The sequence below is a fragment of the Coloeus monedula genome (genome assembly GCF_965178545.1).
Source record: "Coloeus monedula genome assembly, chromosome: 10".
Classification (NCBI taxonomy): domain Eukaryota; kingdom Metazoa; phylum Chordata; class Aves; order Passeriformes; family Corvidae; genus Coloeus; species Coloeus monedula.
The window spans coordinates 21,650,567-21,707,018 of NC_138790.1; the positions used below are offsets into that span (position 1 = coordinate 21,650,567).

Here is a 56,452-nt window from a genome sequence, read left to right on the forward strand (position 1 = left end):
GACTCATCTGTGGGCATATTTTTAAAACCTCTTCTTTTTCCCCAAACCTCCCCAAATCAGTCTGGGAAAATGATTGCAATTATTCAGATCGTGCTACTTTAAGTTATCTAACCTCAGAAGCCACCTGCGGCAAAACAGGCCCAATCCAGCTACAGCTGAGCAGAGGGGGAAGGAGAGGAAAGGTTTCCTTTCCTGCTTCCATTCACAACTTGCTCCCTGCCTCTGAATAATCCCGTGTGCCTGCCATGCTTTGTTGTCCTTTTGTGAGAGGAGGGCAGTGATGCCAGCAGGACTGGGACTGGAGTCATTAATGGCCTGATAGTACATCAAGAAGCTGTGATCAGAAAGCACCATGTGATTATTCTTCCTCGAGGCTGTCAGGTTTTATGAAGGGGGAAGGAAGGAACTCAGGTACATGTAAATTTTAAGCATTTCATTCTAAGGGGGAAAAAAAAAGCATTGAAGTTCCTCCACAGCCCTTGCATCTAAATGCAGTTCAATTTTGATGATCCAACTAAAAACTCTTGGTTTTCCCAAAGCCGGTCCCTTGCCATTTGTTTGCAGTCCTGCAAAGCTCCTAAGCTCTGCAGAATTAAAGCTTCACAGCAGCTTGCTTTAGGGAAGAGAAGCAGCAGCCTGCAACTGCAGGAGGTGGTTGCCAGACTTTGAAGTCTGGGCTCGAGATAAGGGGAAACGACATTGCAAAGAAACTGTGTTATTAAAAGACATTCTCCTTTTGATTCAAGTTCTCTGGTATTAAACTTCAGCAGGCCCACATTTCAAGGCTGGCTAAAGGGTCTTGAGTTATTGGTACATATTTCAGTGATAGGTTTTTCTCCAGGGCACAATATTTTCAGTACATCGCACATTCAGCACAGGCTCTCACTCCCTTGTCTGTATCTTGTCATGTAGTAATCATAAACCTGACCTCCCTGGAAAGCTTTTCAGAGAGGCTTTAGGCCACCCAAGACATAGGTCTTCAGTCTCATAAGGGCAGGACTGGGCAGAACAAAGGTCCATGCTGGGACACTTAAGTGACAGGCTTTAAATCTTTCAACAGAACACACATTTTTTGTTTACTGAGCACAAGGTAAAAATGCTTTTTTAAAATAATAAAGATAGAAAATCTCTACAGCTACACTGAATTAACCCAGAATTCATTTATTTTTCTTTGTTCTGCCACCCAGCTGTAAAAGATATCTTTATTCTCTGTGTGCAAATGGAGGCTCGGTTTCTTCGTATCTGGAATATTTTAGTACAGTTAAGGCACCACAGTGTGAAGGCACAAGACTGCAGGCAAGAACTTGCAGAATAACTTCACCAGGGAGTGATTAATGGACTTTATCTTCCCTGGTGACACCAGCCCACATGGCACAGGCTTCTCCTATGCCAGTAGGGACCGGTTCCCTACCACATTCCAGCTGCACCAAGCACAGAACATCACTGCCCATCGCTGGGTCTGCACTCCTGAGTCATCCAGGGAAAGAGGAAGAGAGAGATCCCCACTTTCTCATCGTCCTGTCACCCTCTTCATCTCACTGGGGTGCAGGCAGGGTGAACCATTTGCAGCTCTGGGCCGTCCTGGTGTAATTCAGCATCTCTCAGGGACCACTCCAGAGGCAGCCCCCATGTCCCTGGGGTCAGAGTCACAGCACCCACGCTGACCCCATGTGCTTCTCACTCTTCACCAACATTTCCAAGAGAGATCTAATTTTTTTTCCTTGGAGAAAACTGAGCTGGCCAAGTTCCAATCGCGCTTGGACTAATAAAAATTTAAAATAATTCCTCTGAGGTCATTCTGACTTTACACTGGTAAAACTGAGATAAGACTTTATGACCAAGGAAGGCAGTAAAATTGTGTGAGTTAGAAAAGGCTAAAGATGCCAAATGTTTATTATCACATACTGAATAAGTTCTATAAAGTTTAAAAGACACTGAATTTATAATAGTACAACTCACAATGACCCCAAAGGCATTTCCCTTATAAACTCCTTTGTGTACATATCTTCCTGTAACTAAAGTCCTAAGATATGGCACAGAGAACCTCAACTAAGGCCTTTTTAAGTCAGTATTTATTCACAGACCCTGGGAAAACAAAGATTCTGTGTTTTCAATTAGCTTGAACAATTGAATATAATTGAATATAAGTGGAGAAAAAACCCTGAAGAAAATCTTTCCAAGGTTTATGATTTCAATGTCACCATATTTGCACATCATAAATCAAGATGAAAGGTTGTTAGAAAAGGCAAAATCTATTTTCATTTAAAATCAAACTAGGAATTTTTTTTTTAAAGCAGCATTTCTCTTTGGGGGGCATTTTCCAAGAAGGAACATCCTTGGGAGAATTACTGCGGTTTGCCAACTGCCCACTCTTATAGCTGCACCTTTTGTCTGCCAGTAGAGCTGGTGAAACACTTTGGGTGATAAAAATTAAAACCAGAGCACACACTGGGCACTTTTCACTGGCATGTACCAGTATCAGTGAAAATAACTGGAGTGATTTCTTGTTTTCACTTGTTGCCCAAAGCAGTGAAATCTGCAGCCTGTTTGGGCTGTCAGAGCAGCCCTTTAGGGGTGACAGACCGATGTCCTGGTCCCTGTCCCAGTGGGTGCTGCCCAGCCAGTTCTTCAGAAGAATTACTCCAAGGAAAGCACTGGAAACATCCTCCCCTTTCCCAACCCTGCTGCCTGGTTTGATGCAGGACCTGTGCTTTGCCCGTTCTGCCCTTAATACCCTTAATCTCTAGGGTGTGTCTACTCTGGATTCATAGAAGGAGATTATATGTCATAAAAGTATGGTGATAGAAAATTTCTGACAGGTTAACTCTTGAAGTCAGGAGGCAGAACTTTGCAATTTTTTCATCAATGCAGAGGCACAACTTAAAAGCACAAAAGTTTTCATAAAATGATTGGACCAAGAAGATCCTACTTAATAGGTGCACAAGCACAGGAAAAGCAGGCTGGGACTGAGCATAGCAAATTTCTGAGAGATTCAAAGGAAGATTTCTGTATCCTTTATCTGGTGTTGGGACACAGATAAATAATTTTAACTTCAAATACTCAAATGTGTAAGGTAACTTGAGGAAATGCAGATCTGCTTCTTGAATCTCAGGGTAGTATTTTTTCATCTTGTGCAGATGAGCCTAAATGCTGATGTTTTAAGTTTTACCACCTATTCACTTATATTAGAGTGCTGCCTGTCTAGGTACAGATGGAAGAGAATTTCTTGAGGGAAAAGACAATTTCTCCACAAATTCTATGCTTACATTGTCCAATTCCTTGTAATGAGTAACAGATTCGGGAAGAGATTCCAAAAACTATTGTTTGCATTCTCTTCGGAATGCACATATTGGAAAAGACCTACCAGAACACAGCAATGTCACAGGTATCAAACACCAGTTTCTCCCAGTCTGTCCCTAAATACTGATGCTGATGGCTGCTCACAGGAGTCTGCTCAAGGATCTGAGCCTTGTGGCTCTCTTACTGAACTAAGAGCCACTGAAACATTTCCAGGTGTTTGGGAAAGGTGCAGGGTGAGGCAATGCTGTGACTGACCTGGAAGGGTACTGGGGTGAGGCAGTGCTGCAGCTAACTGGAATTTTAGCCTCCCTCTAATGCTAAGGACTGATTACCAAGTATTTTCCCTCAGTTTCTTTTTATAGTTTACACTAGAAATTGTCAGCCTTGGTTTTATGCTCTGTTATGCTGAATGATGGGGAGAAGGAAGGGTTTGTCAAAGGAAAAGAATAGTTAAAGCAGGGAAAATGAGCTAGATACTTCCAGCTACAGTAAAAGCATCTCAGCTTTATTGTTGTCCTCTTGTAAGGTTTTACATGCTGCTTTAAATGATGATACATTAGCCTTGGGAGAAAATACTAAAAAGCATTCATGTATGACGCAGAGTATCTCAGACAGCTAAAGAATAAAATATGGAGCCTTTATTCTTTACAACCCAATCTTTTCTTTACTAAATATAAACATTTACTGCATTAAAATGTATAGGCTTAAGTACAAATTTTCCAGAGGATTTTTTCCCATTGTGAAGTATTTTATATCCACAATAATACAGTGTAATGGCTGAAGCAAAGATGAGGTGGCAGTGCTCATTGTGTGAAAGATGAGTAATAAAATCATCAGCGTACAAATGATTTTTTAATTAGGTTTTAATCTGTGTATTTAGAGAAGTTATTTCTGTGTGAATTCTGCACTGATAATTTTTATCTCAGTACCACAGCTGCAGTCACTAACGGCTGATGCCATGGACATCCTTGAAGGAAGAAGTGAAGAAGATCGTGTGTGGACTGAAATCCAGAAAGTAAAAAGCAGCAGCAAAGGGCAGGAGAGTGTATTGCTCCTTGGGGAGTAAAATTCCACCTGAGTCATATCTGTTTGAAGGGTAGAAAGAATGTAGGTGCCATTTGAAGCCTGACTGCACCCCTTGAACTCTGTTAGTGCTCAGGCACTAACCACAAATACAGGTTTATTATTTGATTTAGCCCCTATGGTTGAACTTTGTCCGTGCTAACAGTCTCACGGGGTTGTCTAACACATTAAAAAAAAGAGGAAAAACCAACCTGAATAGCTTCTTTTTGGCTGATAATTAGAATTCTCTTCTATCTTTGTTGTGTGTGGTACTGTGCTAATTGGATGTGGGGGGGAAGTTGTTAGGGAATGAAATTCAGCCCGACAATTAAGGTCTCTCTTAGCGAAGCTCAAATGAGGCTTTGTTGATGTGAAAGGTGAAAGACACGTAAATGCCTTTCTGGAGCCCCTGCACAGCAACTGGTCAATTTAATTCTGAAAGGATTTGTGAAATGCAGGCAGCCTTGTGTTGGCTCTCTGTGCAGATGAGTCTGGCCCAGCAGAATGAATAATAGGTCAGGCTGGGATGTAAGAGGAGTATCTTATATTTTTTACAAAGTCTTTCAAACCAGAGCAAATCACAGCTCTGGGTATTCACCACCACAGACATTCAGCCCCTTGTGAGGAAAGGGACAGCAACACATCACTGGGGAAGGAAAATGTTATTAATGGTTCTTACAGCTCCCTCAGATCCCAGGGGAATGCACTCTCACTCTGAATTGTGGATGCAATGACAGGTTGGTGAATAGAGGATTCGAATTTCTGCACTGGCAGGACTTGAAATTGCCCTTCTTTGGGATTTGGGGTTTGCAGACAGATCTCAGGTAAGACACTGAAAACCCCAAACTCTTCTGTACTGAATCAGTGCACCCAGGACAAGCAAATGAGACAGAGATTTCTGAAAGACACCACAGGGGTGGAGGGTCAAGGTGTTTTCAAAGTGATTATATTCATTATATGTCTAAGTTATTTGAATTATAATTTCAGAAAGCATCTATCTCTTCTGAGAGAAAGTAGGTGTGTATTGCCTCAGTTTGCTGTCAGATCAGTGGCTTTTAAAAAAATTTTCCAAGAACATAATGTTTTCAGAAACTAATCAAATCTTAAGTGCCCCAAATTACAGACAGACTGGGTTTCATCACTTTCAAATGCTTGTGAGGCAAAACAAAGGACAAAAATTCCTACTTTTTTGACATTACACCAGGATAGTCTCTAAATCTCTCACATCTGCCTACAGACCATGAGAATACTTTGCAACACAAATGATATAGATTATACATACTTGTACAAATACATTTATTTTTCCTGCCTTATATAATAAACATTGGTAGCTGGTTGAGTACAAATGATACAGATGCAAATAGCCTATTCCCTGTACTCTCTAGTACTTAACTTTCCCATTTTAGACAGTAGACTTAAATGTGAAAGGCAGATTTCCAAGGTTTTTCCAAAAGTCAGTATTTTAACCCACAGTCAGGTGCTTGAATAACCAGCCTGATTTTCACAACTCTGAATGACCACAGGCCAGAGGCTGTTGAGAATGGACTGAACATTTTTTTTAATATTTATTAAAAAAAATTAAATTAAATTAATAAAATTTTGTTTATTCCCACATTTTTAACAGAAAGTGACTAACACAAATTCAGTAAAACAAAGTATTTTATTTGGTGTATTTGTCTATATGTACGTATACCCTTTATATTTCTCTGGATACTTTTGTTTTCAGGATAATTTTAACAGAAATCAAGCTGATGTCTAAAAATGGACTGCTGTCCCATATTACACCACATGAATCTGTGCACAACTCAATATTTGGGATTGAAATTTACTGAATGCATTAAAATCTCCTCCCTGCCATTACAAAATTTGGTGCTTCAAAATCCGTTTGCATTCTGAGCATATGTTTGCATTTAATTTCTGACAACTCACATAACTATTTGATTTGAGGCATCTTGTTCCAGGCAGAACTCACTGTTTGTTTCATAATACTAAAATATTTTTCTGTATTATGTCAGAACAAAGAAATGAAAAGCATCATCAACTTTACTTTCTCAAAAAGTGCATTTCAGCATATTCAGCATGTTCTTAGGAAAAAATACTGTTTAAATAGAAGAGACAGGAGAACACTCAGGGAGCTTGGGGGAGAAGGGTTTGTTGGATTTTTTGGTTGTTTGTGGTTGTTGATTTTTAAATCAGCTCTAATTAAGAATGTTACACCAGGTTAAAGATCCCTAACACATTATCAAGAAGGAGGGATTAAATCTGGTGATTAAAAATTGATGTGGTGTGGATTATCACATCACTTGTGCTAGAACCCTTTCCAAAAGTTCAGAAATTCTCTGCTCGCTCACCACACGACAGGGATTGTAGGAGCCTACAAAGAACCTTCACATACATCTAGTTTCAAGGTAGTTATTTGTATTTCTGCTTTTGAATTAATTTACGTATATTGGAAAGCAAAAAAAGAACATAAAGGGGTTTATACAATCAGCTATAAATGCAAAGCTCTGGGAAGCTGAGAGCTATGCTCCCACCAGTGAAGTTTGGCTTTTGCAATAGAAACAGCTGTTGCACCTAATGAAAGCACTCAACAGTTCTCTCTAATGCAGCAGAGTTATAGCAGTGCCTATTTTCCAAATGGTTAAAGGGTCTATCAGAATTGCCATTACAAACCACTGTTTTCAGGGTTTTATATTCTAGAGGCAGCCATAAAAAATTCATTCAGGCTGAAATCTGACATCAAAGGGCACAAAGCCTGACACCCAAACACTTCTCCTGTTGTCATAGTGGAGGGTTTATCAAATTAGTTTGGAATTAATCTGGAAAAATTTTAATTTACAGGACTGACAAAGTAGTAATAGATATGTAGCTTCAAGTGTTTTGGGTGCTGCTCTGCTCATCCAATTCACTGACAGATTTACGTTTTTAAGCTAACTAATTTATCAAACGGGCTAATTATTTTTGTAAGCTTAAACACAAAGAAATGAAAAATGACTTCATAATTAGCTGGAAAAAAGAGAACATCAGTGCATGGAAGATGCTTTTCTCAGTATTACCAGGCTGACCCAGGAAAGCCCAGATTACCTTGGGAGATTAAAAATGTCCTCCCACAGAGCCTTTACCCACATCCTAGGCGTCCCTGAGGAATGCCTCAGAGGCAGGGAAAATGGGTCCAGTCAGTCTCCCAACATCTTATTCTGCAGAATTTTACTGACACTTTTGCTCACAGTCCCCTGGATAAAATCTGATCAGCAATTGGGAGAAACAGACACCCTCAAACCTTTCCAGCATTTAATGGAAGGACTGAGTCACAGTCTACTTCAGGAATATGGGCATTCCTGAGAAAAATTTACCATCTTCCTTACAGAGGATTTGAGGCAACATACTAAAGCTTTGCAATTTTTTTTAGTTACTAGATCTGTCCAAATTGTGTTATAAGTTGAGCCTTTAAGGTACTTAAATATCACAACTTCAGCATTGCATGAGAATTGACCTCTCTGAAGCCCCCCTTATGCATGGGAATCCCACCTAAAGTTGTCAATAGGAAACATTAAGGAAAAGAGAATCAAACCCTCTTTTTAAAGGGGCTTAAATCTTCACAAGACAGGTAGAAATGTATTTTTGCTTACTGGATTTTAAAGTGTAAATTCTCTTCTTAATTCAATTTGAATTTGAATTTATTATTTTAGCAAGACTTATTTAGCCCAGTGGTTTAAGCAACGATCTCTGCACGAGGCTCAGCAGCAATGAATGGGAAATTCCAAGAGATATTGAGGGAAATTAGGATGGCAACTCAGCTCTGTCCCACAAAACTCAGTCCAGGCACTGAGGCTTAAGCAGATGGGGACACTCCCCTAGTAGCCAGATCTGGCTGCTACTGATGAGCTTCTTTGGTGACAGTTACACACGGTACAAGTGGCATCCAACATGCACATCAGTGCTGGGTCTGGCAGTAAAGCTTGGCCCTGAGTAACTCAAGGAATCAGGCCTCTGTATGGTCAGTGCAGGACTTCAAAGCAGCCACAGACAGGCAGAGGGGGTTAGAGTACCTCAGATACCTAAAACAGCCCCCCTTTCCTCTACAGAGCCTTTGTCCCCCTGCAGTATTGTGAGAAAAAAAAAAGGAAACAAAAAAGATTACTTTCCTATCTCATAGCAATAAATTCATTATTAAAGCCTCACAATATTGTTACAGTGAGAGGCATTTCATTAAATAAACAGACACTTTAGAGCCTATCAACCAGAAACTTTTGACATCCAAAGAGAGAAGAGCTTTGTAAGTGCAAGTGCCAGGATGGCTCTGCTTTCTCTACCAAGATAATAATGCAGCTCTACTTCTCTCCTCCATTTAGCCCCTAGGCTTTTGTAGCAGTTTCACAGGATCCTCTTAACATCATTTGAACAGCCAAAGGAGAGACAGGAGTTGGCAAATAAACACTTTCCTTCACTTCCACATGTGAGACACTTCATAAAACCTTCACAACTGAGTTTACCTCAAGGGCATCACATACTTTGCAATTTAGATAAGTTATTATGCCCATCATTTGCTGAGCTCAGTGGAATGCCTGTTTCATAAATCTGAAAGCAGAGCAAACATGGATGAGTGAATAAAAGAACAGATGTAACTTACATAAGGATAAGAATATAACAAAAGCTGCACTAATATATGTGAATATGAAGTGAAGTAAAATTAGCCTAACTTATTATATAATCTTTTAGCCAGGCATGTAGATTTTCAGCAGTTGACCTCTGCTCACCACATCTCTGCCTTCTGCAACAGCAGGGGGACACTGTCTGATGAACTGCGCTCTTCCACTGACATTATCTCTTAATTGAAAATCAAGCCATGGAAAAGGGCCACAGACTCACTGGGCTCTCAGACAGCCAGAGGAGCAAGGAGGGAGATTCATGGTATGTTGATGGAAAGTGGACATGCTGCTGAATAGTATTTGCTGGCTACTCCAGCAGCAATTTGATGGATATGACTTTGTAACACCTGATAAAGTCATCCAAGCCCACACCACAGCCACTGGGAGCTGTGCTTGTTCCCAGAGCACACAGGCTTCAAAAGTCACTGAGTTCTGGTGCACTTCTTTGGCTCAAACTTCACTATTCCTAAATTAATAGAAGGAAACCAATTCCTGGTTTATTTTCTTCTTGGGGCAGTGGTGCAGCCAAGTGTTTCATGAATGAGTGGACCCACTGTGAAGAAGGAAAGCAAAGGGTGGGAAAGGGCAGGAAAAGGACCCTTTTCTGAAACAGGAGTAGAAGTCTAACGTGCAGCGGAGTCAGAAAAGTGCAAATGCAAAAGAAGAATAATGTCAGTGGCACCGATTCAGGAAGACTGAGAGTGAAGGAAACCAAGAGCAGAACAACCAGGTAGAAACACAAAAATTTTTGTTGGAGCTGACCGAAGATTGGCTTCCTATCAAGATTACAGAAAACATTGAGACAATCTGGAAAGGATTAATTCTGAATCAGCAACAGCCTCGAGAAACAAGTAAGTGCAGCAGAAGTTCTAACCTGGTGCTGAGTAAAGTGTTTAGATCAGGCAGAGGGAGTGGGGAGAATACATGAGCAGAAAATGAGGTTTGCCCCACAGAATCTCAGGTGATACAAAAGAATTGTAGGCAACCAAAGAATCCCGTTAATAAATTCAGCCCCACCACAGGGACAATAAAAGCATGACAGCATTCACAGAACTCTTTGTGTAAGAAAGAGGTGACAGTGGGATTTCAGCAGCTATCAATACTCCTGTTCTCCAAAGTCAATTCCTGCCCCTGTGAGTCTCTGGTTCTTTATGCCTTGCATGCGAGAGAAGAAAAGAAGCCCCAGCAAGATGCCTGCATGGCCCTTGGCTGCTCTGGAAGAAGCAATTGCATCCTGGCCATCTCCCACCCTCCGGACACCAGCATCTAATATGAAGCTGAGCTGTTTGGTGGTCACACACCAAACAGCTCTGCCTCGTGACAGACCAGCACTGCAATGTAAAAACAGCAGCTGTGGCTACCAACAGTGAACTTCTGAGGTTTAATTCAAAGCTGAAGGAGACATGGGAAATTTTAACTTTGCTGCTCCACACCAGAAGGAAATTTCTGTATATAAAATAAATCAGTCTAATAACACGTATCATCTATCCCCATAATGCTTAGGCCATGACAGCTCCAACAAAAAACTCCTAATCAGGAAAGACTTTTGTGCTGAGAAGGCCTTTGGTCTATTCCACCAAGCTATAAGGTGTGATAAGTCACCGGAATAATTTTAAATAGCAGCAAATCTGGCAACTAAGCACTAAGTGTCCTAAAATTGGAATAATGTAGGTGCTTGCAGGTGCCTGGCAGTTAAATCACAGGCAATTCTGGGCCCTGCCAGTCCCCACATAAGGATTTAGATAAACATTTCCCCAGCCCTTGCTAATGGTGCTGTCAGTTATAAACGGGCACTGTGCTCACCTGCTGCCCTCGACCACAGAAGGTCTCCAGCCCTATAAACTCTTGCTACCACGCATTGCTACTGCTGTGAAAAACAGTGTGAGTCAACAAGGCTGCTGATAGTAAACACTGTGCTGGACAGGGATTTCAGAAGAGTTTATGAAGTACAAAAGGACTGTCCGAGCTGTGAGGTAGTTATTAAGCACAATTCATTACCAGCATCAATGTTATTTTTATTCCGTTCCTCACCCACAAAGACTCTTTCCACTATCTGCTTTTAGCACTGGGGCTTTGCTGCTGTGCTTAGAAGCTCCAGGCAAACACTGGTTTTCCATGTTTCACAGAGCTCATCCCTGAAGGTTGGGAAGGCACATCAGAGCTGTCTGTCAGAATTCCCTCTTTAAAGAAAGGCCGTGCATACAAACAAAGCATTGGAAGCCCAGGCATGGAGCATGAGGGACAACAGATTGATCTTTGGCCAGCACCTGACTATGAACACTTCCAGCAGCAGGTCCAAGGGGAGAGCTGGGTGCTCAAACAAACACAGGGAAGCGGCTTTGCCCTGCCCAGGGCAGCTCAGATCCTGGGCAAACCTTCTCCCTTGCAAAAGCAGCCACAACAGTCCAAATGTGCTTCACTTAACACACAAACAGTAAAATCAGGATTTTATCTCCCCCCCCCAATACTTAGCAACCTCTGTTCTAATTGACTATAATGGAAGGTATTGATTGGGATTTAATTTTTATTAAGATATCAGTAGCTTTTCTCAAGATTTGCCTCCACACCCTATATAGCCATCCCTACTTACTCATAGACCCTTCAAGTACTGTTTCTCTGGTTATAGTCACTCCAAGGAGGGCTTTAGCAAGTACCTGTGGGAGACAAAGGAAAACACTGAGATGTGCTTCATGTTTAAAGGCAGCTCATTTGCCTTCCTTTACTTATATCTCCCAAGTAATAAAAATAGAGTCTGTATGCCAGAAGATCCTTTCTGCCATTACCTATTATTTATAGCTCCTGCAGATATTTTCAAAAACATCTGTTTCTTCCTTGAGCATGACTCCCCTAAGTTTTATTGGGATTGGGAAGTTTGGATGTTTAGGCACCACACTACAGAGGATACATGCACCCATGTGAGACGTACTTTAATGATGTAACAATTTACAGGGATTGCTTGCTGCTTACCCAACTAAATTCTTCTCTAAACAAAGTTATTTCCCTAGAGGATTTCCTTATTGGATTCTGCCTCTTTCTCATTTTATTCTAAACTCTTTAGCAGACTCTATAACTGATATTTTGCATTTGCACTCAAATTCACTTTGAATCTGTTAAGAGATGTGTGTGCTTTCAAGTTTAAGTCAGCTTGTGACAAGAAGAGCTCCCCCATTTTTGGATGAAAGCTTCCTTTGGACAGTCAGTAAGTCACCAAACACAGACATCTGTTCCTTGGAACGGCCCCTTGCAGCAAAGGTTGACAAGTTCCGTGACATCTGTGGCCCATCAGGACTTGGAAAAAAGCAGGGGAATGATGGATGGTCTCACAGCATTCCCCCATTGCAGTCAGTACCTGCCACTGGGTTAGGAACCATCTGTGGGATGTCTTATCCCGAGGAGTGCCTAGGAAGAGCGAAGGGTATACTGGCTCTGGGATTATTTCAGGGCACAACCACGTGCACCCTGGAAATTCCAGAAAGGACTGATAGGGCCATCACCAGAAACACAGTAAGTTTTTCAGAAATGGAGAATTAAGTCCCCACAAAGCCCTGCTTTGAAGAGGAGGTTCGTCCAGGTGACCTCCAGAGTCCCTTACAGTGAAATCTTGCCATGATTGTAATTCAGCTGCAGCCAGCAAGTGCTGCTTCCACCTCCCTGCACGGCACAAGCAAATCAATCAGGATGGCATCCAGAGAGCAGGGCTCAGCACTCACAGCAGCCAGGCACTCCCTTTTATCCATCACTGGACAGCAGGTACAAAAGGGCAGGATTAGAAATATTTTTATATGCTCCAAACAAGGCCTGTGTGATCCTTATCTGTGTGTGGATCTATAGAATGTCATTTTCAAGAACTCCTGTAGGTTCAAATCAAACCCTAAGGCAAAGGGACACCACATTTTGTCTCACCTGATAAGACCCTCTGCAGTTCATGCCTGCAGCTAATCCTGTTGCAGTGCCTGTTACCCAAAGAGCTCTGTGTTTTCAATGCAGACAGAAACTGCATTAGACATCAGACATGTGTACCAAACCCAGAAGTATTTACAGATTCTGCCCAGACTTGGAGACCGATGTAAAACCATTTCAGTTAAGAACGAGCTGATCAGCTTGGTATTCACACAAACCACAGATCATTTTCTTCTCCCAGCAAACTGAGAACTGAGATTCAGAGCAGACTAATTGACTTACAGTCCATCCAGCTACTTCTGGTGCACTAATTATGCTTTCCACCTTCTCACTTCATGGCGGAATAGAAACACATTGATGTGTGGCACTGAGGAAAGGCAGACACAACCTTGCTCACTCTGATTTTCCCCAAGAATAAAAGAGCAGAAATGCCTTTGAGACATGACTTATCAGTGCTGCAGGTCTGTGCTGATGCCTCAGCAACACAGCAAAGGCTGTGCCACCACCGCAGCAGCTTCTGGGTCTGAGGGCACACACAGAGGCCTTGTCCTTCCCATGCTTTCCTCTGGCTTAAAAAATAACATCACTTCCTTCAGGTGGGCCAGAGAAGTTTGCTTTCCTTGTCCTGTTTCATGTTTTCAATCAGCCACCAGCCTAGAGATCTGTCTCTGTCCTAATTCCCCTAAGCCTTAGGCACACAGACCCAGAGCCTGGTTTACCCCCAAATAACTCGTGGGTGTAAGCTGAAGGCAGAGAGTTGGAAACAGTGACACTACATATCTGTGCTCTTGCAGAGGTCCAGGTGTTTTAATTCCCTTGATTCTGTTCTGCCTCTCCCCAAATTAACAATTTCCAATGCTGGTATGTTCCATGATCTATGACTGGTGCAAGAATTTGAAGCACAAATAATTTTGGGGCAATGTAAAATAAATACAATATTAACAAAAAGAGCACAAAATAAACTCTGAGGACCTGGTTCATTTTCAGATTTCTGTCCCCAAAACCCTACATTTCTCTCCTTAGCTGGGTCCCAAAGCACCTACAGGCACCACAAGGATGTGCTGCAGACTAAGCATGTAATTAGCTTAAAAGGCATCTTTTATATTTACTTCTTCCCTCTTTCCATTTGATCTTCATTCTGTTCATTCCCCTTTCTGACTCCCTCCAGCTGATCACAGGGGCCAGAATAAAGACAGAGAGAAAAACCCAGTGAGAGAAATAGGGTCAGGAGCAGCCTGAAATCAGGAGCTAATGAGGAACAAACAGAAGGAACTCGAGTAGATAGAGCAGTTGTGCACTGAGGAGCCTCCAGCTGGACCAGAGCTGCAGACATTGATCCAAAGAAGAAATGCTGCAAGTAACAGCATTTTATGGGGTGGAGGGAATACTCAGAACCTCTTGAAAAAAAGAATGCAGAGGATTAAAAGTAGGTGAAGCCCAGTTTGTCTTTGTAAGTTCTTAGGTCACCAGGCACTTAAGAAAAAGACCATAAAGCCACTGAATAGCAGATGGGGAAAGTGTGGTTTTGTACATTCAGGAGAGGATTGAAGGGACTTCACTCTAAGGATGTCAGCAGCAAGTTCAGCTGCAGAGAGCTGAGCACAGCCCCTGCAGATGGGGTGTGATGCCTCTGCCCACCTGCCAAGCACTGGCTGTGGCACATGTGGGCACTGTGGGGATCAAGGCACGATAGGTGAGGACCATAATCCAAACAAAAGAAGTGCAAAGGACAGACCTGGTGTTGCTGATCTCTGTGTGGGCTGGGATCAGGCCCAAAATGAGCCTCATGTGAACCACTGGCAACACCAGCAGTGAATGTTCTGCTGTGAGCCAAGCCCAGCAGAGCTCTTCACTTGGGATTCAGCGCTGCTTTGGCCCGAGAGTAGCTGCAGGATTCAGCCATATATCCCTGGGATTCAGTCTCAGCATCAGTCTGTAGCCAGTTATTGCTCTGCTTGGGGATAAATCTTTTCCAAAATCCATTTTCCTTCAGCTGTTGTTCTAACACTAATCATGTTTGGGCTGGCTACAAACGGTGTCCTACCTACTCCCACCCACGTGTATTCTTATTTAAACTGTTACTGGGAGGGGGAAAAAAAAGAAAAGAAAAAAGTGAAGCTATTGATTCAAGAAATTTGCATTTCCCAGTGAGAGCCCCAAAGGTGCCTCACCGCAGCCAGGCAGCAGAGGAGCGGGCACAGGCAGGTTTTAAATCAAGGCAAAAAGGCAGAACATAATGCTTCCAATTTACTTTCTTAAAATGAAATGTGCAAGGTAAAAAGCCATGAATTAGCGCTAGTGAACGCTGCAGCCACCAAAAAGAGATTTTTAAGCCATTCTCCAGCGCTCCCCCCCCCTTTATCTTGTCAAGAGACTGTATTTTCATTGTGTTCTCCTGGTAATTTAAATCCTGCTCGGGCTCAGCGCGCACCGTGTAATTGTGAGTCGGCAAGGGTTTGAATGTCATCACTGCTGTGCAAATAACATCATCAGCTCATCAGCTGTGTCAGTAACATTGCAATTATGTAAGCCACTATTATTTCCACCCCTGATATGCCATATTAGAACTTATTTTGGGGGCTGGAGCTGACAGGTATTCTATCAATATGAAAAGCACACAACAGCAGCCGAGCCACAGCTCCAGGCAGGAACATCATTCCACTGGGACTTTCTGGTGACATCACCAGCAGTGCCACAGCTCATGGGGGGTCCTAAAGGAGCTGCTGTAAAACCTGTTGTTGTTCTGGTGTCACCATTGTACACACTCCACACCCTACCCATCACTAAGGACCTGGTTTTTTTCCTCCTCTCACTCTTTGTGCTCACCCAAATGCACAAGCCCCAAAATAGAACAGTGACTTTTAACTGCAGAAGAAAGTTAGGTAGATATTTTCATTTGGTCTGTTGGAGAAGAGTCTTGGGAGCTTAGTGATTGTTTATAATATGGCTAAGCCCTTGGACTGGAGCTCAGCACTAAGTGATTAGTCTTTGTGAGGCTTCCTGTGTGCTTTTGGCCAGATCAATGATTTCCTAAGCTTTTATTTTCAGCTTCTTAAAAATGAGGCTGGCATAATGACTCCTTTCTCTAATCCTCCACATGATTATATGGTGAGCCCATCCCAGCAGAGCCAGCCCATGAGGCTCCTCAGTGAGCCCCAACCTCTCTGTGCTCCTGTTCCAATGGATTTTTGGCCACAAGGGAGCAGAAGCCCAGGCACAAGTGCCCAGCAAGGTTCACCAGCACAGCAGAAGTTCTTTCTCTGCAGCGTCATGCTCAGTGCTAAGCACAGCTGATCCCATGGAAATGCTCCACGGAGCAGGCAGAGCTCCTCCCTGGGAGCTCCTCTCCCAGAACCATTCCTTGTACCCTCAGCAGCCAGCAGGGCAGGTGGAATTGTCCATAAATGTTTCTGGTTGCCTCTCTCACACACTTACACCCCTCACCACCACAAACCACGGCCGGAGCACGCAGCACAGCTCCAATTTCAGGCTGAGAAGCACTTTGGTAGCAGCTCAATACATGAATAACTACAAGAGGAAGCCACGCTCAGATTAATTCCCAGTCAGCTGCTCTGTGTTCTGCCTAAAGAAACAATGCTCCACTGCACGTGTGTCAGGATGATAGATTTGGACCTTTTTTTTTTTTTTTAAGATTATTTCAGCTTAGAATGCGATTGGAAGATTGATTCTTTAGATCCTCACATTATATAGGGCCCGGGTCTAGAGTATAACTCAGTGTGAAGGGAGATGATTCTCATCTTCGCCTTCCAGAGACGCTGCGTATCGCCAGAGCTGACAAAGGGAATGAATAAAGGTAAGGGATGGGGAGAGAGAGAGAGACATAAAATTATGAATGCTTGGTATTTACAGAATACCTGTACACAATACTATTGTTCTCTTTTTTTTCTTTTTTTGTAAATCACCCCTGCAAGGAAGATTAATACCTGAATAAGCTCTTTATTAGGTTAATTACTATTTTATTTGGGGGGGACACTGAGGTCATTATTCTTTTACTGTATTCTTTAGTGTGTTATATTCACGGGAAAACATATTTATTCAGAACTTCATTTTGATTTAATAGAAAAATGGTTCTTGCCACAGCAATGTGGAATACTCATTTTTCTCCATGTGTTGATTTTTGGCATATAAATGCCAGAAGCCTCTGTTCTCTTTCCTTATCAAGAAAAACTTGCCTGAGATTAATTTCCTCATCATCCTTTCCTTTTAAAGTGGCTGTTTTTCAATGCCATTTAAAGGCAGAGTTGTGATAAATTCCTGGTTTCAATATACAGATTTCAATGAAAGAGTCTATTCCACAGCAGTAAAGCTGTTGAATCCAAATAGAAAGAGAGAAAAAAAAATAAATTATGAAGTTGGGTGCTGCTACTGCGGCCAATGATATGAGAGGTGCCCTCGTGTTTTCCTTTCTAATGACAATTATCTTTGAAATGAACAGATTGCAAAAGTTTTTAAGATTTTTGTAGAGGGGAAGGGACATTCTTCTGACACAACTCCTTCATAATTGCATATTGGACAAATTGAAAACTGCTTAAACATAGCAGAAGATAATTTCTTAAGGAGCAAAAGGATGAGAATAGCTGGGATGGAAAACATTAATTTGACTCCATACCTGTGTATTTCTGATCCTAACATTTAGCCATAGAGCCAAAGAGAAGATTTATAGATTTTATAGGTATTGGGTAGATAGGCCAACAAAAGTCATCTCTCTACTCAATGATCCTCCCCCTCTCTATAGATTATCTTTAGCAAGACTTTATCCTGTACTTCATTAGTCTGAACTGTGAAAAGCTTATTTTAAATTGAATTAACTTTAAGTTGTACTAATTAAAATTTGAATTGCATTAATTTTTATTAAATTTAAATTGCATTCAATTGTATTACATTTTAAATTGTAAGTAACACCCAGCCAAAAATTTCCTGCTCTCAGAATATTCTGCATCCAAACTATAAACTCCTCCTGGCTTCTCACCCAAGGAGAACAGAAAACGGGGACCCTCAGCTAGCAACACACCAGAAGTCACCTGAGCAGGTGATGCTTGCCCAGCACCCCCAGCTGAAGCTCACTGGCTCTGCTAAGGCTGGCAGTGCCTTTTGGTGCACCGTGTTTACTTTGTAAGAAAATAACCTCACTCTCATAAACCAGCATTCAGTTCAACACTTTTTCTTATTCAAGGGTGATTTTAAAACCAAAGGGTAGAAAGAAAGGAAAAATCCAGCCCCCGGCCCTAAGATTTAATTAGAAATCCAAGAACTCAAAAGGTATTTAGCTGCTTAATTCCCATTATCTGTTTATCACAGACAGGAGTCTAAGACCTACAGGTTTTTAGCTGCTAGAGACCGCCTTTCTAGGCTCTTAAAAAAGATTTCTGAAAAATGAGAAAGAACCGGCAAAAGCTTTGATGGTCCTTTGTTCATTGTTAACAGAATAAAGAAATCTTTCTGAGAAAAATCGGAGCTCCTTAAACATGTAGGACAGAGAAATGAAGAGTTATTGCCCTTTGGAGACAGCATTATTTTGCCATGGAGTTGGTTTTGTCAGATGAAGTTTTATGACACATAGTGGCAATCATCCATCTTTGATGAGCAGACACGCACTAAATCAGAGAGACTGCTCTCCACGGATCATCGAGTCACAGCACAGAGTCTGGTAAATCATGAGGTTCTTAAATAAATACTCCTAATGTGTTGCAAGCTGGCTTAGATATTTAATGATATTAGCTGGCTGCAATACTTAATGAAAATCAGGTGTTTTTACCTGGAATGTTGAAAAATAATAAAGTGCACTGAACGCAGGTGATCCTTGGGATGAAAAAAGCAACAGGGTAAAAGAGTTTTCTGTGCAACATGAACAAGCAGATCCAAGCACACTGAGAGAGATGTTCCGGTCTCATCACAGAGCTTTGTAAGAGACCCAGATCCAAGGCAAGATGTGACATTTCACTTTTCAGATATCAAGTAGGGCGGAAAACCTGTCTTACACTGCAGATCAATACATCACTTAGAGAGGGAGAGAGAGGCCATAGCCCAAATCAATCTGCAAGGTGTCAGAAACATCTAGGCCAACACCTGGCTACAGCGCCCTTTAGCCCCCTCAGAGCCTCAGACGAAAGCACTTGTCAGGAGATGAAGTCAGCCAGGAAACAACACAAAGCAAACATGAAAGAAGCCTCTGTCATGGAGAAGGGCATTGCTGTTTTCCAAAAATACCCCTCAGTAATGCACAGATCCCCAGGCCCTAACGAGCATATGATTTTACTCAGGACTCTTCAGGTTGTGAAAAAAAAAAAAAAAGTAGAAATTATTTATTCCATGGATATACTACATTTTGGATGGACAGTGAGGAAGTTGAGGGAGGGGGAATTAGACAAACTTGCTTTTTAAATAAACTGCAGACTGGGTTATAACAATCCTCTGGCCACTTAACTGGCAATTTCTGTGGGGTGAAGACATAAACCACAGTTTCTCTCATTCAGGAAATACTACTACAAGCTGGACTTGATTCCTCATCCTCCTTTTTTTTTGCTAAGGGCATATTAAAAAGTCTGGCCCATGGATTCTGTGGCTATTTTTGTCCTGTGCACAAGGACACATCTAAGACCATTCCCCACTTTCAGGTCACTTCTCTTTCAAAACCTGTTCCCAAATGAGTGATGGGAAGTTGTTTCCCTCCATCACAGAAATTTTTTTTGTCACAGAAATGATTTATCTGTTGACAGCCAGGTTCACTGCCCCCAGGCAACTGATGGCAGTTGAAACCACTCAATGAAAAGCAAAGAACACTATCACCAATTTTGAGAAAGGGAAGGAAAGAAAAGTTATAAATACTGCTTTCCTCTAAGACTGTCCTGTAACACTTCCCTGCAAGAGACACAGCAAAGTCAGCTCCTCCAAGTGTTAGGTATGGTTCACTCTTGCGTTAAAACTCTAATTACAGGAGCAGGTAGACCAGACAGTGGTTGTTCTTAAAAAAGATATTCCACTGTTTGTGAAGTCTCTCCTGTCAAAGGGGTATGGTAAATAAAAACACTTGAAAAATACAAGGTTGGGGTTCAAAGTGGGTCTACATCTAAAGTATTGAATGAAACACATCATCAGAGGAACAAGATGAGGTGAACTCATGACATCCAATTGTAGGAACTAAACAAGGACATGCATTAATAAGATCCACTGGCAGGGATTAAAGCCGTGCTCTGCTCTGTGTGGTCAGTGAGAGGGACAGCATGCAAAATAATTTGAAGCATCTCAGTCACAGTGCAAATATCTCCTTCTGTTTCACAAAATGAAGGAAAAAATAATGGTTACATCAAGTTTTCTTTCAAATTCGACTCTACAGAGTCTCTGCAAATTCTTGAGAATAAGGACTTATGGCCCGCTCCTGATGGTTTCTTAGGAATTAGCATATTATTAAATATATAACGCATCCAAGAAGTCGTATAAATGTAACCTGCTGCTTTCTCAGTGGCTAGATGGGATCACACACCCTCAATCTCAAAAACCAGAACAGCAGCAGGCCACAGTTTTACATTTCTCCATTTGAACCACAATTATTGTCACAAGAGCCAATTTCACGTTGGGCCATTTCCTGTTCTTGTTGTAATTCATCATGAGAAGACGGTGAGATCTGAGATACCTCAGCAAGGCATAGGCCATGAATAATGCAGCACATTGCTTTGACCTTTTCAGTCTGCTTTGTGGTGTGATTGGCCAACCATTTCTGTCCTTGCCTGTTAACCACCCCATTAACCTGGGACGAGAAAGTGGAACTGACAGACAATTAGCCAGCAGAATGCTAAAAAGGTTAACGCAGGAGCTCACAGCCTTGGCTTTCTTGAGCTTCAATGGGTATCAAGACTCTGCAATCTCTTTCAGCTTTCAAAGTCTGCAGGGAAAAAACAAGAATTCACACAAGATGAACTTTGTTCTCATTTCAGATCATAATCATGTAGCTCCTCTCAGATGTCATGCGTGGATGATTCCAGCGTATGCGCGAATAAACCGAGAAGAATGTTTATTTTTACTCCTCTCAATATGGAGAATATTCAATTAAAGTGGTGAACCTCTTCTTTGAAGCTGGCCATTCTTGAGTAAAGGAAAATTGGAGAGAGTAGTGGCAGATCAGCTCCATATGACAGCCTTCTTCCAAAGGTCACTCTTGCTACGCTAACTACTCGAGCTGAGTCATTCGAGTGATTTCCTACTCAAAGAGAGCAAATGCTGGGATTTTTACATCCTGCGGGCTGTCAGCAGCAGAAAACTTCATCTCAGTACTCACCAAGACTACGAGGACAGGCGGATCTCACATGTTCAGGCACAAGGAGAACGTGAGGCACAGTAGGTCTCACTGAAAGTGTCTGTTGAAAGCAACTGCCCCATTTCTCTGGATTTTTACACATCTTTAAAATCTCCCAATATTTTTTTTGAAAGATAAAACCATTATGACTGACACAGAGTCACAGGTATCAGAAACTGTTTTCTGAAGCCTTGCAGTCAAAAGTCCTAATTTCAGAATTTCACAAGAGCTCCTTTTGCTTATAAAGGTTTGCTAACCACGACTCCAGTGGTTCAGTTATGATGACACAGGACAGTTTGTTTTTCAGACACTGCCGTATTCTTGTCTTCGTAGAAATGTGCTGCTCTGAGTTACTAGCAATGCTATGAAGTACTTTAGATAGAAGCAAAGAGAAAAGGACCTTTTTGACACTCTTTAGAACACCAAATTTTGCATTTTTTATGGGTATTGACTGCAATAACGCAGAGTCCTTTTTATTACCTTCCACTAATAATTTATTCTCTATTTTGCTTAAGGTGAACAATGATATGCAGACAGGAAAAATTATTAACAAAGAAAAGATAAAGCTTTAAATTATAGGAATGACTTGATAGTTCCTCTCTGTAATACATTTTAAGTCCAGAAGGGACCATTAAGATCACCTATATGCCAAGGATTTTTACACTGTGCTTTTTGATATATGGGATCTCAAGTAACATGCCATTTCTTTTGACCCTTACTGTTGAGCACTATCTCTGATGGATTTTTACAAACTGCATATTGAAACATTCCCATGCTTAGGGGCCTGCTCAGAAACTGAAAGAGATTAGAGAAGCATGATTTCTTTTCAGAAGAACAGTCTTTTTTTTTTAGGATAAAAGTTTTGCTGTGTTTTTCTAACAACTTCAGTGAAACCAACATAAAGAAAAGTTTATCAATCCGCCAAATCTTTGATTTGAAAAGATTGGTGGGAATTTTAATGAGTTCTAATCCTATGTCAGGAATAAAACTGAATATTACTGGAAGAGTTATAGCAGTTACGTCATTTACAGGCTCTCCATCACTACCCACTGCTTTTCAGGAGTAGACAGACATCATCATGAGAAGAATTGCCAACCTCAACAGCTGATCTCTACAGATCACTATCACAAATTAAAACATATCACAGATTAGGAGAGTACTGATCTTGTCAAGAATCAGATCGAATTCTGGGTATGTTGAATAGAAAAGGCAAATGAAGAGAAAGGAAATCAATCCATTCCTGCATTTGTTTGGGGAGTCCCTGTGGCTCTGAATGAATTGTCCCCTCCTGCAGATAAAGTATTCAAATTCTCTTTGTTCTGTGTGCTCATTAAATGAGGGCTGAGGTGACCCATAAGGGAATGAGAGTGGCAGGAGCCATGGAGTCGTTGTGCTGCTGTCGTGGTTTAACTCAGCCCCACGCAGCTGCTCTCTCGCTCTCCTGGGTGGGAGGGAGAGAGAATCAGAAGAGCAAAAGTGAGAAAACTTGTGGGTTGAGATGAAGACAGTTTAATAAGGGAAGGAAAAGCTGTGCACACAAACAAAGCCAAACAAGGAATTCATTCCCCACTTCCCATGGGTGGGCAGGTTTTCAGCCATCCCTGGGAAAGCCATGACTGTGCCTTTCCATCGCACCCAACAGTGACTTGGGAAGACAAATGCCACTGCTCTGAACATTCCCACTTCCTTCTTCTTCCTCAGTTTTATGCTGAGCACGACACCACACAGTCTGGAATATCCCTTGGGTCATTGGGGTCAGCTGTCCCAGCTCTGTCCCTCCCAACTCCTTGTGCATCCCCAGCTCCCTCACTGGCAGGGCTGAGGTGAGGAGCAGAAGGGGCCTTGGCTCTTTGTAAGCCCTGCTCAGCCATAACCAAAATATCCCTGAGTTATCCACGCTGTTCCCAGCACAAATCCAAAAGCACAGCCACACACCAGCTACTGTGAAAGAATTGACTCTACCCCAGCCAAAACCAGTACAGCTGCCTTGGACACTTTCTCCCCAAAGCCTCCTTTATAGCAGCATAGCAGGAACTCTACTTTTGAAATATATTTATTAAGTGCTATTGTTAAATGTGCCCAAAGAGCTTTTATTTTCCAAAGGGATGATAACATCAGCTTTTACACATCAACAAACAAGCAGAGAAAAAGCTTTTTTTTGTTAAGATGTGGAAGGTCACTTTCTGGGGGGGTAATAGCTGGAGGTGCATAAAACCAAATTCTGCCATTTAATTAGCAATCAGCAGTGATCTGTCAGTCAGAGTTACTGTAATTCACGAACTGTTAAGTCAAAGCAACAATGGCAAGTAATTAGACTGTATCCATTAGAGCTTCCCTAGCACACACTCATACAGCCAGGGTTTCAATTGGAGTCAGAAGTGGAAGTGAGAAAATCCTTAATATATTCTGCTTTTTAATTAGCAATCAGCGTTGATTTGTCAGCCATACCAACTCTAATGCATGAGCCATTGAAACACAGAAAAAAAGGCACATTTTCAAAACCATTTATGCTTATATTTACATTCCTTCCAGGCTGAAACACTGGAGAAACCACTGAAATGCCATCACAGAGCAGCAGAAAGTGTGTAGGAGCTCACAATCCAACACAGCCACTGCATCACTGATGGTTTGGGTGAAGACACAAGTTGAGTATTTACAAGAGGCAGCTGGCATGCCCAAACACTGACAAATAAACTTTAATAAACATTACCTTTGTTAACTGTACACAACTCAAAATCTCCAAGAGCTCAGGTAGTGCTGCTTATATTCCACTCAACTCCATTTCAAAGAATCCTTTAATAAATTGGTAGTGTACTTACCAGGTTGTTGCATTTTCCTTGATCTCTGGACAGAGGAGGTGAGAGAAGGGCAAAAAGTCCTCCTTTACCTGATCTTCACAGCTGCCAGAGAAACCTGAGCAGGAGAACAGAACACAACCTGCTTCTGGCCTTTGGAAGGTGCAAGATTTTACTTCCCCCAAGCCAGGATGGGCTCAACAGCACTCCTGAAGCTGAGCAGCAAAACTGGGCACTCCAGCATTAGGTCAAGAGCCTCTTCCTTCTTCTTCAGCCCTTAAAGAAACTGAGGAGCTGGGGAAAGAGGGGAAATGAGGTGTAGAGGTTCTCCTCTTTTTATCCGTGCAAGTATAAATATCAGAACTTTAATTTTTTAATTTCACTCATATAAAGTACCTGCACCAGGCCTTCCTATAGGGAGCAAAAATAAAAGGCTACTTCTTATATCTTTGTAAAAACCTTTTGTTTATATAAATATGCAAACATACATATATTTTTATATCTAATAACTTACTTCAAAAACAGAGGGTAGCTCCCACAATAGTCAGGCTCTGTACTTGAAGTCAGTGTCAGCATATGGATCAGCTGATAAAGGCACCAACACAGCTTAAACTAATTACAGTTTGCAGGTAGGGTAGTAATTGCACTCCCAACTGCCTAAATTAAGTATACAAAGGCCTGGTTACATTTGTATAGAGGCTGACAGGATACTCTGTGCCAGCTGAAAATTCTGCCCTCAGTAGTGGTAATGTTCTTGTCCAAAAATGGCTGTTGTTTGCCTAACATCTGACAGAGTGACATCTATTTCACTACATGTTTAATTAGTTTGTTTTCATGGTGTTCCCATTCCCATTTCAGCTTTCCTTAGTGGTGGGAGCGAGCAGGCTTCTGGCTCTGTGCTCAAAACCAATCCCAAGGCAAAGAACGTGGCACCAGTTTGCCTTCACCCTTCCAATGTCAGCTGCGTGGAGCACTCAGCCAACATTTCCAGCTTTCAACAGCTTTTGTGTTTTTAAAGTACATTCTAGCTGCCCCTGCTTTGTCTCTGATGGCTGGCTTTCAGGGGCTGTAAACACCCATCTCACAGAGGAGTTTGCAGCTCTTGTGTTTGAAACAGCAACTATTTCTCTGCAAAGCACAGGTCAAGCGGTCCTGTTGAATCTACAACAAATTTGCAAACAGGTGGTTTCAAGCAGCTGTGAGATCTCCACCTTTTCTCTTTGAACAAGAGCCTATAAAAGATTAAACATGTTAGGTCAGTAATGCTTTAATAGTTTGGGAGTGTACATTAATGAATTGTAGGTATGTAAATGGCTCCAACCTCTGTTAAAGACTTCCTCCAGTCTCTTCTTGCATATCTCAGTGGGGCTCTTCTAATTGTTTTAAGCAAGCAAACAAGCTCTTGCTTCCTTAAACATCACCCCACCAAACACCCACCCAACAGAAAACCCTTTCCTTTGATAGCTGTCCTTCAATTACCAATTTATCACAATGGTTAAGAGGACTCTTGTAGCACTGAGAGCAGCTCAAACTGTTTCTGTACAGCCCATGAGAAAAGGCTGTGTTTTAAACAAAGACCATCTTTTGACCTCCTCTTCAGAATTGCAGTTTTTCTGAATGAAAAAATTCTGTATGCTGAACACATGTTGGCTGACTCTGTAGCACAGACAGCAAGGTTAGAAAGGAAAGCCCCTTTTTAGCCCAGCTTTTTCCTTGAAACAGTTGCAGAACAGATCCTATAGTTTTACAACACAAATCTCAGCATAAAGACTTAAGAAATACTGAATTCTACAAAACTGTCTACATTGAAGTTTAAAAAAACATCAGGAGTTGTGAATTGTCTGTACAATGACTGCAGCTAGGTGTTCTACAAAACCAGACACCGTTATTCAACAAGTCACATCCCATGAAGCAAGATGATAAAAGTAATATTGTTTAAAATTCTGGTTTGGGGAAACAGTCTCACCTAAGATTTAAAAGAACACCAACCAAACTGCCCTCCAAAATTATGTACTTAATCTAATGCTACAAGTACATGTAATATTGGAAATGAAAAAGGTGGGGCAAACTTCTCAGTTATAGAAGTTCCTTATGTTGGCTTGCTTCTGTTATTCTGGAGCACCTCTCTAACTCAGAAAGCTCCTTTACACCTCCCAGCCTGCTTTGTCACGTACTCAAGTCTTTGCTGCTGTGTGACAGCTGTAAAACACCCTCCCTTCTATTCCCATTCAATCCTAACATTCTTTTTAGCTCTTGCTGAAACTTGACATAACAGCTTAAGATTATCCATTCCTACATTGTGGATGCATTAAGTCACACCAAAAGCAGGTATAGTCTTCCTCCTCCTCCAAGAATTAGGAAGCCTGGGCAGAATTTATTGGTTCCTCCATTACAATGTGCAACTGAAGAGCAGGAGGACTCAGCACTGTAATTGAGAGGCTGATATTGCCATAAGACTGCACAGAAGTTACCAAATTGAAGAGGCCCTGCCAAAAATAACAAAAAAAAAAAAAAAACAGAAACCAAGAACTGTTGTTGGATTTTTAGCATAATATTTATTGAATAGTTTCTCTTCTAGAGCCACTTTATGATAAGTGTCAGTGCATATTCAGCTCAGATGCTTATTCTAAATGGACAAGGACAAAAAAACCCAAACCATGGACTGGACACAGATCCAGGGGAGATTCATGAATATATTAAGAAAAAACAAAAAAATATTCAGGCCTACCACGTGGTATACTTTATTAGGAATAACTACATAGATAATCAGAGTACAGTTGTAGGCTGGAGCCTAACAATGCTTTTTTTTTTCCCCCACATAAAAAAGTAAACCTTCATAAAAGCTTGTTTAGCAAAGCCCAAAGCAGTGATATTTTAAACAATTTATTTACATTGCTCAGATTGGCAAAAAGAGATATAAAAAACAGTGCAGTCTGACACATTCAAAAGCATCACTAGTTACATATAGATACAAGACAAAACACAGGTGGTTAAAAAGAAACCAGAAGTTGTGAACTCCTGATATAGACAGTTGAACTGTTAATGAAATGCAGAAATTTACATATTTAGATAGTTTGTGAGAGTGCATGGTACAAACTGTTCAGAGACAACAGAAGTGAACAGAGTTTTAAAGGAAGACATAAATACATGAGAAAGCGAGGTGAAAGCCTTAGGAGTACTACACTGAAATTTGACACGCCAAAATTGGACCCTCGAGTTACAATGTCACACCAATAATCCCATGCATTAAATAATGATTTGTTAACCAAGTATGGGGAAGGTGTGGGGGTTTGGTTTTTTAACAACCCTACTAAACAGGAGTGGAATTCTTTTCCTCAGACTTCCACTTCAAAGCAAGACAAAGGATTCAACTGATCACTTTTGGTGGTCAAAGCTCCTCATACCACTGTTACAGTGAGGCTGCAAGAGATGATAATCACAAAATTCAATTCTATTTCATTATAAACAACTACATTTATAAAATATCTGGAATAAGCAGCTGTACAACAGGTTAACTGTCATACTTGAAAGGTCAGGTACTTCATAAGGTATCTCCATGCAAGAAATCCACAATTCGAACATTAGAGTGCTCTGCCAGCAGATGAAGTTAGGCAAGCGTAAGAGTCATCCAAACTAGCAGTAAATTATGTGTTCATCATCTTCATTTCAAGAGCTGACAAACCAGTTTATTGCCTGGAGGGGACAATTTCCATAGAAGAAAATGCTTCATTTGGAAGGAAATAGATCTGTGCAAGGGAAGACTGTGTTTAAACGAAGGCCAGGTTACTTATTCCACTGATAAAACCCCCTTTGTGACTAATTTAGTGTTATCTAACATTTTGCTAATCACTGCTAAGTGCTAATGACTAAGGTACCATTCATGTCAGTAGCAGGTCACTCACTGCCCAGCCACCTGTCTGTCAGTCACTCCCACACAGCAGAGTCTTTTCAACCTGCCTCATATCAAGTGGGTTGTTGATCGGCTTAGTGTGTGACTCCTCCTTTCAAAGATTGAGGGAAGGCTGACCAAGGAAGGAGAAGGAACACCCTGTTGGACAAAAAGTTATTGATCAGTTATGAGCCAATATCAATAGTGCAGCAATCATTTCTCAACCTTGACATGGCATTCAAGGAATGTGTGAGTGCAGAAGATCTTGAAGATAGGAAGCTTTTGAAATTAATGAGTCAGCATTTCTAGAGTTTGAACAGAAAACTTAACACACTTTAAAAATTGCAGAAGAAAGACTTTTTTCCTTGTTACCAGCCTTGAGAGATTTGGAATGCAAGAACGTTTTTGAAGAGTTGCTGCTAACAAGTATTAGTATACATCTTGCAGCACATTTTGCAGTAATAATCTCCCTCCAAAATGAAGACAAGATACACTATGATAATCTCTTAGAGAAACAGCTCCCCCTCCAATTCTACAACTTTCTGTATTATCATCAGCTCTGAGCCCCAAATGAGATGCCAAACACATGTCTCCTTGGCTGCAGGAGGCAACACATCCCAATGATTTGTCAGAGCTTGCTTTAGCTGTGCCTGGATGGGCACACACTAGGCAAGAAGCTGACTTTTCTGATGCTTGGAGAATAAGCTGCTTCTGAGACTTAATTACAGTGAAACCAACACATCAATATGTAGCACTAAAAGTAAACCTCTTTGGATTAGCTGAGATTTTATATTCTTTTCACATTAGACCTCAAGATACTTTCACAAGCAATCTTCTGTTGCTCTTTACAGCCCAGCCAAGCTTCTCAGCACATCAACAGGTCACAGTAGCTAGGCAGCTTGTGCACCTGCATGCTTCAAGAATCTTTTAAATAGGGATATTTGGGCAGGTAAGGATATACACTTCACTATAAACAAGTCCTGTGCCTGTTCATGGCATGTCCTCCATTTGCAGTCATTGGTAATATCTGAAAATTAAACTCCTCTTTATAGAGCAGCTCTTATTAGACTCAAGTATTTTATACCAAATATTTTTTCTATTTACAGATAGGGAACAAAAAAACTAAAACCACAGGTAAAATGAGCTGCTCAAGGCTTCCCTACAACCAAGTTATTAAAGTCCTCAGAACTCTGGCCAGTGAGCTACATGGGCACTTGGACAACTGAACTGAAACAATAAGTAATTTCACTGCAAATAAATTAAAAAAATAATAAAAAAAAACACCTCAGAAAAATGACATTTCAAAGTGTTTGTGAAAGAATAAATCTTGCACCCAGAACCAGAAACAGAACCATGTGTGAGTGTTGACTCCAACCCTGTGCATTAGAGCACATTAAAGAAGACCCCAGCACCATTTGAAGCCCTTTGTGCATTAGAGCTGTACCATGCTCTCTTAGCTTAGAGAATTCAGGATTTCTTGCTCACTTCAGTCAGGGCCTGATGCACAGAATTTTCCAGCATCACGCTGGTTATGATCTCCAGCATCAGCACAAGTGGCAGTAATAACAGGGAGAGCACATGGTCTGTCCAAGGCATGACCATTTAAGTTGGAAGAGACTTTTGCTTCTACAGTGTTTGAAAGATGAGTATTTGGAGAGCCAGGACACAGCACAGGTCTAGGCTTGGAATTTTGGGAGCTCCAGTCAACAGAACTGGAACAATGGACATTCACAGCACATTTGACAGATCCACTTAGGCTGCACGTAGAAGATGAATGAGCAATCTACAATTAGGAAGAGTTTAAGAGTTAGTCCAAACAAGGAACAAAAAAAAAGCATCCAAAGCTTTATTGATATTTTTACTCTATGTTTTTTCCTACACCAAAAAATTCCTACATAAGCATAGGCCAGGATTTAATTGAAATAAAACAATATGTCTGAATAACAGCTTCGACTCTTAATGGACTCAGACACGTTTCCTGCAGTTTTAGCTTCCTACTCAACAACTGCACTGGTATTCCAACTTGAGGGGCTGGAATCCAGACCTCTTTTCCCTTCCACCTTATCACTGAACCAAAAAGGCTTTATGCAAGTTCAGTGGTGTGTGGGATTGGTTAAAAAAAACACAACACATGATCTGCTGCCAAGCTGCAGCTTATTACCACAGAGGTCCCAAGAGCTCTGGGAAGAATCTGAAACAGGAACACGGTTTTGCTACTGCAAGTTCCTATGATTTTGTGGAAACAAGTATTTTATACACAAAAAGAAAAGTACATGACTTGCAAGTTCATGAGAAATGAGATACAGTGCTGTATCAAAATGAAGACAATTAGAGTGCAAAAACAATTGTTGGCATAATCATAATAGAAGGAAGAAAATCTCTCTACAGAGAACTGGGCTATAGCCTCACTGGTAGATTTTTTTTTTTTATTTTTTTTTCCTCTAAAGCAATGGAGTCTGCTGTGATACTTCCTCCCTTATTGGTTCATATTTTCTCATGTGGGAGAGCAGGGCTATATCTTTATGTTGTACAATTTAATGGCCACTCAAACATACTGCATTATCTCAATATTAATGACACATCAGTCAGTAGTAGAAAGATAGGAGGAATCCTGTTTTTCTTGGCCTTCTGTCCCACAAACTACAGACTAGAAAGTAGGTGTTTGCTCATCAAATTTACTCAAACACTATAAAAAAAGCAAAGATGATGAAAAGATTCCTCCAAATCTAGTCTGCTTTACTAGACTATGTTAGGAAATTGAGTTTAGCCTAATGCAGCAGAAGAAAGCTTTAACAGGCAGCCAGGCATAGCAGAAGAGTTGCAATATGTAGAACAATATTTTATTTTACCAAGTTTTCTTAAACATTTATGAGGAGATAATTTCCTTGTTGTTGTTTAAAAACTTGCAGGCTGCAGCATCTATATTTCCCCAGCCTTCCTTCCCAGTTTGCTTCACAGGATGTCTGTCATCTCACTACTTTGACTGAAACATTCACCACACTATTCAGGGTTGTACACCACATTTCTAGTGTTCAAAATCAAAAGCATGAACCAATATAAGACTTGTGTTGAAACTGTCCCACTCTCTCAGAAGAGGAAACATATTCCACCCCTAGCAAAAAGGATTGGTGGGGTTTTTCAACCTATATGTATAAGGCAACTCCCACTTACTAGTGCATCAAGATTTTTCTGCATTTTCAGCAAGTAAGGCTTCTCATTAAACAGCTCTTGAAAATAATATGGCTATGAATGCAGTTAAAAATATTTTTTTCCCCCACTGTGGATGTTGAAATTGGTCAAGTGAGAGCAGCAGCAGACATGAAAGAAGTGTGATGTTAAGAAGGTGACCTCCTTGGCCTGCACAGCAGATCACTCACCGCCAAGGACGAGGTGCTCGTCAGGCGGCTGCCAATGTAACTCTGGTTACTGGAGCTGGGGCTCCTCCCTTCTGTGGCACTGTGAGACATCAAAGCCCTGTGAAGAGCTCTCTTGGGTGTTTTGGAGAAAGAAAAGGCTCTTGTGACCTGAGGAGTTTGACAAGTGGTTAAACACTGACAAAAACCAGGCTGTAATAACCACCATTATACAGGCTACCATTCAAATTCTGAACATCCCTAGGATGTGTATCAAGTGTTGGTGTGACTGGATCACAACCAGGCAAACACCCACAACCAAAGTGATTTCACTCTTAAAAGGCTCCCCATCATCCTTACTATCCCTCATTATGTCCAAATATGAGGATAACACAGCAGGGGAAAAGGGAAAAGATTCAGGGAGAAGTCAAAATAAGATCTGGTCACCCAGGCTTTCCCACATCCCTCAGTCCTGCACAGTCAGGCCCTCTTCTCCTTTAAATTGTTCTCAATTTTGCATTATATTTAAAAGACTCAAAGTATTAAACAGTATAAGTTCCATAACAGACTCAAAAATGACTACATAATACTTATGACTGTAATACTTAAGACTATATACAGATATTCCAAAACCTTAAACAGCCCTCTCCTTCTTTCTTTAAGGAGCTTATCCTTAAGAGTTTTAGTTCAGATTAAGTTTTTCCTGCCACTACTGTAAATACTACAAACCACCTGAAACAGGAATCCCAGCACAATTCTCTGACTAAAAAGTACTATCTTTATACTATCTTACCTTTTTTGATGTTTTCTTTATTGCCCTGGATGCTCTGCTTAAAGTACTGTCCATATCTTTAGTATTTACTTCAACTGAATCAGGATCAACAACATAAATGAGATTTTCCTGTAGACAAAAATAATCTTAATAATGGTCAAATATCAGCACTTGCTTTCTAGTTCATTAGATCCCATTTAGAGGTTTTAATTGCCATACTCTTCCATATTTAACTCTTTATGCAGCCCAGCAGCTATTTCAAGCCATTTCAATAGATCAACAGCTGGTGCAGTCAGTTTGTGAAACCCTTCATCAGTAGTTTAACATTCAGTTTGTCTCATTCAGTTTCAAATCCAGGGTTGACCAAATTAAAGGCAGTCGTTCTGAGGCATCCCTAGGGAGTTTCCAAGGTAAACACTGCTTTATTCCACTGGCACATCTAGCACATTTCTGAAGTGAAATCTTGAGAGCTGCAGCTGTCAAACATTAAGACTAAAATCTTTCAGCTTTACTGCAATACATGTTGCAGAACAGCCAGGAGTTTGGGGGTTTTTTCATGTCTCATTCTTAAACACCAGTACATGCAAAGCAATCTCTGGCTACCTACTTTACCAAACTTGGGGGGGGGCAGACGGGGCACACATGGGAGTTGGAAGTTGCTGGGACGATTTTTTTCACTGTTTTTTGTCTTTATTTTAGGACATTTTACATCTAAAAACAAAAAAAAAACCTCAGAAGGACCCCAGACAGCAGTTTTATGGCCATTCCCAGGGCCTAAGGAAGGGCAGCCAAAGCCTTTGCTGCCACCAGGTGGCAAAGTCAATGTTCTTACTCACATGATGCTCTAGAACTCTAAAAACAGGGAAAAGTGCTTAAATTGAAGCTCAATTTGACATTTAAATCAGCAAGAAAGAAGTATTTTATAGTTGGTACAAAGCAGTAGTTACACAAATTATAACTAATGGGATTCAGCACGGAAGGTTACAATTTGCCAGCGTGTGATTCTGAATGTCTTGGGGCAAGAGGGAACAATACATTTATTACACAAGGGTTCAATTTCTATTAAAAATCCAAGTTATACGTGACAAAAATTACTGAAGACAGGCAACACACAGATTAAACTAAATTAACACTTCCAAATCAGCACTTTTCTTACTCAGAACCTAAAAAGGAAAGGGGCACCACAAAGCCAAGTCTCTTATTCCTACCTAGATCACGAGACAAACAAAATAAAACTAAGATGCTGTTTTCATTACTCAATTACCTCTCCTGTAACAAGCATGTCTTTAAAAGTCACAAATATTGTACTATAAGAACACACTGCAGAACATAAAACATTTCCAGTTTACACCAAGTAGCTTCAGCTATATGTACTGCACATATTTGCACCAAATTGAGAGGACTGATATGCATAGACTTTTACATAATTAACACATTAGCTGAAAGCCTCTTGCTGTAATTGGAGAGGATCTACTCCTCAAATTAGTGGGTTTCTGACTGCAGAAAGCCCACACACTGAACTTCTAGAAATGTGACAAGTGACTCCTTTATTTCACTGTTTTTCCTATTTCCTTGTTTTAAGGCTGGAGGCTTCTGTCTATGGGAGGAAGATGCTTCATGTCTCTTGCGTTATGGTGCAGATAAAGTGTAGAACAAAGAATTCAGCCTAACACAGTTAAGCCAAACCAAGTGATTCATAACACTGGGATTGTAAATTCAATCATAGCTGCGAAAGAAGCAAGCTGAACACAATTCTTGTTAGATGTACAGTGCAGAGTTGAATCATACCGTTTCACCACCACAAATTAATTATAAGTAGTTTTTGATTTTTAAGCACTACTTATCTTCCGCACAAACTAACATCCAGGCTTTTTCCTTCTCTACCTTTTAACCACTCACTTGCAGACACATTAGCACAAATGTTTTCTGCTCTACTTTACCTCAGGCATGTCCATGATTAACTTCTTTAGCTTCAAGTGATTAAAGCCAATAAGAGGGAAATATTTGAATCAGCAACATGGTTCCAGAGTACTTACTGCATCTGCTTTACAAATAGTGTTGGCCACATGCCGACACAACATCTTCAGCCAGTCCTCCTTGCGAGGGTCTTCAGTTGTCATCTGGAAACTGAGCAGCTTGTTGTTGAGTTCTGTAGGTGGCCTCACAACTAAGGCAAAGGCTTTCTGGCAATCTGCAGTTTATTAAAAAAAGGCAAGGAGTTAATACAAAGAATAATGATTTTTTCGTATTATTCAGGGGGAAACCTTCAGAAGGGTCAACCCTCTGTCTGCCAGGAGCTGAAACTACAGACTACATGATTTGATGCAATGATTTTGTCTTTATTTACACAAGAGCTGTTGTATCACTTGCAAGAGTTCTGTCCACAGCCATCATTAAGAGGCTGCAATCAGCTGTTCATGCAACAGCTGATTATTTACCAATCAATCTGCAGAGTAGTCAGGCTCACCCACCCTTCTTTGCCATTTCTCTTTTTAATTGGGTTTCTGTGTTCAGGTGCTTCAGAGCAAAAGCAGAACACATGATGCATATATTATCACTTACAGTGAAACACCAAATCTTGCCAGAATAGAAATCTAGAAACTGGTGTGACTAGATTCTTTGTAAGTCACTATCAAGGCTGGAGCAGTATGGCAAAGCAGACAAAGAAATTAAGTCATTTTTTAAGATGCCAAACAGCTCCTCCTGAGAATTATCATCACCAGTTAAAAGAAAATTTGGTTTCACACCAACTTTTCTCTGGCCAATCTAATGCTCTGGGCTGAAGTTTGAAGTTTGGTTTTTATTTTGTTAATCCAGAGCTGTCAAGTGTTTAACTCAGTTTATCTCACACTGCCAATTGGTTGGCTTATGCTAATGCCATCTAGTAGTTCTGCCAAATTCAGCATCCTGCAGTGATTCTTGAAAAGCCAAAAGCTATCAGCGCAAGGAATTCTCAGGCTCACACAGAGCTTCAAACAGAAGCTTTTACTAAAACCACATACCATACAATAAATACACCTTAGCATTCCATCCCACAACAGCAGAGCTTCCTCCTTCACATTCTGAAACAGTTTTCATTAGCTACCACAGCACTTCAAAACACACAGACCTTCTGTCTCCCTGATGTCCAGAACTTTCTTGATTTGGGAGAGAGGCATAAGAACAACATGCTTGAGAGATGCAGGAGGCCTTGTGTGGCCATGGGGACTCTTGAAAACTCCAATAACTTTATGCCGTTTCCTCGCAATCTGCAGTTAAATAGAAGAGAAAGGGTCAGCTGGAAGATCTCTTGCCATTGTTTCCTTTCCTTTCTATTTTTTTTACCTTCTGCTATACAGGAAGGCACAGAAAATCTTGCTACTCTACCACATAAATCTTAAAGGAATTCACTTATCTCACTATTCACTGCCTACAGTTCAAGTGGCCCAGCAATATTTGTTACTTGGCATCAAAACACTCAGCTGAAAAATACAATAAATTTTTTAAACATACCTAGAGAGAAAGTAATTTTGCATTACAGACCTCAATTCTACCCTGCATGACAAACAAGGGCCCTTTGAAATCTATCACAAGGTAGTCTAGATTTAAACAGAAAAGACAAAATCTATATGCACGAACCAATTTAAGGTGTGGTGTGTTATGTACTAGAAATATCACTTGCTGTTGCTTTTGTATTCAGCCATTGAGCAGGCTTTGCACAAAAAACACATAAGATACTTGTGTTAAAGTAATGCATCTTCAGTTGTTTGTCTCTTGTCCAAGAGACAAGCCAAGAAGCTTTATTAAAAGTGGTTTTATTCTCCTTTTCTTCCTTTGCAAGAAGTGATGAAACTGAGTCAACTGTACTCCTGGGAAGAGTTCATCACTAGTCACAACAACAGCCTTTTGTCTCTAAGTGCTGCTTAGGACAACACTAATTTTGAATTATTTTACAGTTGGTCTTCTATGAAGACAATGTTCTTCACTGCTGCGGATAGCAACAAGTACTTTATGGAAGTGTCCCTCATAAATTCCATTTTTCCACATTAGTCTCCAAAATCCAGTTAGATTTTTCCACTCTAGTTCTTCCTAACGCATTTATTGTGATTTTTTTTCTTTTGGTAGCCTAAGAATATACAGATCTAGCTAATATATTAAGCTGCTTTTATGTTTTTACTCTGGCTTCAAGACATTAAAGGCTACATTAACACCTCTCAGCCATGCAGACATGAATGACTATGTTGGCTTATACAGCAGTTAATAGAAAGGAAACATCAGCACATGTTGACCTATCAGCAATCTGTGACTTAGAATTCTGCCTCAAAAGTTCTTAAATTTTACTTATGTATGTTCATGTGTAGTGTGAAGCCTCTGACAATTCATTTCATGAGATGTACTGGTATGGTCACCTTACCTCTAGGCAGTCATTGAACAGAAAGAGTGTGACCTGCTCTCCCCTGTCACAGATGTCATCACCAAGTGCTACAGTTTCCAGGCGCTGAACCAAGCTCCGGTGAGAGGACAGGAGATTGGCCTAAATGACAGAAGCAAAAAGCTCATTAAGCATTTAGTTCTAGGGCTGGATTACTGCTTGCTTACAGCTTAACACTGGCAATCTGTTTAAACCAGCACCACTGCATTGTAACCTCACACACTTTTGCAAAGGGAACAAACTACTGCAGTCATTTAACAGATCGGCAGCTTTGGAGGAATTACTTACTGGACATCCATCCACTTCATAGACAACATCAAAGAACTGCCTTTGTGCCTCTGTTTTTCTTTTGTCTTCATTAATGTGTCTGAGAAAAACATATTATATTAATCTTCAACACCAAGCAACAGTAAATGGATGCACTGCATTTAAGACATACAAAAATAATAAAGCTAAACATTCAGGGATAGAATTTATACAGCAGCACTTGCCACATTTGCCTAACAAAACATGAAAATCACATAGCAAACTTCAGCCCTAGAACACTATTCTTTATCATGTTACCAGCACTTGACACACCAATCAGTTAATATTCCCCTCCTCTGCCCTGCAAGATTTTGAACTACAGACTGACACAACGCAGATCTTTACAGCCTGTGTTCTGTCCCCCCAAATCAGGACTGCAGCTCACCAAGCAACAGATGCAAGAACACTTACAATTTAAAAGTTGTTGTTAAAACTGGACAAACATTTACCCAATTAATGCAGGAGTTCTTGTTGGTGGAGACGTATGCTACACTTCAAAAGAAGTGAGACAATCTAAACAACTTCAGCTTTCAACTAATTAACTCATGGAACAGTGCCAAGAGCTAATAGAGGACCAGAAGAGACTAATCTCCTACCAAAAGTCTGTCCTTTCAGTGGATATATGCACAGAAGTAAGATTTAAAGACAAAACCCATCTCTTCCATCCCAGACAGAAGAGACAGAAGTAAGAACAGAGGACTGAAGAGAGCCCCTGCTGAGGCAGGGAGTCAGCAGAGGTTCAGGTACAAGTGCTGGATAACCACATCAGACTCCTTCAGAGCTCTGGCACAGAACACCAACGTCACAACAGCAGCCAAAGGGAGGCTGAAGAACACACAGTTATGTTTACTTACTGTTACTTGTGGCAACAAAACACTGACAGCAACTTAGAAGGAACAGAGGGATCTAAATGCATTATGTTCAACAGTCTGTTCCATAGAATGAACATGACTTACGTCATCACCTCCTTTAATGATTCAATAGCTCTCTCTAGAGTTATTTTATCTGGGTTCTCTTCAGCTGTATGTTTCTTAATATCTACAATTAGAGAAAAAAGTACAGAAATAAAAACTCCACACATATTACAAGTGTCTGAAAAGAAATATGAAAAACTCAAGTTTAAACTGAGTTAAGATAAGCCAACTGAAGAAGTCAGATGTATTCTGGAGTCCAAATACCACTGTTAAAGAACTAGGCTGAACAGAAGTTGTCCAGGCATCTCATTAAGAAAAAAACCCACATACGATATAAAAACCAAACCCCTAAACTATTTTAAAAAATTAAATTGAAGTGCAGAGACAAGCATAGAATTCTTTTTCTACCTGAAACAAAGGGTGATGATGTGGATTTTTTATTATTTTTATTAACAAAATAAAGTGGTTGATACCAGGTGGAATACATGAAACTATAAGCCTTGTCATTATGAATTGCTCTCTAGTTTATGTCAGTTTCATTTGAATCTCAATTATATTCTTGTTTGAAGAGACAGAATTGTCAGTGCAAACTGTTCCTCTATCTGTATCCTGCATACAAATGTATGAACAAGTGGAATTTAGTCAGAAGTATTCCTTCTTCAGTAGTGGGTCCCACTGACTGCCAGTAACCATGGTTAACTCACATCATCAGGCTTGTTTTAGATGAGAAAAGCCATTGATAATGATGACAAAAAGTAGATGTTATCTTGTGTTTTTAACACCTTCACAGACAAACTAATAACAATTGTATCACTGGGTTACCATTTAGTAGGAGGGCAACACTGGGCAGCCTTTGAACAGGACGGATAAGGAGCTCAGCTAGGCTTTGGCGGCCACATTCAGGTTTAGCTTGATTTATCTGGGAAAAAGGAAATTAAGTTTACTTTTTTTCTTACACGCATACACAAGAAAAGCACAAGATCAGAGAAAAACTGCCTTCCTTGAAATTAGCATTGCTATACAAGTGTGAGAATTGTTTACCACAGTTGTTAACAGAGCATGTTAAAAACTACATTATATTCAAAACTGCACAGCGGTTGATGTTCTCAGAATGTCCAGTTTTAAAGTGTCCATATCAACGCCTCAGCCCTTGTTTCAGCTACTAATGTGGACTGGGACAGGGGACAGCCTGTTCTCTTATTTCTTCCCCATCTTTTAGATATCAATACTTGGATGTAATTTCTAGTCCCTCAGAAAAAACGAGCTTAAATCTGTCACTGTGATTACTTGACTATTTGGATATAGAAGAGGAGTTAAAGCTACACCGCATTATTAACAGTACACACATATCTGAAGAGCTCAGGAGTCTTAAGACTCATCTTCAGATAACTTTCTTTGAAGATCATCTTCCTGTTAGATCACCACTGCTAGGCTCCTATTCATTAGTCACAAGAACATTGAGAAATTCTACCTCCCTGGAGCTTCACAGCTGCCCAAAGAAAGTTTAAAGCTACTTTGGAAATATGAGTTTCACAAACACCGGGAGGGGACCAGTCAAAGCAGCAGCTCCAGTTATCTTTACAGAAAAGAGAAGACATGGATTTGGGAGGAACTTTTTCCAGCAACAAATGCATATAATCAAACCACCTTGAAAGCTGTTTAACAGACGAGGAACGCAGACCATTTATGAAAGGGTTGTATGAGGAGCTTGAGGGATTGAAGTTGAAATCCTTCTTATTTCCGTCTCACCAGGAGATGTTCACTTTCCTTCAAGCTTTCAAAATTTCACATTCTTCCATCTACTGCATTCAGTAGTACATGGTAACAGTCTCCATGTTCTACTCAGACTCAGTTCTGCAGACACTCACCTTTAGGAAGGCATGAAACCTTGGCTTCTGCTTTTCACATCTTGTAATCGTCTCCTTGCTCATTTCAAAGAAATTCACAAACGGAGGGTATGTTTTCAACAAGTCTTTTGACTGAAAGAAACAACTGTTAGGGCTCTGCTTTACATATTATGTATCATTGTACATATGTTCATATGCCCTGAGCCATACAAAGCTGCTCAAAGGCACATTGCAATAAAGAATAATAAAAAATGTGTTGTAAACCCATACGTGTTTCTCAGAACAAGTTAAGATATTTTTGCATGCCAGATGCCCCAGACTGATGCTGCTGATTAAACGCAGGCTGCTCTCACCAGCATCAAGCAAATATGTGACAATCTTAGAAGCTGCTGAGCAGCTCAACTGGGAGGCAGGTTCTCACCTAGCAAGAGGCTTTTGGTGAGAATTTTGGAAATTTCAGACAGATATTTTCTCCAGTAACTGCAATGACCTTTTAAACCACCAGAAGCAACAAAGATTGAAAACTTTTGAATGACAAGCACTATTTGTCTCAAAATCATCATGTCAGCGAAAGCACAAGATACCCAGCAGCCTATTTATGTTCAAATCCATTGCAGTCCCAGACCTAGCTTTCCTGTTCTATACAGGACTCCTATTCACTTACACATTTCAAGTCCTAGAGAAAAGCCTTAAGAAGTTTCTATGAAAAGTTATTTTCCTAGTTCTTTACTACTGATCAGAAGCAGTAGATGGCTAAGGGCCCAGGAAGTGGCTTTTAATGTCTGAGTAAAAAGTGTGCCTGTAGTGTCGCAAATTACAGCTCTCAAACTGTAGCTATTTGTAGTTTTAGTCCCTCACACCAGTGGACAGACACTCGACATGGAGTGCATCACCCAACTCAACTGGAAAGTCTAAATAAAAAATACAATGATACAAGTTGGAATTTTCTCAGCAGTCCCTTGCTTGTGTTTGCTAGCTCCTAGAAGTGGATTGTTTTTAAGGCAAGATAATAGTCATAAGCATAAAGAAAGAAACAGGGACTTACATATTTAAGAATGATATCACCAATACTTTTGCTTTCAGTCCAATTTATCATAAGATCTTCCAGGTCTTCCTAGAATACATGTAGGGATGGGGAGAGAAAATAAGCTGAGCATAAACTGCAGAAAGCCATTAAATGGGATCAGTATTTTGCCAAACACACATCATTAGGTGTGTTTTCATGCTGACAAAACAGACAATCCTAAAAGCTGTACAATTTCACATTCAGCCCCTCCAGTCTGCTGAGGGCTCAAAACAAAAGATCTCTGGCTTACTGAATGTGTATACATGGTTGTATATCAATGCAAGTAGAGCCTGGCAGCACATCAGGACTAGCCAACTCTGCAACAAGATGACACTGCTGCATCCAACACACTACACAACGCATCCCAAAGGGATATTGAAAAGGATACACAGAGGACAGCTGATCCAATTCTAGTTAAGAGTGCACAACTAATCTAGGACTCAAGTCTGTAAGATAGGATTGAAATAGAACTAGGACAGATTCCTCTCACTTGCTACACCAGGGTGTCAAGGAAAGTGAGACCAAGCCTCTTAAGCCTGTATCAGCTTGATAAGGATCAAGCTCATTCACCATCAGTTAGTAAGAGGGACAGGAGGGCACAGCTGAAGGTTCAGGATTCACGTTAAGTGAAAAGGATTAATCACTAATATTGGTTTGTTGCTGCCTCTGCTCATATCTTTGTAACACCAAAGATGAAGGAAAACACAACAACTGCACCAAACCAACTCTCACTGCACTGCATGCTGCAGGTGACTCCAATTTGACACACGGAAACCCAGCTGTACTTTCATCTCAGTCTCAGTGGGCACACATCAATCTCTGGTGTGATTAACCAGACTGGACCCCATTGATTGGAAAAAACAACAACAAGAACTGTACAAATAAATCCCCAAGTTGCAGGCAGCCTGCAAGTCTCTCTATTTTAAAAGCCTACTGTGAAATGCTGCCAGAAAAAGGCAGATGCTCTATTTGGAAGAGTATGTATCAACACCAGGAAGAGCCTACACCTATCCAGCAACTGAAAACATGCAGAAAAGATTCCGTCTCTGTGAAAGCTTCCCCTGCAGAGAAGAAGATGCAGCTTGCCTTGATTTTAGTGTGCACATCAAGAATATCTGGAATGCTGCCAAATATGGTCTTGATCTCTTCCTGAGCAAGGATTGGTCCCCCAAGTTGTCCTTCCTTCTCCAATGGAACTTGAAATAACTGATGAATTAAGAGGAAAAAAAGTTAATGCCCTCCCAACTGCCAAACACTGTGTTAGAAACAGTTATGAAAGCAACTGTGTTTTCCTTCTAGATCATAATTTCCTGTAGTCACAATCTTGAGATGCCTCCATTCAGCAAGAGTGGGTTATGGAGAGTGGTTTGAAGATACAAACACTTAGTTTGATACATCACCACAGCATAACCCCCTCTCATCTCCTTTTCTACTCACACACATCTTGGCTCATTTTTTAAAGCAGATAATCAGCTACACTGGAAATAAACTTCCAAGAAATTAAGCTTTTCTTGTAAGTTGTTTGCTATTCTGCTCTTCTTGGAATAATTTAAAAACCAGATTTTTCTCTCTGCCCTCTCTCTCTATTCACTAATATCTAAAATATTAGTCATGAAGATCTTTTCCTGACACTTCCAATTTCCATATATATTGCAATACCACTGCAGATCCCAGATTAGAAATTGTATTTTCCAACCTGAAACTGAGTATTTTTATATCTCAGTAAAATTACATGAGACTGCTTATATTGTCATCTTCCTATGAAGCTTTGATGCACCCAAGCCCTCAAAAGCCTGAAAGTCACAGGTTGAAAATAGTAATTGATGTAAACACTGGATATCTTATTACATTTGACCTGGACTGGCTTTAAAACCATCTTACCTGAATTATTGTTGTCAGAATATCAACATAGTTACTTTCTGTCTGATACAATTCCTTTGCAACCTGCCATCTTGCAGACTGCTTGAGAGGAAGAGGAGTTGAATTTTTGGAAGGCCTTGCACAGGATTTTGGTGTTTCTGATGAAGAGATATTCCCAAAAGAAAATAGAGTGTTATTACAATAGAGTCCCCCAAAAAAACCTTACCCTCAAAGAAAAAAAAAAAAAACAACAAACAAAACAACACCTTCAGAATTTTTAAATGAAGATAAGTTTGGGGCTTTTTTTTAAAGGCATATTCTAGTTACCAGGGCTCTTTCTAGAAGCTCTCTTTATTACAGCCTACTCATAGAACAACAGTAATAAATTATTCCTCAAATTAGACTGAAACTAATAAGCCATTTATGGGCAGGTCAACAACTTGACCCTATTATTAGTACCTTGTTCAGCAGGGAGCAAGGATTAGGGGCTGAGCATTACTTATTTATACACTATGTACAAAAGTGCTTTTCTACTTTCAACTTTGCCACGTAAACCACTCTCAGCTGCCTACCACCCTTGCATTAGGTGTGTAGCTCCAAACCATTTACTAAAATCAGCCATTGCACACAACACTGACACTTCATCCTATAGGGAGAAGGAAAAAGACACAAGAAATTCATTTCTCTTAAAGCTAAAGCCAAGGTGGACCTGGAACAGTTCATGACTTTGAAACACTTGCTCATGTATTGGATCTCAGAGACCTATACCGTCTTTTTTTTGGTATCAAAGCTCATTACTGTCATAGTTAACAATGAAATAAGTACCTTATCTGTTGTTTCCAAAATAGCATATTCTGAGACTGACCACTGCTGTTGGATTAGAAGAAAATTCCCTGCTGGGATAACAAGAGCACTGGCATCATCTAAGAAAGCTGATCTTTCCTGAATTCCTTCTGAATTATCACTTGCAGGTTGTGCCTCATTGAGAGCTCTCATGTGATTTGAGTTTACCTTTTTAAAGTAGTAGCAGCTCCAGATACCTCCTTTATATGATGGAACCAGGCCTTTTACAAACACTTGGGTATTACCTTTTGACTAACTCAAAATTTTACAGTTCTTCTCTTCCACAAGAAGCACGTGCAGAGATATTTAAAACAATCAAAACTAGTTGATGATTTATATTCTTGTGAAGTTTTAGACGTGACAGTTTTCTGGCACAGTGTTGCCTCAACAGAACATTTCAAATATCTAGGAGTGGGCTCTGCAGGAATTTTCCCTTTAACTCCTTTAGATAAGAATCTTTGTCCTCCTTTCTCCAAGTATCCTATGGAGAGTATTTTAGATGATTTACTGTTTACTATGCTGCTAATTTGCTACAGACTTCCAGCAGAGTATTTGAAGCATTTTGGAGTAACACCCAACTGTAATTCCTATTTATGACCTCCATATCTTTTCCTTCAGATGTGAACATGCTTACTGTGATGACAAGAGGCAGCTTGGCCTGTGTCTGAACTCTTCACTCCAATTTTTTCCTCCACACTTCAAAAAGCCTGGAATTACCTTACAAATCTGTAGCAGAACCTGTAAGACTTCCCTACCACCACCATTTCCACTTGCATGCAAGAGCTGTTAAACATTGTAAGTGTGGCCGAATGGAAGGTTTAGCTCTACCTCCATTGGCAGTGCTTGACTCTGGAGTGTTGGAAATATCCAGCAAGGACCCAATAGAGAGGGAGTGTTCAGCTGAGGGGCGTTTCCGAGGAGGGAATGGGGACATGTCTGTTTCCCTGGTCAGCTGGGCCAGAGTCTCTTTCAAGCGGCGCCGTTTGCGGTTGCTGTTGGGAGTGCTCAGGGAAAGCAGCGACACAGACTTCTTGAAGTCAGGACTCTCTGACTGTAGGGAAAGAAAACTTCCTTTAGTGGGTTTATCCTCTGTGTCCAGCTCAGTGCAAAGATAATTCAATTGCAGAGATCACACACAACACAGAAGGAAACGTCCTAGAAAAGCCGAGGCAAAAAGGGTGAAGCTTCTTTTTCCCTTTTTAAAATGGAAACAACAGTAGTATTTTGTTTGACTAAAAGTAAAACCTCTGGGAAGCACAAAAAAGTTTCTATTCCAAATTAGTATTCTATGTATAAAATCTATAATGGATTATGTGGAACTTAAATGCTGCTTTAAACCATCTGATCTCTGGTCCCACATACACTATGTTGCATGCTAATTTTACCACCAAAATATGCTGTGCATTGTGTAAGTGTCCAACACACCTTCTCAAATAAATACATGGACTCTCCAGCTCTGGCATCCATTTGAATGCTACCCCAAAACCACTAAAAGAAAAAAGAAAACACACATTAAGAACACATTACAGAGCTTCACCCAAAGTTAAAAATATTCAAAAGAATCTATAATAGTAACACAGTTGGTATGGAAGATATATTTTCATAAGAAACCACATGCTTCCATGTGGCACACACATAGCAGCATTCTCGAAAGAATTTTCAGCACTAACCTCTTGCTTTACAACATAAAGTTTTTTTAAAGGTTCAAATGGAAGGTCTTTTACTGTACTTTCTTCAACCACCAAGTGTGTACACCTTTCATCACCAACTGGTAAATAATGTCCTCCTAGATTAAAAAAAAGGCAAATTAGCAAGAAAGAATATTCTTGTTAGAAATTAGTATCTCACTTAACAGTTCTGTGGCACCTATTATTATAAGTTCCACCCCATTCTTCCCACAGGTTTTCATAAACAACCACCTTGCATTTCTGTCATTTCTTCCATGTTAGCTTTCTCATCATCAGAGAATCCCAGGAAACTTAACATGCAATCCTGAAAGGGAGGAACCTTGAACTGATTTCTAAAGTCGTCATCAGCTGCACAGAAATCACTGAAAGAAAGAAGATGCAGGAAAAGGTCACTAAATCAGTGATAGGTCAGTATTTAAGCAGAAACTCACAACAGTTCAGGTGAATAGGATGCAAGGCAAAGGCTGAAGGAAAATAAACACCTACATTTCGTTCCTTTTCTCCCATGCCTTATAAATCCACTCAGCTTTCATGATAGGAATACCAAGACTTACAGCAATCTACAAAACAGGAAAAGCTTAAGTTGTACCAAATATTTCCATTTAAATCTTTCTTAGCCTCAAGAAAAAATTGTAACCCTCCTTTTACTTTTCAAGACAGATACTGCAAAAAGTGAACCTATTCTTTCAAGAGTCATATCCAACTGCAGCTCCCCAGAGTTAGAATGTATGAATTCAGTGACTAGGAGATCAGATCAATAGCTATTTTGACATTTCCTCAGAAGTGCACCATTTTGTTAGTCTGATATCCTTCATCACACACAAAAACACAAAATCAAACCTCTGTTCCAGTGGAATATGGGACCTTTTTTCTGCTTTTGATACTTTGTATGAAGAAAAATATCCCAGCCTGCTTTTATCAAAGAGAAAGTGACTATTTGAAAGGTAACTGCCATGACTGCTAGAGAGATTGTACAGTTTTCCTACATTTTCTCCTTTGAGTTGGCAGAAAGAAGTGTTTGAACAGAAAGTAGGACTTCTCTTCCAACTGCAAGATTATAAAGACAAGCAAGGGAAAAAAAAGCAACAGCCTAACAATAATTCAAACAAGGAAGATTCAAGGGGCATAGACATTGCTATCTCATGTTAAATACTACAAAAACCTATAATATTTTATTTACTTCTAAACTGAACAAAAATGTCCCAAATGATTCCCTTTTAGAATCAGAAAAGAAAAAGCACACTCATGTCTATTTATGCATAAAGGAAGATTTGAATCCTCATCCATAACAAGCAAAAAATAATTTTTAAAAGAAGATATGCAACATTTAAGGACAAAGTTTTTTGCAAGTTACCTCAAAGTTTATTGTTTGGATAGACAAAAGCAGGCATGTTGATACATGTTCACCACTTGTTCACCACTGTCTTGACTACATCAATACTTAACCATTTTGAATCTTGTGATTTACTGTACTTGTCTATTTCAAATTTATGTTTAGATGTCCCACAGAGACAAAAACATACCAAAGATCAACACCAGACAGAGATGAAGTCACCATTACAGGTATTGTTAGTACAGAAAAAACCAGCAGCCTCTGAGCTGAAGTGTAATGAACAAACTTAGTCTACAAGAGCCAAATTCCAAAGGTTTCCATAAAATACCAACTCAAGCTTACATACTCTGAATTTGTCTCCATGTGTTGAGTTTGCAACCAGATGAGTAACTTTTGAGCTAAAGTCCCTTCGAATAATTCCACCCATATGATGAACCAAGGTGACGAGCTTAACCTGAAAAATGAAGATGAAAAGTTTTCAGCATCTTTTTAAGAGCGAGTGCCATACAAAAGCGGTTTGCAAAGCAAGTCACAGAAGGTTACATTAAAGGTCTAGAAGTACTCTGATCTGTTCTTAAAACAACTTGTTCACATCTCCAGAAGATACAGTTGATACATCACAATAACTATTCAAATTTCTTTTTATTTCAACATTTAATACAGCCTTGCTGTGTAGTTTGAAAACTATCCAAGCCACCAGTACTCTCATGATCATCATGCATAATGCCTTCATCTTTTCACACATATTAGATTTGAAGTACGTTTTCCTTGCTGATTTAGTCAATTCCAGATCAAGCCTAACTAACCCCAACACTGGGCAAAGGCTTTTGGTTTGGGATTTTTTTTTTTTCCAGATGAAGGTACAGAGCCATATTGTTGATTCCCAGGTGTCCAGTAGGGCAATTAGATGGCAACTGCCTCACTGAAAGGAAAAAGCAAAGTGCTAGAGTATCAAAGCATAAAGTCCTGATAGCACAATATCACGACAAGATAACATGCCTGCAAGTGCTCTGAACAGAGCTACAAGGACTTACTTGGTCATTCTACCACCTGTACAAAAAAAAGAGGACCCTACTGGGTAAACATCATCTTATCTGAAGCCTCAGCTTACAAATCTTTAAGCCCTATTATATTAGAGCAGTTTATTGCCACTCAGCAAAAAAGTGACCAAAAACGACACGGATAAAATGACTTGAACAAAGTTTTGTTCCCATCCTCAAATATCACGGCCTCTGGACTTGCAAAAAACCAAAACAAACAATTCATTCTCCCCACACAAGCTTGAGCCGTGGTTAAACCCTATGGGTGACAGAACAGAAGAGTATCTTAAAATATACTTTAAATGGTTTTACCAATCCAAAGAAGAAAAAAGTCTTACTAATTCATCTTTCTTTCTGAATCCGGTAAAGCACAGTACCAAGTTCAACATACTTGCACAGTACAGGGGACGGGAGGAGAAAGGTAAAGGCTGAAAACAAGAAGGAAGCTCATTAGTCAACAGCATACTCCTCCCATTAAACTTTTCACATTACCTTTAATACAATACTCTTATTTCTAGTATTAAAAATGCATCAGACACTAGTCCAGGTCTGCATAATCAGTTATACCTTAGCTCCAGCCCTGTTGATAAGGTAACTAGAGCATCCCCAAGTTCCACAGGTAGCAGTCCTTCCTTTTATTTCCTCCCCAGTCCATCTGCTCTACAACTTTTGGAAATATAAAGTGACTATTGGAGAATCATTTGTATGCTGCCTTTCCTAATGGCATAATCCCAACTGGTGATTAACTCCCACAACTATAGCAACAGTTGTAGCCTTACCACTGTTTGCCTGCACTCTCTCACTACATGCAACATTCGAACACAACATTAGAAACTTGCTTTTCTTAAAATTCTTTTGCTGGGAATGTTTATAACTGATTAGAAAAGCAAGAGAGATTTTACTGTGAACTCTTAGAACTCACTGCAGTAGAGAACTATTCATCTGATTTGAGCAGGAAGCACACACCTCTCCTCTCTGTGCACAGTGCAGCACGACTGGCGGCCCGATGACTCGGCAATCTGCCTTGCAGAGGTTGCTAAAGATGGGAGCTTGGAAGTCTGGTACAACGAAGATCGTCTCAAATTCTGGGGAATCAGAATCCCCAAGCTCTTCTATCGTGTCTGTCTTAATGTAGGGCGTTTTAATTTCCTTGATGCACAGGGGTGAAAGGGAAAGCATTATTCAGGCAACATACTTGCACAAGTGTAAAATTCAACTGATGTTTATTTTGGACCATTAGAAAAATGTATGATTCGTATTTCAGAGAGAGTTAGGATTTGTGAAAGCTGAATGCAATGCACTGTTCTCTAGCATAAGAATAGCTATGAACTGCTGCATGCTTTAAAACTGAACATCTTAAAGTAATTCCTGCTTTTGAAGAATCAGAATTCTGGTTGCTTTAGCAGTCTACGTATCAGTTCACACTGATAATGTAGCACTAGAAATAGCTAGATAGAAAAAATCCCCCTCAGCTCAAAAGATAAATGAAATTTCAGACTGTCAGAACAGCTTAGGGTACTTTGGGATGCTACTGAAAAGTAGCATCCAGCTTGCAATATCAAGCGCCACGCTGCATAACATCTAAAGAACAGAAATAGATTTTGTTCGTTGCTTGATATTTTTAAGGGGTCTAAAAATCTGGTCCATTCCAATTTCAGTTATGAGTTCCAAACTTTATTTTTTATGTTTTTCACATCAAGAAATGGAAAAGCATTTCTTGCACTTCAGTTTAAATGCAGCTTTCAATTGAAAGAGAAGTCCATTGACAATTACAAAGTCAGTTCATAGCACAAACTTATGTGTGACTGAATAGGAGCATGCAGTTGGATGTCCCCACGGATATTTTGATGCCCCTGTTAGAAAACACCACTAGGTAAGAGCTGTAGGTATTACTCCATATTTAAGGAAGTGTTTGTAAAAAAACCTGGTACTTTGATGAGCTGTGACACCATCAGAACCATTAGCATATATTATGACCATTATGCCCAATTAATCCAAATTAAAGCGTGTGCACATTTCAGGCCCAGTGAAGTGTAACATGCTGCATGCAATTACATGTGCTTAATTGCATGACATACCATATGAATAATACTTTTTATTAGTTTTTCTTCTGATTTATCAGGACTACTTTCCTTTATCTTTATAACAGGTACTTCCATTATCTTAATGGTCTGTGGAAGAGGACAACTTTAGTATAGAAGCAAATTGGTAACAAAGTCTGAAGGCGTAACATGTCCTTCCAGTGACCTTTATCTCAGGCTCACATACCTCCAAGGCTTTCAGAAGCTCCTCACGTTTCCCTGCTTCCTGAACCAAAACCACTCTTGTTTCTATTTGAGGCATTTCTTCTGCTTAGAGAGAAGCAAGGATAATATTTGTATTTTAGCAGAAAAATCCATGTTATGTCTGAATCAAGCAATAATGTATAGAAGAATACAGGCACACAGTAGCTTTTCAAGATTCCTTATCAGGAACAATCCTGAAAATAAATGTTACCTCAAGAACCACATCCTTTAATTAAGGGATACCAAATTGACTTGGAGCCCAAACTTTTTAATACGAGGTGAAACAAGAACCTGCAATTCATGACCAGTCAAAGCAAGAACATAAATTACGGGGGTGGGAGACAACAAGCAAATGCAAACCCCAAAAAATTGTCAGCTTAATGCTTCTAGCAGAATTAGATACCAGGATTTGCTGGAAAATAGACAGCTGGGGTCTTTTCTAGTTTCTGTGTTCCTGGCTGACAAGGTTCATTACTTTCTTGGTGAAACTGAGCAGTTACCAGGAATATCAGAACTGAAATTAGATGCCTTGTTCTTTTTTTCCATGTATTAATAAGTCTTCAAAATATTAGGAGGAAGAGCAAGTGTTTGCCTCCATGTCATTTGCATCAACACACCTCCAGTATATTTTGGTTACTACCTTGGAGGAAAACACTGGTGGTTGTTTCTTAATTTCAAGATTCGTTCTTGAATTAATTTTGGGCTCAAGACTATTAATCCCCCCCCCGCCTACCTTATGATACCTATTAATCTATCAACCTGTACACAACAGAGCAGCTGTAGTTGCTAAACACTGGTGTCAGAATGTCACCTGGAATGATTTATTCCACAGAAGACGCATCAAATGCAACTGACAGCTTTCTGTACAGCTCCAGAAGACTCATTTGATTTGGGCTGTAACCCCAAATCTTTATAACAAGATGAGTTTAAAAATTAAGACAGTCCCTTTGTTAATGAAAGGATCCCAGATCAACACCCTTTTGCCTACTCTACATACAATTCCAGAGTTTAAAGCACTTTTGGTTTTTCAAAACTACTAAATATCAGCAAAGTAATCAGTCATTGCAAAAGCAATAGTCTTAAAATAAATTTCCCCCATTACCTTCAACATCCAGAATAGTTGCACGGAATACATTCTCTTTGGAGGTTTCTATAATTTTTGAATCAAGAACAGAAGAATCAGCCAAGAGGCTCCTCCCAGTTTCAGACACCAGAGTACTGTTGTCAGCCATGATTACGCTTTGTTTCTTTCTTCAACAGCTGGAAGGTAGAGAGGCCACACTAAGTCACAGGTGCAAAAAGCTCATTCATAAGAGTCCTATGACTAAGGCTGTCAGAATAACTTCAGAAAGCAAAACATTTAGGCTCTTAACTGAGCTCCCACTCCCACTGATAGAGAAGCTCTGAAAGAGCCTCAAGAATAACACAACTGATAGAGAGGACTGACAACAAAGCTGTTACAGAAATGGTTCTGTAATTTGTCTGCACAGAGGGAACTTCAGCTCTGAGCACAGGCAAGCACAAACTCTCGTGCTCATTTTAAAAACCTTAACCACAAAGCACCAACAAACCAAAAGCACTTGTTTCTTTCAGTGACAAAATATTATAAGCTATAGCTGAGACTAAAACTAGCATTGTTGAAATGAAACATTAGCAGAAGAATTAGGGTAAGCATAACATCTCGAAAATCTGATTTTTCAGGTGAACTGGGTAGCGATACTGTGGTTAAAAATGAGAGAGTAAGGCCAGGACTACTTACTCATAGAAAAATTAAAAATGCTTGAGAGTCTCTGCAAAGTTGATATGGGTACATATGTCTATCTGTATGGTCTGGTCTACTGTCCTACATTAACTATAATAGAGTAGAAGTACCCTTTCATCATCAGATAAAGAGGCTTCTATCTTCTCAAACAGAATGCATCCATGCTCTCACTGCCTATCAGATTTGTCACCTACTGGAAAGGCAGAATTCTTAACCCTCTCATATTCTGGGAGCTACCTACCCAAATCTTGCACCACGAAGTTTGTTCTGAGACACCTGCCCAACACAGCACATTTTCGCTCATATGAGACAAGCAGGGTGCATTTCCTGTGATTCACCACATGCAGATTTCAGTGTTTGCACAGTGATATCAGAAGTTACCTAGAGCAACAACTGCAGCTGAACTGCTGTTGTACAATAACCCTTTGTAGCACTTTAACTGAAGCTGTTCTCGTGACTGTAAATGCCCCTTTAAAACAGCAACTACTCAAATACTGCACTAAAGTATTGTCTGAAAGAGGACTCTTGAGACGGTAAAACTCCTAGAGAACAGCACATACTGTTCTGCAAGTTGTGTAATGACCATCCTATTACACAGCAAAGTAAGTCAGAAGACAAAAAACAATGGGCACTTTGGCATACCAGCAATACAGAAAAGACTTTATCTTCCAGAGAGCACATCTGGGACTCGTGCAAAGGATTCAAGTCTTCATAATACACAAGTTCCTAATACAGTGATGAGCAATAAGTCAACACTACAAATGTATTCTAGACGTATTCAGTTACCAGACTTGCCACCTTAGTTTCAATTTCACACACAGCCGTGCAGCTTCATGGAATTGCACTTCCTAGACCTAAGTCCCAGTCACTCGCCTCATTTTTCTCAGAGCAGCTTAAGACAGAGCAAGAGGAGAGAGTAACCTCAACCATAAAGTCTTAGGGGAATCACCTGTTACAATGTCACCACCAGGAACTGTTAGTTACCTATTTTTTTTTTTGCAGTAAGGGTGGAGGGAAGCATAATCTTGGAAGATTCAAACCATATTGTTAATAATGACTACCACAAAGACAATTACATGCAAATTCAGAAGAAAACAAACCCTCCAGTGGAAGGCACAATTGAACTTAAAACCTAGATATTATTTCTTAGAAGTCTGAGACATCTGTATGATTATTGTTATACCAAATAACATGTATATGAACTTACAAAGAGCTTCATCATATATTTGAAGAAGCCCCTACTTTGGCCTGGACATTGATTTTTGTTATGGATTTTGCAATTTATTTAGTTATGAGGTTCCATCCTGAGTGTATTTAAAATTATACCTTGTTTTAATAATCATACAATAGTTATAACATAAAACTTGTCACTAAACTTATGAACTGAAAGTGAGAGGATACAGAGAAGGCTAGACAGCACACACAGACACGAACTGAACAGTTTGCCCTCACATAAAAAGTCAGAACACCGTCACTACAGGCTCCAGGCAGAGCTAATGCCCCCACAGAATCACACTCAGAAATAACCTTCCAATAGTTTGTGGGAAGGCTGAAGGACACAAAACACCCACAAATCAAAATACGTTTGTTAAAGCAAGGAAAGGACAATAAACACCCCCCACGTTTCCCATGTCCCTCCCAAGGAACCACCCAGGAAGATTCCCGAGCCCTCTGCAGGAAGGCGGCCGGGGCAGGACGAGGGACCGCCACAGCCTCTGTCGCCTCACGAGCCGGCAGGTGCCGGCGGGCCCGGGGCTCCGCCCTGCCCGAAGACCACCGCCGGCGGCCCGAGGAGCCCCGGAGCAGCGTAGGGGCCCCGAGGCCTCACAGGGGCCCGACACACCAGCCCCACTCCGGGCCGCCCGCACACCGCCCAACCCCAGTGCCCCCTCACCGCCGCTGCCGCCCGCCGCCATCAGCGGCCGCCGCCAATTCAAAAAGCGAGCCGCCGCACCCACACCGCCGCTCATTGGCTGCCGGCCCCACCGCCCCTCTGCAAGCCGCCCTCTCATTCGCCAGCGCAGCGAGATGCCCCGCCCACTTTCCGCCCAGCCCTTCGCCCTCTCCTCTTTCCGATCGGTCACTGCAGCTGCCACTCACACTGAGCAAGCTCCCATTGGCTGTGAGCGGTTTCCTGGGCAGACGCACAGCGCTCGTTCCGCTGTACCGAGCACAGGTTGCTGGGTGGGCGAGGGGAACGAGCTGTGCGCTGATTGGCTGCTGGGAGGGGCACGCTGCGCGCTGATTGGCTGCCGCGGGGTTTGAACGCTCCCAACGGCCGCGCCGAGAGACCCGGATGCAGTGGGCGGGACAGGAGGGGCGCCTCCCTCGTCCCCCTCATGTTCCTCATCCCTCTCATAGTCCTCATCCCCTTTATCCTCCTCATCCCCCGTGTCCAGCCGCCCTTCACACCAACCCCGGGCACCAGACGAAAGTCGCTGTGGTCACCGCAAAAGCATTAATGCTGTTAATAAGTAACAAAAGGATGTCGCTGTGCGTGTGTTATACTGAGTTTCAGAATAATCGGTTCGTAGGAAATAGGAGCTGCCCGGAAAACACCACTGGTCAAGATGAAAAACGAACAGCTGACTCCGCGGAACCAGACCCAAATCAAATTAATTATACCAAATGCTTTAACCGTTCTTTTATTTATCATTTTCCCTAATACCCAAGCTTACTGAAAGGGAAAGGAATTCTGTCGTCGTGGCTCAGCGTCCTGGAACCTGATTTAGCACAATGTTTCACTGCACATGTAAGGTCCCAATGTGAAAACAATGAGAGATATATTTTCTATTTCTAGAATGTTCTATTATCTGCCAAATTGAGTTCTTAGATCTTACAAATATTTTTATGCAACGGATTTTTTTCAGTTCAGGCTTTTTAATGACTGATTGAGCAGCTGTAAAAGTCCATTGACTTTTTATGATTTGGAAGAAAAACGGAATAGGAAAAAGCATAAGAAAATGATAACAGATATTATTTATGTGGATAAAGATTTGCTGGTGAGGTACACAGAAATTAGGACTATTTTCCTGAGGAAAAGATTTCAGAATAACAGCCTGGAAAACAAGGACGTCATTTCAATGTTGACACTTGTGTCAGATTATTGCACAAGTCCTACAACTACCTTATTTCACATTGACTAATTGCAACAATGACTTACAGTCAAAACACACCCTTACCTGAGGCCCTTTTGTCACCTTTAAGTACCCGTGTGGGCCATCATTTTCCAATTCCAAGCCAGGCCAGCTTTCACTGGCTTTTCCGCTGCTCTCTCCTTTCTCTGCACTCTTAAAAAATTCTTTTCAGCCAGGTTCCTCCCACACCTGGAACCAGGGACCACGTTTCTCCTAGGTTTGGAACAAGTTCTGCAGTACAGGAGTCAATATTACTTGTTTCTGGAAAAGATATCAGTGATTGTGTATTTATTTTCACTTAATCTCTAGATCTTAAAAAAAAAGTCTGTATAAAATATTGTGCCTGCAAAGACAGGAGAACCACATTTATTGGGACAGGGGATTAAGAGGTGATATGCTGCATCACTTCTTGGTTAAAGGTTTAAAAAATAATATCATCAATACCCAAATGGTCAGTACATAAATAGAGAGTCCCTGTGCATATGGGGAGTGACTTGCAGTAGCCATTTTTTTAATATACTTGAAAATCCAGAATTACAAACTCATAAAGCAGTTTGGTTATTCTGGTGAACCTGGAGTCCCAGGAACAGAATGTAGACAAATTTTAGGTAGTAATCACTTAAAAAATGTGGCTAAGTTTTTCTTTTAAACAAGTGCATTTATCCTCACTAAAGATTAGTACAGGAACGATGACAAAATAATTACTATTCTTCATCTGTCTGACATTTAAATATCAAAGTGCTTTCCTTACAAAAGGCTCTGAAATAGACACACCCATTATTTTGTGTTTTGTAAAATGTAACATGCAGCTGAAACTTGCCATTCCTTCCAGTTTCACAGGCATCGGTAACCCAGGAGTGTTACATTTCCTTTGCAGTTAAATAGTTTCCTCTAGCAGCGACACCCACAGGGAGAAAGTTTCAGGAGATTAAATCATTAAATAAATCCTGACACGACAGCTGTGTGAGAGCAGGGATCTCATACCTGTGGAAAAAAGACGAGGAGGCCACATCAGAGAAGCTGATGGAACCCCAGGAGGCCCAAGGAGACCGTGGTGCCCTGTGTTATCCCGGGAAGTTGGCAGTCCAGCACCTGTTTCTTGGCTTCAGGGTGTGAGTTTACATAAGTAAACTGCTGGCCCCTACATGTCTTGCAAGCATTCTGGGGTTTAGTTTCTCTCTTTTCTATTTTTTTAAACGAAGGGATCTTTCTCAAACCACAGTGGTTTGTTGTTGGTTTTTCCCAACCGACTGACTTCTTTTTAAGCGCCTGGAAAACAACAGATTCCTCAAAGAGCCATCAATTCAGTTCAGCCAGAGCAGCAGTTTTCAAATTGTGAGGATGGGGAGAGATCAAGCACGAGAATGCATGTGGGGGGTCAGTGGCAGCATGAGAAACCTCAGAGAAACCCCATCCAACCTTTTTTCTCTCTATTTTGAGGTTATAAGTAGCTGAGGGGAGTGGGACCCAGTTTTGCCAGAGCAAAGCTTGTTTCTTCCCTTCTGTAGTCTACCCAGCGGACTGTGAAAATCAGAAAATCCATCTGCTGTTGTTATTAAAAAAGGTTAAAGATGCTTTAAAGACCCTAAAGAGGGTCTGACTTCCTCACAAATTCCAGAAACTTTCTTCTGCAACCTTTAGAATCAGCGAGGTGGTACTTCACTTCCAGGAAAGCTAGACTAAAAGCTGACCTTTTACTTCTTAGAAACATTATTATTGCGTTTTCTTGTCAATTTTTAAAGGAAATTTCTGCTTTCCCGATCCCTATTTATGTTTCTATGTGAATTTTTGTATTATGAATTCATTTTAAATTATTGTCATTGTTAAATTTGGTGCTCATTCTTTTATTTTTTTTTCTGCATTAGATTCATAATGTACGTGAATCTGGCTATTTAAATAAATATTTTAATTTCCTGAGGATAGGACTGT

At 40.5% G+C, this 56,452-nt stretch overlaps 1 protein-coding gene across 3 annotated transcripts; it reads right to left on the reverse strand.

The window, feature by feature from the left end:
• Positions 1-27,975: 27,975 nt before the first annotated feature.
• On the reverse strand, positions 27,976-50,856 carry ECT2 (epithelial cell transforming 2; the record flags this gene model as incomplete). Of its 3 annotated transcripts, none has more annotated exons than XM_082288436.1 (24): positions 27,976-28,065; positions 31,284-31,430; positions 32,053-32,160; positions 34,068-34,222; positions 35,141-35,279; positions 36,425-36,544; positions 36,731-36,809; positions 37,705-37,786; positions 38,485-38,581; positions 39,531-39,641; positions 40,555-40,623; positions 41,662-41,781; positions 42,457-42,593; positions 44,107-44,329; positions 44,704-44,766; positions 44,949-45,064; positions 45,198-45,328; positions 45,453-45,526; positions 46,646-46,753; positions 47,678-47,767; positions 48,306-48,488; positions 49,418-49,510; positions 49,608-49,687; positions 50,727-50,856. In XM_082288436.1, 24 exons carry the CDS (start codon positions 50,854-50,856, stop codon positions 27,976-27,978), a joined length of 2,745 nt encoding a protein of 914 aa, XP_082144562.1. The 3 variants fall into 3 exon arrangements, with proteins under 3 accessions (XP_082144562.1, XP_082144563.1, XP_082144561.1); XM_082288435.1 differs by lacking the exon at positions 27,976-28,065 and adding an exon at positions 29,393-29,689 and having other exon boundaries at positions 49,608-49,690; XM_082288437.1 differs by lacking the exon at positions 49,418-49,510.
• Between the last annotated feature and the right edge of the window lie 5,596 nt (positions 50,857-56,452).